The sequence below is a fragment of the Myodes glareolus genome, chromosome 8, assembly GCF_982192425.1.
Source record: "Myodes glareolus chromosome 8, mMyoGla1.1, whole genome shotgun sequence".
Classification (NCBI taxonomy): domain Eukaryota; kingdom Metazoa; phylum Chordata; class Mammalia; order Rodentia; family Cricetidae; genus Myodes; species Myodes glareolus.
In genome coordinates this window covers 93,129,755-93,201,843 of record NC_142033.1, presented here as the reverse complement: position 1 = coordinate 93,201,843, position 72,089 = coordinate 93,129,755, and the positions used below count along the sequence as shown (strand labels likewise).

The following is a 72,089-nucleotide window of genomic DNA, read 5'->3' as shown; positions in this document are numbered from 1 at the left end:
CTCAGGCCTTTTCCCTCAAAGTCCCTCTGAATACTGCCCTAAAAAGGACACCTCCACCTCCACCCACCCTCCCTGCACCAGCCAGGGAGTACTCTCGAGGGACCGGTCACCTCTCACTCATTGTGAGAAACACTTGGGTGTTTCCATGGCCTGTGGTCTCCCTGCCATTTTCCTTCCAGGTGGGTAGGGACAAGGTGACACAGAGACCTCCCACAGCAAGGGAATTTAGGGCTGCAAACCAGTCTGCTTCCCCTGAGCCTTGTGGCTGAGGATATTTTCATGTTTCCTTTTTTTCCGATTTCAGGTTTTCCTATTCCAAGGAGAAATGTTCCACTTATTGTCTTACTGTTGTATCACACAGACCTATAGTGGTTATATATGGCTACGTGTTGAATCATTCAGACCTATAGTGCTTATGTGTGACTGTATCACACAGACCTATAGTGGTTATGTGTGACTGTATCACACAGACCTATAGTGGTTATATGTGACTGTATCATACAGACCTATAGCGGATATGTGAGGCTACATGTTAAGCTTCTGCAAACTACACCAGGGGAAAATACAGCTTCAGTTATCACCGGCTCAGAGAAAGATGTCGGCGTCTTTGGACTTTAAAGGGCAATGATTCTAGTCCGTGTGTCCAAGACTGTCCTGGGCTGCTCTTGTCTACTCTGTCTGTCCTACTTCACAACCTAAAATAGCACTGGTTCACAGTCAGCATGCAGCAAGCACATCTGGAAAGAGTTTAGAGGTCACGCTGTAAATGTGGGGCTTGCTTGTTTCTGGCATTTTCTTTCTTTCCCTTCTCCTCCTCCATCAGGGAAGGGAAGACTCACCTTAGTAGAATAAGATCTGTTTCAAGGGGAAGGCAAGTGTTTGTGTGTGTGTGTGTGTGTGTGTGTGTGTAAGGCAAGGTGTGTACGTGCACGCACACATGCGCCAGTATGTTTGTCTGTCTGAGCAACGGCACATGTGTCCAAGTGTTGAGGGCTATCATCTAGATGTGGGCTTTCCCTTTGCTAGGTCTCAGCCAATCCCTTCCCTTCCTCATCGCCTGGGTCATGCACCTGAGCTCGGCCCTAATAGGAATTACAAAGGATTCGACAGCCTTAGGAGTATAGTTCAGAAGGCGGCCGTCACAGAAATTAGCAAGTTTTGTCAACAGCTCAGTTCCAAGGCAATGGGAGCCTGGACCAGGACTGGAGGAGTTAACTGAGTTGAAGGGGGGGGGGGGGGGCGTGTTATGCAAAACACCAAATCCCTAAACTCCCGCAAAGATCTTTGATGGCTGTGATCAATAGATTCTCAGACCACACTGACATAACCTTGTCATGCCTCAGCAAGGGTACGGTGGCTAAAAAAGGCGCGAGGAGGTGGATAGGTGGGAGGCGGGGCATGAGAAGAAAGGCGGCAAGGGGCGGAGGGGGGGGAGTGAAGCTATCATGCCCTCCCCCTGCCAGCCCCCAGCTCCCCTCCTTCCACACCAGCCCCTCTTCAACAGGCATCACACAGCAAGTGACTGGTAATGGTTCTTTGGCCTCGTAGAGCTTTTAAAATCCTTCAGCTGAAGCATCGCAGCGCCAATCGCCAGCAGAGTCTGAGCACCCTTGAGACCTGGTGCAGATAATCATCATCCACTCAGTGACAAGAAGCTGAGCGCTGCTTCGGTACCAAGGAGACCGAATGTGGCAGGGCACCAAGGTGCCATCTTAGACGCATCCAAGCAGCAGCCGCAGCAGCTGCAACAGCAGCTCACAGGGATGAGATGTGTTTGCAAGTAGTTGTGTGTGTGTCTGTGTGTGTGTGTGTGTGTGTGTGTGTGTGTGTGTGGTGGGGTGCTCCTTCTTTCTCCTCTCCCTGCTTCCTCCCACCCTCCTCAGAGAATCCTCTTTCTCGAGGGGAGGGGGGAATGCCGTTATCTCAGCTGCTCTTAGCATGCCTCCCGTTACCCAGCACCTGCCGGACTAAATTGAACCCTGCAGTCAATACTGTTGGAAAGGAAAATGACTTTAATTTGTGTAAAAGTGTAATCAAAAAGGTGGGTGGGCGATTTCTCTTGCTTTCCGAGAAATGCAGGTTTGATTTATGATTTTATAAAAGAGAGCCTGCCAGTCAGCCGCTTCCTGGCTGCCTCACCGCCCCTCTCGAGCTCTCTTTGTGCCACCTGACACCAGCTCCCTGAGCAGGCCCCGCGCTATGTAGCCCTCGCGCTACGGAGGGCGCGGCTCGTGGGAAGAGGCCTGCAGACCAGGCTGCCCATGGGTGCTTACTCCCACTGAAAGGTGGAAGAAACAGTCGACACGTCAAAAAGTCGCCCCTAAAGCACACATCACCCAGACCCCGGCGGCTCCGAACAGCAGCGCGTGCCCAGATAGTTTATGTTCCCTTTTCCACCTCAGGCCTTTGCTTCACATTTTCCGTTCACAGGGCTCCCTGGCAAACTGAAGATGGTCTAAACAAGGAATACCACATCTCCTGCATGCGGTAAAAATAGCTCTCCAAACAGCCCAAAGTATTTTGTTCCGTTGTCTACTTTCCCATCTCATACCTTAACAAGGGGCAGTCCCTCAGAGAGGGACGGCTCTAGACAAGCATCCTTCACGGGCGTGACTTTGCGGGAGGCCACATCACCAGGCCTGCCATCCCTGTGCAGAATCAGATTGATCTGACTGTGAAGCGGTTAGCCACGCACAGGCAGCCTGGTGAACGAGGCTTGGGAAAGGGGAGACGCTGTTGTCTTCTTGAGGCCACCAAGGCAGAGGTGGATATGGCGGACACAGTTTGTTGTCCCCCAGGGTCGAATGAACGTGAGCTGCTGACCGCCATGCTTCAAGAGGTCACCGTAACGAAGCCAAGGGCCTGGGAGAACTGGGAAGGAAATCATCTCTGTCCTGAGAGTATGGCAACTTTCCCAAGAACCAAAACAGGGCATTTTAGTATCCCAGGGAGCCTGATGAAAGAAAGCTACATCTTTAAAAGTTATTTAAGGGATTTGCCCTTCGTGGGCATAAGGAGATGGTGACCTCTGTGTGAGATCTTGGGGCCTGGAAGTGGGGGGGGGGGGGTCATGAAGCTTTGGCTCCAGGCACTTCCCACCACAAACATAAAGTACTTTTGCAACTCACTAATATTTTAATCTAGTTGACTTATTCACTCAGTAAAATACATTGACCCAAAACTAGATTCCAGGCAGAGTACTAGACTTGAAAAGACGACAAAAACAAATGAAAATACCAGTCTCTATGAAATTTATATTCTATCTCTTTCATGAAGGACAAGGTTTTCCAGAACACAGAGGTGCAAACAGTGATCACTAAGATGTGAGTGACTAAGCTGTGTTCGTTAGGGAACCATTCCTGGGCCCAGAAAGAAGGGAGCCCTGATCATGAGGCTGAATGGACAGTAGGAGCTAAGAGGTGGGTGAGTGATCCAGACAGGGGAGTGGGGTGGACAAGAAGGAGGAGGGGGTGAAGGGGGAGGAGAAGAGAGGAAGGAGATGTGGCACCTAGTAGGTGCCTTTAGAGTCCTGCTGAGGACTGAAGCTCCTGGTAATGAGATATTGCACAGGACTGTGGGTTCAGTGTCAAGACTGGGTTACTACTAAGTACAAGGCAAGAACTGGCAAGTATATTCCTCTGCTCAGTTGCTAGTGAGTCTGGGTCCCAGGGCAAGGCTGAGTGGTAACACTGCTCCTGGAGGCTGCTAGTCTCGGCCTTCACTGCCTGGTCATCCCCCAAAGCTCCGTCGTATCTCAGCGCTCAGGCATGTCAATCAGCGCTCCACCGTAGAGAAAGCCTAGGGACTTTAGGTAAATAGCAATTATTTCTTGAAAACTCCAGGGTATCAACCAAGCTCACCAAAAAGCTTGCCTTCGCCCCCACCCTGTGCAGCACTAAAGGGTGTCACAGGTCTCACTTCAGTGTGGTGAGCAATCAGGTTTGGAGGAATTCTGAGCCACAAACAAACCTGCCTTGCTTCCACATCATGCTGAAGTCGTGGCCGGGCACCAGAGCAAAGAGCGCCTCGGCCTCAAGACAGTCAGGATGTCTCTGGCACTCAGTAAGGGTCCAATCCCACTTCTGGACGAATTGCTTTACCCAAAAATGAATATTATGAGTCCCGTACCCACCCCATACCATCTGATGGCTTTGGCACTGCCCTCACCCTGCAGTGAGAAGACCCCCCCCCCGTCAGTTTCTGGAAACTCCACCAGTTTTGTTTTCCCATAAGAAAAGGAAAACAAGAGTTTTTTTAAAAAAGCTTTTTTTAATTACTTCATGTGAGTGAAATAGCAATCTAAGGTAGGTAAATAAGCCACATTGCCACATACATAGCTTATTCTCTCTCTCTCTCTCTCTCTCTCTCTCTCTCTCTCTCTCTCTCTCACACACACACACACACACACACACACACACACACACTCACAATCATTCACGCATGTACAACCATTAGAAAACTCTTGGCCTAAAAAGTAAGTTCTCCCACAGACGCCCCCCCCCCTCAGCATAAGTACCTGAAAAGAGGCCAGGACTCAGTCTGCATCGGCGGCAGCCTGTTCTGTGCTCAGCCCGGGGTCAGTAAAACATAAAGCCGCATCCAGCTAGCTAAAGAAAGCAAAGTCGCTCAGCACGCTCAGCACCTGAAGGAGCACAGCCAAGGCTGAAGATGCAACCCAGACGTGACTACTGCATGTGGCATTGGAATACTGCCGGCCTGGGTGCTGGATGCTTCATGGGCATGTCGACTATGGTTCATTAGGGGAAAGACTCCAGCTGATAGCGAAGAGACAGCTACACAGAGGGAAACAGAGAGAGAGACAGCGAATGGGGCAGAGTGAAGACAGACAGAACAACGAAGGCAAAGGCTGGAGGACGGAAATGAAACCATTATGAGTAAATCGGGGCCGCCGTCATGACATCGGAAAGATATTCTTCCTCTTGCATAGAGAAAAAGTGTATAGAAACCTTTTATTGACCCAATTTGAAAGTGGCTTGAAAGGAGGGGGGGGTAAAACAAACAAAATGGAAAACAAAAACCATGAAGACCAAGACAAGAGAGCCATGGCAACAGGAAGGAAGGACCAGTGAACGAACCAGACCCACGGGAAAGTCCCCATTGCACCAACATGGCTGCATGACTTTCTCCTTGCCACTGTTTCTTTTCCTTTTCTCCCCTAAGCTTGTTCCTTAGACCCTTCTTTTCTGCACCTTAGACAACGGCCATCACAGCACACAGACTCAACTCAGGCAGCCTCAGCCTGAGGAGAGGGACCAGGCCACACAGGGCAAAGGTTTGACCCTAAAAAGCATGTCTCAGGCAGTTGGCTCACGCAATGAGTAGCCAGAGAATTTTCCCCCTGATGCTTTCTCTATGAGAGTACTTAATTTCCTCCCCTCTCAGAATCCTTTTATTCTCATTTGAGGACAGGCTGCCATCTCCTGTGGGCTCAGGCCTGACTGTTGGTCTCCCCCCACTTCCGTCCACCGCACCATTTGTTCTGAGGGCTTCCGGACAACTGATAGTGTTAGCCCAACTCCGTGCCACCTCCACCTTCCTCAAGGGGTCCAGCAGCTCTGCAAACTGCCAAGTTGTGTGCGGCCAACGGGAAGGCATTTGCGAGTTGCAAATGTTCAAATTAACACTTACTCCTGTCTCAGAGTCTACAGGGAAACCAAGCCTGGTTACTAATTACAGTTTTGGGGGGTGAAAATAAACAGGCATGTGGCAAGTCAAGGCCGTGGTGCTGAAGAGAAATGTCTTCATTTGGCTGCAGCACTTTGGTATTTAAGGCCTAAGCGCTGGGGAGAGAAGCCTGGGCAGAAGGGGGTCTCACCTGTGAAGATCCAAGCATGGTGTTCTCAGCCTTGCTGTTAGGTTTCTGAGTTTCCAGGGCTGCGCTTCCCAGGGTTGTCAGGGTTTTCGCTCATGGCGGTTAGGGAGGAAGTTGGCTCAGGATCAGTGGGAGGTGGGTAGCGCGTATTTGGGACAGCACAACCGCCCAACACAGCTGGTCCCGTTCTGCTAAGCAGTAAATGATTATGTTTGCCCGCCACACCTGTAATCGCCTGCCACATCAGCCCTCTGCTTCCCACCACGACCAACAGCATTGTCTTACCGTACCAGCTAAAGCAATGTCTCACCCTTCACTGCCTCAAAACTCTTTGCCCATTGTCCTGGCGCCAGTGTGAGCACTAGGTAGCGACCCCGAATCTGCACCGCTCTCCCCTCTTGAGAGTTTTCCACCTGGAAGGTAGCGTCTAAGCACGGGAACTTCTCACGCACCACACGGTCAATCATTACCTCTGCATCTTTCTTCCTGTGCCCTCTTGGTGCTCCAGGTGAGCTGTGTGTTGGAGTTCTCTGGTCCGTTCTCGGGTCTCTTCACTTTGTCGTCGTGATTGTTCATCTCTTCAGAACTTCCTGCCACATTTTGGACTATTTCTCACCCCAGCCCTCCAGTTTCCTCATTCACTTGCTCACTGTGTGAAACATGGTACATAGTCATTGTGCAATTTGAAAATAACACGTATGAAATCTCTGACGGTCCGTCATTCCAGAACGAAATCTAAGCTCTCCTCGAAGGGCCTCACTGAACTGAATCTCATGTAGTGAACAGACCAGGATAATAGTGACAGTCCATGAACTTAAAGAGTTGGTTATAAGCATGTGGAAGCTGCCATAGTCTTGACTCGCTCTAGAGTCACCTGCTCTAGAGGAAGCCGGCAGCTGTGATGGGAGAGACACCAGACTCTGCTATGGAGAGATTCACCTGCGGAAGAACTATGTTGTTTGATTCTGCTTTGGTTTTTGCCAACTATGCAAATTAGAAGTAGTGTCTTTAGATCCATAGATTTGTCTTAACTACAACCTCTTCGGGACTCAAGTAAAATAAACCAGCGAAGCAATGCCTAACCTCTTGATACAAAGGTAAAATTATATATTTATTCTTTCATGTTGTTGGTTTATTACATGATTATCAATTAAACACCCCTGTCTGGTTTCTTTTTTTTTACTGTAATAACTGTTTATTCATTGCTGAAGTTTCTGATCTTTTCTAGTCAGCTTTTCTTGTTTCATTGCTTTCTGTTCTTGTTTCTTCATTTCTACACCCTATCTTATTGATGGAAATATTTAGACTAAAGCTACAGCTCCCTTTTCCCAGGCTTTTCACTTCTTTTTTCTTGCACGTTGGTTCTGAGCTTGCTGTCTGCCTTTCATGATGCCAGGCTTCTTAGACAAATTGCAATGTTCAGCATGAGCCCAGGGTTCTCTCTTCAGGACTGGACCCCAACCCTGGGCCCGAAGGAAGGTATTTCTGCTGTCCCTCTCTCATCTTTACCAAGAACTGTGTGTTCCCTCACTAGGCAGACTTTGTACTGAGATCCCAGGCTGCCCCTGAGTTCAGTTCCATTTCCTTTCCCCATGGGCCTCCCAGCTTAGGCTTTCAAATCCCAGCAAGGGTTATGTGTTGAGCTGTTTTATAGAAACTTTGCCATCTCCAGCATGGGCATTTCCTCTTTTGTTGTACTCATGACCTTGGGCTTGTGAAATGTTTCTATCCTTGCTTACAGATGGAAAGTGATGCTCCAACCTCTGGACAGCCTACTTGCATTGGTACAGAATTCTGATCACATTTGACCAGAATTAATTTTTATCTCTCTGTCCTCAATTATATCTTAAGTTCCTAAAAGTTGGGGTCAGGATAGTGTCCTCTTCATCTTTGAAGAGCCAAATGGCTTCAACACAGACGCTGCTCCATACGTACTAGATCAGCCAACCCTTATATGGATGAGATAGATGGATTGGAAAAGGGAACAAAATTATTCCTCTTTGATCAGGACTCATGGACCTCGGGTTTAGGATCCCTGTAAAAAGATGTATCTTAAGCTTTGGATCACAGAAATTTTGAGAATCTAACTAGACCCTCGCTGAAGGAAAAAACAAACAAACAAACAAACAAAAACAAATGTACAACACAGGAAATTCTGCCTCCTATTTCAGGGGGCTAAGAAGTTTGAAAATGCATCCCAAAATAAGAGTGGTTTCTTCTGGTGCTGGGAATTACCCTTTCCTTGCCGCTTACCACCAATGCCTCTTTTTGCAGTTAGAGTTCTGGTGTACTTTTCCTGGCTGATGTGAGGCTGAGGGGCTGAGAACCTGTGTGACAGCCTGACAGAAGATGCTAGAAGCATCTTCAGGCCCCATCATCCCCGCATCCTGACTGCTTCTCCTCTTCTGTCGCACAAAGTGCTCTGCCGTGGAACAGCGCCATCAAAAGGAAGATCTAACAGCAATCCTGCCAATAAAGGGCCGCTGGCTACCAATAGAGACCAGGGACTCCACCTGCTTTACAAATACCCTTTAGATCTCTGAAGTCTTGCTGTGGATCAATAAGTCAACTGCAGTGTTCATCTGAAAATGGGATATACAGTCTCAGTTTGTGTCATGTTCCCGTCTGTCATTCAACGTCAAGTCAGCTGACATTTACTGATGCCTGGTATATGCCAAGCACAGCTCTAAAAATGACCAGGACCCCAGGAAGTTCATTGGCTAATGGAACAATAGGCACGAGACACATCAGTGGAACACATCGCCATGGAGAGCTGGAGGGATGCACAAAGTGGAGGCGCAGGTCTTCCACTTGGGACCATATGCCAGCAGGAGGAGAGGGGAGGGGTGTGGCCATACGTCAGCAGGAGACAGAGAGGGTGACTACACCAGACAAAAGACAAGGCTGGAGAAAAGACTTCTTTTGCAGTGTTAAGAACTTAAGGTTGCGTCCTAAAGGTAATGAGGGAGACCAATCAGAGGAATTTTATAGAAGAAAAGCAAATATTGCCATCTATTTGGGGTTTTGCTTGTCTTTTGTTTTTTTTACTACCAGTGTTGTTTTGTTTTGTTTGTTTGCTTGTTTTAAGGATTTGTTTATGTATATCAGTGTTTTGCCTGCATCTATGAAAGTGCACTCCATAGAAGCCCTTGGAGGCAAGAACAATGTGCCAGGTTCACTGAAACTGGAGTTACAGGCAGTTGTAAGCCACTATGCTAGACACCAAACCTGGATCCTCTTCAAGGGCAACCAGTGATGCTCATAATTGCTAAGCAATCCTCTAGCCCTCCCCTTAACGTGTGTGTGTGTGTGTGTGTAGACTAGGCTGGCCTTGAACTTAGAGACCCACCTGCCTCTGCCTCTGCCTCCTGAGGCAGAGGATGAAAGGTATGTACCACCATGCCCTGCACCTATTTGGCTTTTTGAAAATATATTTATACAAAGGGGGAAAATCACAATTAGTTCCAAAACTTGAGAGTATTTAAATAGTATCTTCACCCTGGAAGATCTAGAAATTAACAAAAATTGTTATGCTCCTGACCTAGACTATATAGAAAATTGTACATGAATTTGCCAGATGAGACTCTCAAATCTAGAGTAAGAGGAACAAAATATAACTCTTGATGTTTTTGACAACCATATGCTTCTTGAAAAGTGAAGACTGGTTCACAAAAGTAAAACACACTAAAAAATTTAAAGAGAAAAGAATAGAATTAGTAAATGTAATACAAAAAGAAAATATTCAAAAATTGGGGTAAAAGAGGTACATAATCCATAGGCATAAAATGTATGTATGTAGATAAAATTCTCATGTGCAAATGAAAAAAAATTGGAAAATCATTTTATACAAGAATGTAGGTTATCAAAATTATATTCAGAAGCTGGACAGATGAATTCTACAGAAGAAACTAAAAAGACTTTCAAGGGATTAGAAAGAAATTTTAATGGGAAATTCTTTCAAAATAATAATGATAATGATAATAGTAATCTTGGCCATCCTACTGACATATTAAATTTTCCAAACTATGTAATTTTGGTAAGGACCCCGTGTTTGTTGTGTGAATCTGCATGATTTCAATACAGAAGCATGTGCGGGAGAGGAGGACACAATAGCCAGTCGGTACTTTGATCAGTCACGTATTAGAACCAGTGGAACCACCCAAACCAACCGGGCAAAGAGTGCATACTACTTCCATCATAGCGGAACTTTTTCTAGACATTTATCCAATTCAGAAATATGGCAAGAAGTAAGACTCCAAGGGTGGGAAAGGTAACCAGACTCACACAACCTGGCACAGGCGGTTAAGACAGTCAACCGCTGAAATTAGTAATTCAGTCATCACAGAAGAGAGTTAAAGCATCTACTTCCGATGCTACTTCTGAGCAGCAGCCGTGAGCACCTAGCACCTGTCACAGGTAAGGGGTTCTGTCTCCAGGAACAATGCGCAGGACCTATGGACATGCCAAGCTTGACATGAGTCCACGGAGAGCAAAGACTGCGGGCATGCCACTCCATGTCTTAATGGTGAGGGGTGGTGTTGTGGAGTTGCAAATTCCACCTGAGTTAACGGACATTGACCCAAAAACGACAATGGGAAATTTTTGGAATTCAGAAAAAAAAAAAAAAAGCACCGTTTTAAATTTTAAAAATTCATTTGTAAAACATCAAGAATGAACTTCAACCTCCAAAACAAGTTGTCAATGTAGTAAATAAATCAATGCGTAGAATAAAAAGTACCTAAACAGGCCTGCCATCAGAATAGAAGTTAGTCTAGAAAGGGGGCATTTTGAATTCATAGGAGAAAATAAAATCGCTTGGAAGTAGTTGTAGTTCCAGACCAGTTGAGGGATAAAACGGAAATTCAAACCTTAGTTACATGTCATTCTAAACAGAATTAGAAAACCAAAGGTTCAAAACATATATATATATTTGGACTGGAGAGATGTTTCATAGATTAAGAGCAGGTACTGCTCTTCCAGAAGACTCGAGGTGACTCCCAGCAGCCACAGCAGGTGGCTCTCAACTGCCGGCACTCCAGCTCCTCCAAGATCCAGTCTCTCTGGCCTCTGGGCACCTGTACATAATTTAAATAATTTTTAAATTAAAAGTGATAAAATAAAATATAGACAACGGTTGATCTGATCATGGTCTACAAAAGTTTATGAAGATGTTTTCTATGAATAAAAGAGAAAGGCGGAGGAAGGAAGACGGGACCTCGAGGGCAGAGCATGGAGAAAGGCAGGACTGCCCAGGATGCTTCCAGGGATAAAATGTCCTAAAGATTAAAAAACAATAGCTATAAAACCAGTCACAGCCTGCAACAGATAACTAATATTCTCACAAGCTCTTACCACTTTCTAAGAAAATTAAAGTTTTGTTTAACAAAAGAACAAATGTCACAAACCAGCAAACTAAGAAAAGGGAAACGCGACTAATGCGTAGTGCTGGGGGAAATGCTCAACTTTAAGAATAACCGAAGAAAATTAAGTTACACAGGTACCACATTTCCTTTCATTTCAAAAACTGAAATACATAAAGGTGCATAAGGTAACGACTGTTCTAATCGATGTTGTCAATGGGGCTACAGTAACCCACCACACAACAATTAACAGGCATCAAAACCCACAAAATATTCATATTCATTTCAAAAGCTGTTTGACCGCTGTTGTCTAGGGCGGGTGTGCCGTGGAGAGCACTGGAGGTCAAGGACAGCTGGGAGCACCTAGTTCTGTTCTTCTGCCTCTGCGTGGGTTCCCACGATTGAACTCAGACTTGAGCCACAAGGGCCTTTACTCACGGAAGCCTCTTGTCAGCCCACATACCCCCTTTTGCCTCGGGTTTTTCACCTCTTAAATTATAGCCTAAGAAATTGATCGCTGCTGCTTCTAACGACAGGCACAGAGGAATGTCCTTTACTGCATTAGCTCAGTAGAGTCTTCACGCTCTAGCACAGATACCAAGGCCTTGGTTACATAACCTGCAACATTTTCAACACTCATTAAATTTTTTTATTATAGATTATCTCATGGTGCAGAAAAGATGTTCCAGGTAGCTATTAAAAAAATATGTTGCAAAATAGTACATATTACATGTTTTAAAATGTTAGTCACAAAATTTGTTGCTTAATGTCTGTCTTATTCACTCGAACACTCCCTGTTCTGCAAGTTGGAAATTTTGGAAACGCTACGACAAAGTATCTTTACCCAAAATTCAATTAAAGCAGAATCTCTATGAACCTTTTGGGAGTTTTTGGTTTAATTTCTCCTAGCGATTACAATATGCAGTCAGGGTTCAGACCTCTCCCGTGGCTCTGACCCAGGCTGTTCTGTCCCCAGGGACATTTGGCAATTTCTGGATAGTTTTGGTGGTTGTCACAGTTTGAAGTGGGGGACAGATACTGGCATCTGGTAGGTGGAGAGTAGGCTGTACAGGCTGATTTGTGTTCCCCCAAAGGTCCTATTGCTGTAGTCACAAGCAACCCTACAACCTCACAATGTGACTATTGGGAAAATAGTTTTTCTAATGACAGACTTAAAATGAAGCCTTTAGACCAGGCCTTAACAGTAATGGTAATGTCCTGACAGGGGAAGCTTCTTTATGGAGAAGCCATGCAAGGACAGCAAGGAGAGGGCCATCACAAGCCATGGAGAGGGATCTCAGGAGAAACCAACCCTGTAGACACCAGGATCATGGCCTTCCAGCTTCCAGGCTACAAGAAAATGCATTTCTGCAGTTTGTGGCCCTGCGGCCTGAAATCTTGGGCCCCCACACTCTACCATGGCAGGAACGCTGCTGTCACGCCGACACAGGACCTTCTCCACAACAAAGTCAGCTGACCAGTTCCGTAGCATTTGAAATCCTCTCCAGCCTCAGGTTCCAAGACGCAAGTAGATGACCAGTGTGTGTTTCTTTGGCTTGACAAATGAGATACATGAAGACAAAGATATTAGCAGGACTTGAGGGGCAAACCGAACATGAAGACTTATGGGACATGGGTCGGGAATGGCAGATGGGTTTCAGGTTGAGGTAAGAGGATGAACAAGGAAGAAAGGATGTGAACAGATCAAGGGAGAAGTAAAGAGACTGACCCTTTCCACGGACATGCTCAATGGTTTCTAGAAACACAACAGACAACCGCTAGTATGAAGGGTGAATTGGGCTGTGTCCAGGAGGCAAGAATGCCTGGGGCAGTGGCTTCTATAATGAACAAAGAATCTATGATGGAGCCTGGAGGCCAGCTGATGGAAGAAAGGATGAAAGAAGAGGAAGGACACCCAATGGGACCAGAGTCGCGGTGGCCAGCAGAACTACACGGGCAGAATGGCATGTGTGCTGACAGGGTCATCCTGTGTATTTTCTACCAGTTGAGGGCGTGATTGGTGCCCATACCTGGCTCAAGTAAAAGGAAACGATTCTCAGTATTGGGTGGGCTTCCTCCAATTAGTACGCAGGCCATAGAGGTTCAAGGGTTTCTTTGAAAAAGAAAAAATTCTTGACCACCCCCACAACGCACACAGTCTGCCAATCTGCCCTCAGGAGGTTGTCCGTCACTCCTTGTCCTGCTTCTCTGGAGAGCTGACAGACACAGAGGCTGAGAAGGGACTCCGCAAGGGTGAGCTGACGGTCCATTCTGTGCCCCCGTATGATGGCTAGTGTATAGACTGGGGACAGCAGGTCAAACCACACCAGTGGTAAGAGCTAGGGAGAAGAGAAGGAGAAAAAGGAAGACAGCAGAAAACTTCAAAAACATGCACTGCCTGTGGAGTGGAAGGGATAAGGGGAATGTGAGGGAGGACACCAAATTGGGAGGCAGGCATCCCGACTCCCCACCCCATGCCTGCCACCACCTGCTGAGCCTGCCACACCTTGAAGGCTGGGCAAGCCTTCGTGAATTCTAATGGTGGGGTTTCCAGGGCATCCTTCCTTGTTATTTCACAGATGGGGCAAGGGGATGAGCGGTACTCGGTGATTAGCCCCACCGTTCACTATGAACACCTTGAAATTGTTATTGTCTAGTTTGGTCTGGCGGGCACGCTGGGAGCCCATGGGAAGCTGGAGAATGTGGGAGCCCAATGTTAACCTGTCCTGACCAGCTGTAGGAGGTTCCTGGAGCCCTCGGCTACTGCGGCCTAGCCCAGTCTTTATAGGAGACCACTGAGCTGCATCTCAAGTCTACTATTTACTAGTTGGGTGGCCTTGAGCCTTCTGCTCAGCGATTCAGCATTCCCGCCCCTAAAGCAGGGGCAGGGGCAGAGCCTTTACAGCCTGTATTTTCATATGTAAAGCCCAAAGAAGGTTCACGAAAAGACGATTTTACCTTCTCCTCAGACATTCATCACCCAACAAGATGGCAGCTAGAAATGTGACTGAGACCTTGAAGATATCATCCCCAAGAAAGGGCACAGACACTATGCTTTCTGCAAACAGGGCTACTCATGTAAACTCCCCTGCCTCCGGGCCCCTGTGTGAAATGCAGGTCCGTGAGAGTTGACACCTTCCGCAGCACTCGGGCTCCTGAGTACAGCTTTGGCTGGCTGTACACTTAGCGGCCTCGTGGTTATTTGGATTTCGAAGCAGCAGACATTCCCGGTCCCTCCACAGATCCTATCGTGGCATTATCTTCCCTCTCAGGTCGGCCTGTTTGTCTCCTAAAGGACACGTTGTGTCTAACTCTGTAGAATTTTCTTTTGTTGCTTCCACCCCTGTCTCTGCACATCTCCACCTTGCGCTAGCTGTCATTTTCTCTCCTGACTTGACATATGGCTGAACCACTCTCCTTCCTCTGCTTCCTTCCCTGTGCTCAAAGGGAAGGGTCAAGCTGAGTTTCAAGTCTGAGGTCTGGGATTACATCAAATCCGAGACGTTTATCTGCCCTCGCCATGGGCCAAAGACTTCCCAATTTAGGTCTTATTCACATCAAGGGAAGACGGAATTGTCTGAGCTACCGTGAGCCCGGCTTGTGCCTTCATTTTTCTTACTTAATTCCTAAGGTAAAGCTCCCAAACCCACTTAGGCCCGTGTAATGGTCACAGATGCATGGCCACTGGCGGTCAGGCAGCGTTTCTACCTGAGGCCGCTCTGGGGAGATGGGAGCTGCTGTCGCAGTCAACACGGATGCTCTGTGGGCTGAGGGAAGAAGGCCCACACAAAGGGCTTTTTGTCTCAATTAAAGAAGTTGTTTGGAGCCTAATTTCCAAAGTGCCTTGCACTCCACATGCCTTGGGCAGACAGCGCACATTATTATTGTATGGCAGAGCTCCCCCGTGCTACCCTACACAGTCCAGACTTGGCCCCGGAGGGCAGTCTTCTAGGGAAACCACCTTAGGGGGGCCCTTCCTGCAGAGATGGAGCCTCTCAGCTCCCATTCTTTGGGCAGAAGTTCGTTCTCCTGCCTCTTCATCTGTGATGAATACGAGCAAACCCTTGTGCCCAGCACAGTGCCGTCCTGAGCCAGGAGGCCTGTTTCAAATATCTGGATAACCAATAAATAAACGATGCACAGACAAAGGGATCTGGTGGAGGCTCAAAGGGAAAACGGAGCGTAGGGCTTTGTTTGTGTCATTTGGGTTTTGTATATAAATGAAAGAGAAGAGAGAACTGTAATTTGGGTCCATATTATTATAAGGCAACCAAACCCAGGAAAATGCAAGTTATTTGTTTGGCCATTTGGCGATGCAGTGGTCAAATCAGCAGGTACACACAGGAGACCACACAGGCATGATTCCAGAAATCCTTACCCGGCCAAGAGGTCTGGGTGGTGGCGGCCCCTGAACCTCCGCTCCCGACTTCTGCCTTGTTTTTACTCTTCCTGTTCTGCAAACACGACCTGAGCCAGGCTATGCGGCCTGACAGCTTTCTCCAGGGAGCAATTAGAGCCTTGAAGATCTTACCTAGGCTTTCTCCCAAAGTCTTTTCATTAAATAGGTACTTCAAATGTTCCTGGGGCCTAAAACATTAAGATTTAAAGGAAACGATTGACTGCCTTTCTCCCTGCCAAATCAGACCATTGTTTAACATGGGGAGAGCTACCACTGAGGTTAGCGAGCTAGAAAAAGGGGGTTATATGTTGCTGGAGAACAGAAACTAATCAGGGAAATTTAAAGCAAGACAGGCTTAGGGACCAGCACAGGCCGGATGGAGCCTTTTAAAGCGTCAGATTTTGCAGGGAGTGTGCAACCCAAGAGTCAGGCTCCATATGCTACTGCCCCACACTCCATCTCAAGAAGTAGGGAGGAGCTAACAGCAGGACGCACATCAAGAACAAAAATCTCCCCGAAAAAGGATGGCTTGCCTACTTTGAGGCGTGGCATGCCAGGTAGCGGACAGCAGGCCCCAGGTACAGTGGTACAAGGGATGGTCGGAGACTTGGCAGGGCTACAGGCGACAGCTCATCGGGAAACAGGCGTTGCTAATGTGCCCTTTCTAACCATGCGCGCCCTGCCAAGAAGCCATGCCCTTTGTGTAAAAGTGACTTGGGAAACACCAGAGTCATCTGTGGCTGTGTTGTGGGATTCATGACTGTGTTATCTTAGAGTTCTGGCTCGTGTATAGTTGCCTAAGCCAGGGGTTCCAATGTGCTGTTCATTTGTGTGTAATTCATGGATGGTACCAAGTCAGATTTAAAAAAAAAAAAAAAGTAAACAACCATTTATCTCCCTGAGACTTGAAGTTCATAAGCTGGGGATGGGGAGAGCCTTCTAAGGCAGTAAGGAACCAAAGCCACATCTGTTTGGTGTCCAGCTTGGGGTTGGTGGAAAATGTTCCTTAATTCCTGTCAGCCCAACTCTCTCAAAAAGAATTCTGCATTCTTCTAAGCTGTGGGTTTGGGCAAGCCTTGGGATAATTTGGTAAGCAAGTCCTCGTGTAAACCAAACTTGGATGACTTTTTCCCTTGGTTTCCCCGTCATTTCCCAAGAAGGTCTTTCACTCTTTGAAGGGTAGAGTAACGTCAGAAAGGCCGAGCTGATATAGGGGGTGCTGGGTTGTCCCAGTTCCCATACCCAGCCACCCCTCCGACATGTCCAGTTGATGTGGTCACTGGTGACATTTTGAGACCACCATCCTAGACACCATTCTCTTCTTGGCCGACTAAGGTAACTGGGGTCTTTTGTTCAGGAACGGATCTTCCGAGGGCCTTCTGTAAGCTCTCCTGGCCTTTGCACATGGAGGGGGTAGGAGTGCTGATGCCGTACCGACACAGCTCCAGCTCCAAGCTGCTTCTCCGGTCAGATGTACACTAGTAACATAGGTGTGCTTTGCACACACTGATATCATTCTGTGTCAGAAGTGAGAAAGAGAGCAACACAAGGCAGAAGGTTCTGCCAAGGGCTCCCTTTCCCCTGAGGCCCAGGGCCTCAGAAGGCTGCCGAGCAGAGGGTGCCATGGACAGTCTCGCCTTTTCATTCTTTGGTGATTCTGTGATGATTTCAAATCAACTGACTGTGTGGTTGGGGCAGTCTTCCTGGAAGCTTAGCCTTGAATTTGTTTTTACCTCTCCAGAGGCAGAAGAATCACTGGGATGAATAAATATCATTCAATCAATTCACCGATTTCTTGAAACAGAGTTGCCTCTGTTGGCTAGAATCAAGAGGGCTGACAGTGGGCATTTTGACAGAGGAGCACACAGGAGGTAGGGGCATACTTGACCTTTGACATCTGTGGAGCTCTCTCCCCTGGGCTGTAGTAACAGGTTGAGGGTAGCGGTCATCTCTTTCAACACTAAATAACCTTGTAAGTGGTGAGCAAGCCTTTCTTGGCATCGGTGAGATCTACAGACGGAGTTCCTCTGACTCACACCTCAAGTTGAGACACTGAGGAGCTATGAAGCAAGAGTACCACCCAGCCTTCACTTAGTCTTCACGGCACCATGTCCAGACACCTGCATCTCAGTACTTTCTCCCCTCCTCACCTCAGCGACTCTTGCATCAACCCTTCTAAGATATGATTTCCAAAAGAGCTGACCCTAGCAGCCTGGGCCAGAAATACCTGTTTGATGAAGGAGCCCAGAGCCTTGGACTCCAGGGATAAAGCCTCTGGGTGGAATTCAGACACGGGCCATGTAGTAAAGAAATTTTATAGGTGGTTTGTTTTAATTTTTATTAATTTTGTGGTTTGTCTTTAGCAATAAGGACTTTCCCAGGAAGTAAGAAGCCATTGATCGATTCTGGAGGGAGGAAGAGGGCCTAGAGGGTGAGAAGAAAGAACTCTAACATCCACGCGGGCAGAGTGCTGGATGCTCACCGCCACCCACTGCTTCTTGCCCTCCCCATCACAGCCTCCCCTCTGCTCAGCCTGTATGTCACAGGTACCTTTAAACCTGCCCATCTCTCTACTTGCTGTTACTCCTCCACACGCTTCAAGTCTGTGATCAAATATCCTTAACCAGAGGCACCTCCTCTCTGCCAAGCTGGCCTTCTTGCCCTCTTATTCTCTTTATCGGTTCTCTGTGTCATTAGTCAGAAGCTAGTGCATTTGTTCATTCACTCTTGTCCCTACCCCCAAATAGCACTACCTCACCTAAGCTATTTTTTAAGCAGAGATTTGCCCACTGCTTGCTGGTGTTTGGAGTTTTGTTTTGTTTTGTTTTGTTTATTCTCTCCAGCATCTAGAAGAGTCACTAGGATGGTGTGTTGAATAAAATTTGTTAAATGAACTAAAACCATTAAGAAAGATGCATCATTATAACTTCCAGAAATCAGCTAATTTACAAAAAAAAAAAAAAAACTTCGATATTCTGACTCTCTCGAGTAGGCTATGATGAAGCCTGTGTCCAAACCTGAATCCCTGTAACAGCAAAGACCAGGCTTGCCCGGCCCATCACTCCAAACAGTTAATCACAGGTCTGCTTCTTCAGTTCCTTGGTGGCTTTCCATTCCTTCCTGGAAGGTGCTAGTTACATTGCCTAAGATAACATTAATTGTTACAGCTGATAAGCCTTCATATCTAAGTAGGTTAAGCCAGTAAGAATATACTGTTGGTGTCTGGAGGAAGAGAAAGATGGTGGCGCGGGGACCAAGCCTCCTTTTGACTTGAGAACTAGCTGTTCTCAGAGCCTGAATCCCCAGGCTGTCCCGGAAATCGCTGTCTGCCGGTTCAGCCCTGCCTGAAGAGAGAGGGCCCTGAGATTCACACTTTGGGGAAATGGAGGGGGTTGACACTCTTGCTCACTGTGCATTGGCTAGCCCTCGGTCACATAACCACACCCACTCTAAGAGAGTCTAGGAGATCTAGTGTGATCCTGATCCCAGTAAGAAAAAGGAAGAGGGGTGTGTGGCTGACTAGCAGCCTTCAGGGTACTCAAGGGTCACATCTGATGGTGCAGTACCCCAACTGCTGAGTGAAAAGACACCTGGCAAAGAGATTAATCTCCTACCTAGACTTCAAAGTCTTGGGTTCAAGCCCCAGTGACCACCTGCTAACTGCTTGAGCCCTGGAAATATCCCCTTCATGAGGTGGTAGTGGGGGATATGACAGCCCGAAGCACAGCTATTATTAAGGAAGTAGTATTTGAAAGAGAGGATACTGGTCCTCCACACACACACCCACACCCAGCATTATTACATCCCAGCTGGGCAGTCACCTGGAGAGCCACTGGGGGGTCTCAAAACCTGAATGAGACAAACTCTGTTCCCATTTGAGCTGTGACTCCACTGTTGCCTCCTATCGACGGACGCCGACAAATCCCAAAGTGCCAAGTTGGTATGAGCAAGTTTGAAATGCCCTTCCCACCGACAGAAGAGATCCGCCGTTGACTGGTTACACTCCGCTTCTCCCACATGTGCCACAGCGCCAGGCGAAGAGGCTGCCGGTGAGGAGGCCGCCAGCATGGAGACAGGTTTGTGAGGCGTGGGGCGGGGGAAGCTGGGAAGGGATGGGGGCTGTTCTCTGCTCTCTGTCCATTTCTATAAATCCAGCTGGGGAAGAGCTGCTCTCAGCCTCTCACAGGAGCATCTGTAAAAGGTCAGGGAAATGTGTTTGAAGAGACGTAGTGATGGGGGAGGGGGTGGTGGGGGCAAAGGTGAACCAACTGCTGAGGTGAGCAACACACACAAGATTAGACTGGGAAGTCGTAGGGTTAGACTATGAACTGGAGGGGTCCTGATAGGAGGAACAGAGGTCTGAGAAGCTGTAGAAACCACTGCTGCTTCTGAGCCTGTGGCTGGGGCCTGAAGAGTCAGGTCACCCCACGCTGATGCAGACATCTGCCCTACACCTCACCTTCTTCTGGGATTTGGGCTAGGGAAGATCTGAATTTTGGAGTGAGCCATCTCTGACTTCAAATCCTCTGCTGGCCTCCGCTTCCTTATGTGTTAACTGAAAACCTTCTTCAAGGAATTGCCACAAAGATGAGAGGGAGGAAGGCTGGCTCAAGGCGGATACCAAGTGAATGCTAGCAGCTTCCTAACCGCCCCACACTGTCTCCTCTCCCTGCTCTCACTTGCCATCTCTAAGGCCCCATGTCACTGGCTTTAAAACCTTCTTACAGTTTGTCTGAGATACTCACTGCAGTGGGAATGTTGTATTATGCTCTGAAGAGCATGGGAAGACGCAAGCCAGATGTCTCTGGATCACTGAAAGCAGACATCCAACAGAAACCCCATTACTGGGTTCTGAAGAGTCACATAAGTGCTCTCAAGGGAAGGTGTGATGGTTTGAATAAAAAAGGCCCTAATACCTTAATATTAATATTATTAATATTAAGTGCCTAATAGTGGCACTATTAGGAGGTGTGGCCTTAGAGTAGGTGTGGCTTTGTTGGAGGAAGTAAGTCACTAGGGGGTGGGCTTTGAGATCGTCAATGCTCAAGTCAGGTCTAGTGTAACATTCACTTCCTACTATCTGCCAATCAGAAAGTAAAACTCTCCGCAGCCTGTCTACCTGCACACTGCCCTGCTTCCGGCCGCAATGACAATGGACTAAACCTCTGAAGTTGTAAGCCAGCCTCAATGAAATCTTTTCCTTTATAAGAGTTACCATAGTCATGGTGTTTCCTCACAGCAATAGAAACCCTAAGACAGGAGCTGGAACCAAGGACTGGGATATTGCTGTGATGGGCCCGATTGGGGGAGGGGGTGTTTGTTTGTTTGTTTGTTTGTTTTTGCTTGTTTGTTTTTCTGAAGGAATGTGGACTTTGGAACTTTGGATTAGAAGTTGAATGGCTTAAGTGGCGCTTAAGGACCGTACTCATCATCGGAGCATGGAAGACCGTGGTGCTGGGGATGACTTGAGCTGTGGGGGTGTGGCTCGAGAGGTTTCAGAGGAGAAAAAAATGAATATGTGTCCTAGAGATTGTTCTTGTGATAGTTTGGTGAAGAATGTGTCTGTTTTCTGCCCTTGTCCAAAAGATCTGCCCGAGGCTAACTTGAAGAGTTTTGAATTAGTTGAATTGACAGAGGAGATTTCAGAACAGCCTAGTATTGACTCTGTCATGTGGTTATTACTGTTCACTCTTACGAAGATCTATAATGAAAAGGAGCAAGATGAACAAGGAAAAATGCATGAAATGTACAATTCAAGGAGAAAAGGGCTATCAGGATTTGGGATGGAGCTAAACCCTATGTTCAAGGAGATAAACAAATTAAAGGAAAGTGTAACATGAGGGCCGGCTTGTTGGGGTTTCCGTCCCGCCCGGTACCCCAACAGCCGGCAAATCCCAAAGAGAAATTACACACAGGACTCCATAAGGTTATAAACTGATTGGCCCATTAGGTCAGGCTTCTTGTTAACTCTTATAATTTATGTTACCCCATTATCCTTATCTACTTTAGCACATGGCTCCGTACCTTTCTCAGCTGTGACAGCTTACATGTTGCCTCTTCAGTGATCTGCGCAGAAGTGGCTGAGGAACTTCTCTGCTTCCCAGAATTCTCCTGTTCTCATTGCATCACCTCTACTTCCTGTCTGGTTTTCCCGCCTATACTGCCTGCCTGGCCAATCAGCGTTTTATTAAAATATGATTGACAGAATACAGACAATTCTCCCACATCAGGAAAGTCTGATGTTAATGGGAATAAACGAGCGGCGACCTCAGGGAAAGATCCCATCCAGCTAAGCTCCCAACTTGTGAAACAGAATTCAAGAAAAACTCAGAGCTGAGTGTGGTGGTGACTCCTTTAATCCCAGCACTCCAGAAGCAGAGACAGGCAGACCTCTAAGTTCAATACAAGGGTGGTCTGCAGATCAACTTTCAGGACACCCAAGGTTAGGCGGTAAAGAAAACCATAGAAAACAGAAAGTTGTTGAAGATATAATTGAACAAGAGGTCCATGTTTCAGGCCCAGCAAGCAGAACTTGGCAGCTTCAGCCACGTGGTTCTGGCTTTAGAGTCAAGGATAGAAGAAAAGCATTATGGAATTTGCCTCCATGATTAAGGAAAGCTGCTGAGGCCAGGGATATGTCAGGGGTGTCCCTGAATGGAGGACCAGAGACACCATTGCATGAAGCTGTGAAGGTGAAGCCTGGATTGCCTTGGAGACCCCAAGATGCTGGAGATGCCAGAGCTGTGGGATCCCTGCTGAGGAGAGCCGCTAACAGGGAGTGGAACCAGCCCAAGAGAAAGAAGTGTGCTGCCGTCAACAAAGCTGAAAGGAGATGGAGATCTGAAGAGCGCTTTGACATCAGACGCGGAGATGCAGAGTTTGGAGTTTGCCCAGCTGATTTTCCATCTTGCTTTGATCCAGTGTTTCCTCACTATGCTCCTTTTCTTCCTTTTTTGAAAGGCGATGTGTATCTTGTGCCCTTATATATTGGAAGTATGTTATCTGCTTTTTTAGTTTGATTTTACAGGAGATGACAGTAAACGATTGCTTGAGTCTAGAACAGATTTTGAACTTTTAAACAGGTTTGAGACTGTCATAGACTATGGGGACTTTTTAAGTTGGACTAAATGCATTTTGCATTGTGATATGACTACAAGCCGATAGGGTCCAGGGAGTAGAATGTGGTGGTTTGAATAAAAATGGCTCCAATAGGCACATAGGGAGTGGCACTATTAGGAGGTGTGGTTTTGTCAGAGTAGGTGTGGCTTTGTTGGAGTAAGTCACTAGGTGGCAGGCTTTGAGGTCTCAGAGACTCAACCCAGGTCTACCATGGCATTCACTTTTTGCTGTCTGCTGATCTGGATGTAGAACTCTCAGCTCCTTCTCCAACACCATGTCTGCCTGCATGCCACCATGCTTCCCACCACAATGATAATGGACTGAACCCCCAAAATTGCAAACCAGCCCCAAATAAAGGTTTTCCTTGGTAAGAGTTGCTAGGGTCATGGTTGTCTCTTCACAGCAATAGAAATCCTATATAAGACAGAAAAAATCAGAAATTCTAATCTTATTCAATCAAAAGCCATTAGCGCAGGGAGGGAGTGGGGATTCTGAGCCAGAACCACCCAGATCCTCCTGTTTTCCAACTGCATTGACAAAACCCTGAGCATTGGAGGGAGAATTTAAATAAAAGTGGCAAGAACTGAGTCCACGTCAGGATGTGGAAAGTCACAAGGATTGCAGCCTCCACCTGCACAAGAAGAGGCCAGCAGAAGTACAAAATTGGAAAGGACGCATAGGAGCAGAAAAACAATCAATGGTCACTTCCCAGCAAGAAGAGCCATGGTCTTCTCACAGGCAAAGGAGCAGAAATGGTGACTGGTGGATGGGGTAAAGGAGAACTCCACCAAACATTTAACAGATTTACAGCAGTGAGCATATTAGCCTCATATCTGGGGCACAGCAGAGCTCAGGGCAGAACCTCATCAACCTCCCCACTGTTTTCATCTAGTGCACAGAGGTGCTGTGCCAACGGCCAGCAGAGGCTAGGAGACCGAGAAGGATCACCCTGGGGTAGACAGTGCCTTCTCCAAGCAGAAGACTGAGCTAGAGCTGGGACAGAAAGTCCAAGAGAAATCCCTCCCAGGTACCTTCAGTTCCACCAGATACACAGCATCTGCCATCCATCCTCGGAATGACAAGATAGAGGACTCTCAGGATACAAGAATCTAGGGCAAACTGAAAAACAAAGAGGATACCTTAAAACAGAGAGGGGCAGCCAGCCATGTGGTCAGCCACTACGGCGTGCTTTTCTAGACTCTTTCCATTGTTCAGAGGGTAGAGGGAAAGTCTTAATGTTTCCTCAACTTGTCTGAAGTGGGAGGAAAGTGAATCTAAGACAGAAAAGAGGAAGTTAGAAGGGCAAATATATTTTCTTATTTTTTAAAAGAGACTCAGTGAACCCACATAGATAAATACAAGGGAAAATATCTCTATATCTATCTATCTATCTATCTATCTATCTATCCATCTATCTATCTACATATCTTATTTCTTTGTCTCTTTCACTTCCTCTTTCTCTCTTTCTCTTCTTCTTCTTCTTCTTCTTCCTCTCTCTCTCTCTCTCTCTCTCTCTCTCTCTCTCTCTCTCTCTCTCTCCCTCTCTCTCTCTCTCTCCACACACACACCTGTATGTAATTTTTAACATCTGGAAAAGTTCCTCTCGAAAGTAAAAATGACTATACACTATAGGCTTGTGGCATACGCAGAGCATAGATGGAAACAAAAGCCCAAGAACCAAGAGTCAGGGACACATCTGCACCGCTCAGACGACCTGTGAGTATGCTCAAAACCAGACCACATCACTTGGTTTAATTTCTAAAGAATAAACACTATAAAATAACACAACTGCAGAAGCAGGCAATGGAGCAGACAAAACACAATACTAAAAAAATGCTTATTTACCTTAAAATAAAGTATTAGAAAAAGGAAGCAAGAACAAAGGACAACCATGACAAACACTGAAATGGTAAACCTAACCGAAACCACATCTGTACACACACACACACACACACACACACACATACATACACACATACATGCATACATCACATCATACACACACATCACATTAAACACATACCACATCATATACTAACACACACACCACACTTCACTTCATACATGCACACACTACACATCACATCATACACATACACCATATATCATATCACATACATATATACACATATCACATCATGCACACACATACTACATATCACACCACACACATCCATGCATATATCACATTATACACACACACATACCACATATAACATCATACATACATGCACACACACCATACATTACATCATATACATACATACTATATATCACATCACATGCATCCATGCATAAATCCTATCATACACATGCACACACCACATATTATATCATATACACATACCACATATCACATCACACACATACATTCACATATCACATCATACATGCAGACACATCACATATCAGCTCACAACATATGCATGCACATGTCACATGATACACATATACTACATATCACATCACACACTTACCCATACATATATATATCACATCACATCACACACACACACACACACACATATTTTAAAAAGAAAATTTAATTTCCATTTACAAAAAGCACTAAATGTTTACAAGTCTACTGTGAAAGTCCTGCCCTGGAGATGTACAAACAATGTCTACTGCCTCTTTGGACAATCCCAAGGATACATCAGAGTAGAGTTCATTAGAATTCACCCTGGTGAACCAAGGGCCATGTTAGCCTTACTTAAAGAACATGGGTGCACGGCTGCAGGAAGGAGTGAGGGACCCTAAAGCAGCTGCTCTGGAATGTCTGTACCCAGCTCCCCCATTGCCACAGAGGAGCTCCCCTTTCAATCATTCTTCATCACCCTATATACTCCAGCACCTCTGGAAACCCCATGACTATGTGCAATTAGAGCAGAATTGCATACAAATAGCTGGGAGGAACAACTGGACTTCCAAGTGAAGGTCCAATGAACTTTCCACACCTTCCTTCTCTGAGGAAATGCTAATAGTCAACAGGTTCACTCTTAAATGGGCTCATGCAACAAGACATAGCTCAACTGATGAAGATGGAAGCTCTTTTGTTTACAGAGTACAGTGTTCTACAACAAGACCTATTTACAAATAGAATACAAATAAGTTACAGAAAGAAATAAGAGATAAGCATGTTAAGAGATAATACAATATTCATGAATTAATAAAATTTTTTAATGATCCTCTTTCTAAATGGATCTATATATTCTATGCCATTCCAACCAAAATTACAGCAGGGCTTTTTGAAAAAATAGTGTGTAATCTATAGCTGAAGTTTTATGGGCACAGACTATCAAAAAGTGACAAAGTGGGAGGACTCATGCCACATGATGTCAAACCTTACCAGAGATTTGTAGTGTGACATTGGTGTAAAAATGCATGGGACATGAGACATCAGAGACAAGTCAACAGAACCAGGCTGGGATTCTATAATTCAACCTATATACATGTGGTTGTTTGAATAAGAATGGCCCCATAGGCTCATGTATTTATTTTAATGCTCAGTCGTCAGAGGCTGGCACTACTTGAGAAGGATTAGAAGACCTTGCTGAAGTAGGTGTGCCCTTATTGGAGGAAGTCTGTCACTGTGCAGTGAGCTTTGGGATTTCAAAAGCCCAAGTCAGGCCCAGTGTCTCCCTCCTCCTCTGACTGTGGATCAGGATGTAGTACCCAACTGCTTCTCCAGCACCATGTGTACCACCATGCTCCCTGTCATGAGGATATCAGACTAAACCTCTGAAAATGTAAGCAAGCCCCTGATTAAAAGCTTTCTTTAATAAATAGTTGCCTTGGTCATGGTGTCTCTTCACAGCAATAGAACAGTGACTAAGACAGAAGCTGGTATTTTCTGCTACAGGCCTGACCATGCTGCTGTGGGCAGAAGATGTACTCTGGGACTTTGGATTAGAAAAACAGTTGAACATTTTAAGCAAAGCTTAATGGTACATACTAGTAGGAGCATGGAAGGCAGTAGTGCTGAGAGCAATGTAGATTATGATGGCCCTGCTCAAGAAGTTTGAGAGAGGAAGATTATTAGTAAGTGATCTAGAGAGAGTTCCTAGGCTATTTTGGCAAAGATTCTGGATGCTTCCTCTGCCCTTCTTCAAGAAAAAAAAATCTGCCTGAAGCTAAATTGAAGAGTTTTGAATTAATGGTGTTGGTAGAGGAGATTTCAAGACAGCCTAGTATTGACTATGTCGTGTGGTTATTAGTGACCAATCTTATACAAATCTATAATAAAAAGGAGCAAGCTGAGCAAGGGAAAATGAAAAATGTACAGTTGGAGGAGAAAAGGAGTACCAGGAAGTGAAATGGAGCCTAGTCTTGTGCTCAGGGGGATAAAAAGCCTGATACTAAGTAGAATAAGGGAAATGGTGACCTCAGTGCAAGACTCCATCCAGCTAAGCTTCCAACTTGTAAAAAAAGAATTAAGGAAAGGCTTAAGCAGTGAATGAAACCATCAACAACATAAATATTATGCAAATGTAACTGAAAGAGGGGGCATGTGCCAGTCACAGCAAGTAACAGAACTTGGCAGCCCCAGCCACATGGGCCTGGCTTTAGAGCAAGAATATAAGGCAGGGGTTGTGTAATCTTCCACAACCACTAAGGAAAGCTGCTGAGGCCTAGTGTGTGTCAGGGTTGTCCCTTCATGGAGTCCCAAAGGGACCATAAAGTAAAGCTGTGTAGCTTGTGAAACCTCAATTACTTTGGAAACCCCAGGATATCGAATATGCCAAAGTCTTGGGACACCCACTGAGGAAAGTTACAGACTAGGTATGGAATCAGCCCCAAGACAAAAGTGTGTTGCAGTCAACAGAGATGAAAGCAATTGGAGAAGTGAAGAATACATTGACATCAGATATGGGAATGCTAAATTTGAACTTTGTCCTGACGGTGTTCAGTCTTGCTTTGACACAGTATTTCCTCACTATGCTTCCTTTCCTCCCTTTTGGAATGGTAACATATATTCTGTGTCATAGTATGTTTGAAATAAATGGTCTGCTTTTTTAAAATTTTGATTGTACTGGGGTTTACAGTTAAGAGATTGCCATGAGTCTCAGAAGAGACTTTGAATTTTGGACTTTTAAACTTTGTTGAGACTGTAATAGACTATGGGGACTTTCGAAGTTGTACTGAATGCATTTTGCATATGATATGACTATAAGCTTATGGGAACCAGGAGGAGAATGTGGTGATCTGGATAAGAATGGCTCCCACAGGCTCATAGGTTTAGTCATCAGAAAGTGGCACTACTTGAGAAGCAATAGGAGGTGTGGCCTTGTTCACGTAGGTGTGCCCTTGTTGGAGGAAGTCTGTCATTGGGAGTGAGTTTTGAGATTTAAAAAGTCCAAGCCAGACCCAGTGTCTCCTTCTTCCTCTGCCTGAGGACTAAGATGTAGCTTCCAGCTGCTTCTCTAGCACCATGTGATTGTTCCTTGCCATGATGATCATGGGCTAAGCCTCTGAAACTGTAAGCAAGCCCCAGTTAAATGTTTTCTCATGTAAGAATTGCCTTGGTCATGGCGTCTCTTCACAGCAATAGGATAGTAACCAAGACAACACATGTGATCAATTGATAGGAAAGTTGTTCTGGCAATGGTGCTGGACCAGAGTTATAAGAACAAACTTTCTTTTTAATAACCTCAATTCCACTTTTCATACAGCAATTAATTTAACAGAAGTGGAACATACACTGATCATAAAAGCTAGAATCAGCTAACTTTGAAAGGATAACATTAAATTTTAAGATGGATAAAGATATTTTAGGTGGGATACAAAAATCATTAACCAATAAAGAATAAATTGGTGTAATACAGCTCACCTAGGGAAAATCTGTTTTGTAAAGTGAGCCAACAGTTCATGTGCTCTGCCAAAACTTGGCTATCCCCCTGCTGAGAAATACCAGCCCACCACCCATCCTCAAGAGCCAAGGCAAGCTTGCAGCTTCTCCACACAATGAAGGGTATGTGCTACTATGTGACTGGTACAGCAAAGCCAGAGCAGGGACACAGGTGTCACCTGACTCCCTCTGTCCCTTTCTTGGGGTGTACTCACCCTCTGAACCCAACCTCATGAAGAAGCCATGGTGGGAATTCCTGTAAATTGATCCTGCTGTGGTCTAAGTTGACAATATCTATTGCTGGGCATGTAAGTGCCAAGCTTTCTGACAACTTCAGTTCCTAACCTTTGGTTGCACCAAAGAGGACAGAGATAAGCCATAAGCTCTCCATACCAAGGCTCACAAGCCAAAGAAATGTTACTATTTGAAGCCACAAAAAGGGGGGGGAGTTTGTTCTAAAAGCACACTAATTAGAACATTATCAAAATAAATAGTCCCAGGCACCCAAAGATACTATTAGAGAATTAAATTGGCAACCCACAGACTGTGAAAAATATTTTCAGTGTATGTCTCTAAGATTGAACATGCATCCAGGGTAGATATCAAGTGCCTTCTGATTAAGATTGTGAGAACCCACAATTCTATTTTTAAAGTAGGGGAAAGGTATTGAAGGACACAAGGACTAGTTAAATATGAAAATGAACTCAACAGCATCACAGAAATGCAAATGAAAGCCATGACATCATGCCGAGCAGCACGAATAAGTGAAAACAGTGACAATGTGAAGTGTCGAAAACAATGAGGAGTATGTGAAACTCACGTCACATGGTGTGAGCGCAAAAGGGTCAGCTGCTTGTACTTGGCTTTTTCTAAGTCGTTAGAAACTTACTGGTGGGCATTTACACAACAAAAATAAAAGCAGAAACCACCAAAAGATTTATATGAAAATATTGACAACAACTGTAGTCATAATAGCTGAAGCCCAGAAAGTACACAAATGTAACTATAAACACAAATATCTACATAAGTATAACTACACAAATAGCCAAATATAAGACAATGGGGAAGAAACTGATGGCGTACCATTATAGCAGAAAACAAATCAAAAGGAAAATAATTATCGATACATGCAACAACCTGAGCAACTCACAGAAGCATTCTTTTGAGTATAAGAAGTTGAACATAAAAGAGACATAATATGATTACATTTAGATAAAATCAAAGAAATCTAAAATGCTAAAATATAACAAATCATTGTAGGGCAGGAGGATAGGGACCTAAAGGGATGCAAATGGGTTCTCTGGGATGTTCTGTACATGGTTTGATCACAAAGGCAAACATGGTTGCCCAAACTGGTGAACTGAACACGGATGGCCTATGTATGTTATTGAATATAAAATAAATTCAAGAAGTAGAAGAATCTGAGCCAGGTGTTCTAGTAGCCACTTTCAAATTGTATGTCTTCCATAATACTATGGGTGCTGGTTATTAAAATGAAAGCCTGTAGCACAAATAATAAAAACTCAGAGATAGGAATTGGAGTTCAACCTGAAAACCAGTAAAGCAAAGCAGCCAAGCCACTAGAGAGATCTTACCTCTACCAAGGCTGGACGACCATGAACTAAGCAGACTGAACCTCTCTCTCCTCCCATTTTCTATTCCCTCTGGGCTGGATTAAACATGAGGCATTGGTGCGGGAGAATTATCTGTATTCTGTCAATCATATTTTAATAAAACGCTGATTGGCCAGGCAGGCAGTATAGGCAGGAAAGCCAGACAGGAAGTAGGGGTGGAGCAAAGAGACTGGGAGTATTCTGGAAGCAGAAGCTCTCTCTCAGCCATTCCTGCGCAGACCACCAAAGAGGCAACATGTAAGCTGTCACACTGAGAAAGGTACTGAGCCCATGTGGCTAACATAGATAAGGATAATGGGGTAATATATGTTATAAGAGTTAACAAGAAGCCTGACCTAATGGACCAATCAGTTTATAACCTTATGGAGTCCTGTGTGTGATTTTCTTTGTTGCTTGCCGGCTGTTGGGGTACTGGGCTGGACAGAAACCCCAACAAGCCGGCCCTCATGTTACAAGGCACCACCACCTGGATTTGTTTCTGCTTTGATCTTGTATAGTCCAAGGTGGCCTTGAACTCACAGAGATCCATCTGCCTCTGTCTCCTAAACCATTGGATTAAAGGTGTGTGTCACCCCTACCTGACCTCTAGTGGCTTTAGCTTTGCCTCTGGTCTTCAGGAAAGATTGATTTATTAAAATACAAATAATATGCCACTATAAAAGCCCTTTCCAAGGAACTGCCAAGCTCTTTAAAGATCTCCTCTAACAGATCTACAGGCTAAAACTAGAATGAGGAACTGGAGAGACAGCTCGGGAGCTAAGAGCATTTGCTGCTCTTTCTAAGGACTAGGTTTTCTTTTTCTGCTCCTAGCACCCACATGGTAGCTCACAACCATGTGTAACTTCAGTTTGTGGGAATATGTAAAAGGAGTGGCAGGCTGCTTCCTGCCACCCAGCTACCCGGCTAGTTTACACCCGAAATAATTGCACAGAAACTGTATTCCTTTAAACACTGCCTGGGCCATTAGCTCTAGCCTCTTCTTGCCTAACTCTCACATCTTACTTTAACCCATATCTAGTAATCTGTGTATCACCATGGGGTTGTGGCTTATTGAAAAGATTCTACCCTATGTCCATCTAGGGCTGGAGCTTCATGGTGTCTGCCTGATTCTGCTTTCTTTCTCCCAGCATTCTGTTCTATCTACTCCACCCACCTAAGGGCTGGCCTATTGAAAGACCAAGGCAGTTTCTTTATTTGACCAATGAAAGTAACAAATAGACAGAAGACCCTCCTACATCAAGAATACAGCTCCCTCTCCTGGCCTCCACGGGCACTAGGCAAACAAGCGGTACACACATACATGCAATCAAAATGCTCATCCGTACACATAAAAAAAACCTTTAAGAGTAGAATGAATATTTGTTTATTTAGTGTGGGAGAGAGTACTCATGCACTGTGACACACATGTGAAGTCAGAAAACAGCTTTTGAAGTAGGTTCTTGCTATTTGATTGGATATGATTTCTCTTCTCTGGTAGTTGCCCTTCAGGTTTCTGAAGTCTCACCTCCCCACATAGAAGTGGGTTGTCTGCTGGGATTGAGGACAGCACACCTGACTTTTCACACGGGCCCAATGAGTGAGCTTGGGTTATCAGGTTTGGTGGCCAGCACTTTTACCCACTGAGCTCTGTTCCTGGTCCCCAGAATGAGTATTTTTATAAATAATTTTTAAAGGACTCCTTATACTTGGAAAAAGGTGTGGTAGCAGACTTGAAGTCACATCCTGATGCTCCAACTACAGTTTAAGTGACTTTGGGAAAATTCCTGGATCTTTTTGGCCATCCATTTCTCGTCTGAACAAACTTAGATAATGATGGTGTCCCTCACAGGCCAGTCAAGGACTGTAAAGATCATATCCATGAATAACACAGCACTGGACAGATAGCATGTGCTCAATAAATAATAGATGTATTTGACAGAAACTGTGAGGGACACCAACAGAAAAAGGCCAGGACTTAAAGCCAGGGGATTAAGTTCTGTCTCCGTGTCTGTTCTCACACAATTAGTGTGTCCTGTTTCCTTAACTGCCAAGTGAGAAGCCTGGCCTTAGCAGCTCAGTACTCCATCTCCCAAATGGGGCACCTTCCTCTTCCACCTAACAGGATATGTCCCCGGAGCAGAAAGTTTGTCCCACCAGTCTTGCAATCCAAATGACAGTAAAACAGCAAAACATAGCTCAGCCCAGGCGACCTCAGCTGCCACCTCCTGCCGGTAGCTCAGAGAATAGAGAAACCTCTAGGAAAACATCTGCAGACTGATTGGAGTACTGAGCTGAAAGATATGGGAAGTCCTCCAAACCTGGCACCCTGTTCCGCACAACCTTACCCATGCATGCTAAACAGAGAAGGCAGAACCATCTTCCCAGTGCAGTGTACACACGGCTCCATATTCAAAGTCCTTCCTAGTGCCAACATTGGCCTCACTGTCTTCCCTCCACCAGGAATGCCTTCCAGGTTCTTCTGAACCTTATAGGTCCAGCTCATTTCCTACAGTTTCCGGGAAGTCACTCTAAAGGGGGCTCATAGGAGAAGTAGGGTGTTCGTGTATTCAGTTACCTTAAGACAACTACTTTCCTCACGTGCACACCCATGGTTCTCCGTTAGTCTCTGTTTTCTACTGCATTACAGAAGAATCCCAGACTAATACCTCACATAGATTCCTGCACTACCTCTCCACCATGCTACCCTGATCTCCAGCCAGCCCAGGGCATCCCCCACACCCACGTCAGGGTCTTCATGCGAGCCCCCTCTGCCTGTTAGCTCTGTCCTCCAGCACTCAAAATGTAACCCATCCAATGGGTTTATTTCCAAAGCTGCCTCAGCACCACCGCTCACCTAACTCCCCGCTCCTATTTTTCTTTGGAACTCTTAGAACCCTCTTAGCGCTGAGTCAGACACACTCTGTGGCCACAGGCTGTCGACGTCAGAGCTGCTCTTTCAGCGCATGGCAACTCGTAGACCGCACCATCTATGTGTGTCGTGTTCTTGGCTTGCCAAGTGACGAGCATTGGAACGCGATGGCCTCAGCTGTAAAAGACTTGCCATCCTTGAGGAGGAAGTCATACGAAATGAGTCACAGCCCCCAAGGAAGGCTGAAGAAGTTTCTCTGAGCTCTGCATGTCCTGAATCCCTTTAGTCACTCACTCCATTTAGCATTTAGTAAAAGCACGACTAATAAAAACCTAGTGACAGAAACTGGGGTTCGACATGAAGGTCAGAAAAGCCAAACAGCCAGCCACTGGCTCCTGCCTCGACCTCAGTACAAAACGGCCATCCTGCCTCCAGGAATCTCAGAATGAGACTGTGTCTGAGAGCTGTCTCCTCCTGTTTATAGTCCTCTCTAGGGCTGGGTTAAAAGCGTGCACCACTGGGATTAAAAGCATGCGCTGCCCAGTTTCTGTGGCAAATTAGTGTAGCTACTAGGATTAAAGGTGTGTGTCACCACTGCCTGGCCTGTAAGGCTGACCAATGGGGCTGTTTTACTCTATGATCTTCAAGCAAGCTTTATTTACTAAAATACAAATGAAATATCACTACAATTTAATGGTCTGGCTTTTTTTTTAATTTGCAAAGACAAAGACATTCAGGTCACATCATTCAAAATAATTTTGCCATTGAAGAATACGAAGAACAAAGCCACATCCCTAGCTATTAACACTCTGTAACCTTCTAAATTTTCATTATGAAAATATGAATTTTGTCCTCACACTTCACTACCTAGTAGTACTTTGCGGTGTTTTGCCTGTTGGTCTGGGAGGAAATTTGCCTGGCCCGAGGCAGTGAAACTGCTGAGAGAACGGACTTCGGAGCTCCTTTTATTCCCTCATATGCCTGGTTTAAAAAAATCCTTAAGTCCATGTTTCCTGCTTGGCTGCCCCTTCACAACTTTCTCTGGTGCACCCATATGAAGAGAGGCCCAACACTCTCACTTCCTCACACACACTTTGAAAGAAACCCCTGAGTCTCCAGGGCACCCTGCAGGTTGCCACTTGTGGTAGGCCACGTGCCTCCTTCTCGGCATCTCCATCTGCTTAAAGAGACGTCAAGAGACTTGGGGTCCGCTGCAGCTGTGTCCCTAACTGTCCATGTGACCCTAGCCAAGTCTTCTGCCAGCCCTGTGCCTAGTTTCCTAGTCTATAAAATGAGGACACGGACCAAGCGACTTACAAGAACGGGCAGCCAGTTCTCTCGGGCACTCTTGCCTCCACTGGTAGGTGTGAGGCTTTATAAGCATGAAGGAGTGTGGGGAGGCCCCGAGGCACTCTCTTGAGACTGTGTTTGCTAGCCTGCTGAGCCAGGTTAAGAATACACAGCCGTACTGCAGTCACAGGCTGAGTACATCATATATCTAGGCAAGAGGTGATCTCCCTGGGCCTGCCCACAGGTTGGGTGCCCACTGGCAGCTCTCTCCACAAAACAAGTCAAAACAAAACAAGTCAAAGAGTCCTGACTAGACTCCATGTCTCTCAAGAGGTCCACAGATGCATGAGCGGAGGACAGGCTGTACTGTACCTCCATGCCAGTTTCAGGACCAGCCACCATCCCCACACCCTTAGAGCAGGTGACACCAGCATGGGGAACTGTGTGGCACCTGGCAGTCTCATCTGGGGAATTCCTGCCAATTCCTCCCTACCCCTCTGCCTCCAACATGCCTCCACCTGTGTGAGGACCAGGGTGACTCTGACCTAAAAGGACATCTTCACCACGTGCTCTACCTCCTGCTTGAAGATCCAGAAAGGGGAAGTCACTCACTCTGGGCACACAGCTACCTGGAGGGCACTGTGCTTCAAGGACAGCCAGGCTGAAGAAAACCAGCCCGGGCTTGATCTCCTCTTCAGAAGGCCTCCTCCACACACCCCCAGTGAGACAGATGTCCGTCTGTGCAGTTCCACTCAGGGGACAGAGTGGAACTCCATCTCTGGGCTTACAGGTGGTCGAGGAATATAAGGTAACAGAACTGTTGGCAGGCTTGAGCATCTGGGCAAAGACTTGAGCCACATCTTGTCTGCCTCTTTACTGTCTCATAGTTCTGCACACCTAAGTCGGTAAGACCCACCTTCTATCCTCTCTTCTTTGATACACACACATACACATGTACGCACTCACAGTCACACACACATACACACGTCCGCACACACACATACACACACGCACACACCTACACACACGCATACACAAAAGAAAATACGTCTTTTCTTTTCCATCCTTTGCCACCCTGAAGTCTGTTGCCACTCAGCTCCTCCTCTGAGGATGACTTAGGACATTTACGGACCTTAAGTAAATGTGTGCCCCCATCAACACCATCACCAGCGAGCCATCTGTCCCCTAAGAATCTCGTAAGAGCCCCTCCCCCACCCCGGGCAGTTAGGGGAGAGGTCAGAGCAAGTCAGTCCGGAAATATGGGAGCAGCAGCCACAGCAACTAAACATCTACCACTGTATCCCCAGGTCTCGCCAAAGCCCCTGCTGCCACTTACAAAGACCCTACCATTTCCAGTCCGTTCCGGTCAATAAGTGTCTGGGGAAAACCTTAATGCTTGGCTTCTTTTACTCCACGATTTGCGGCCAGGGGGCTCTGGATCCTTAAGTCCAAAATAGTGTTTCTGCTCATTAGGCAAGATGTCAGACCCAGGCGGAGAGGCTTTCTCCAGCCCACCCTGAGAAGCCCCAGCCTCAGGCTGAGGAAACCTGCATTGCCGGAGCTGAGGGTCTCACGGTGACAGTCACTCAGCCACGTTCCACACGTGTGCTCTCGCTGAGTAGGAGTTAAGCTTGTAAATCCGTTATTTATGATGCGGGATTGCATGCATGCGCAGTGTGATGAGGGCACATTAACAGCGCGGTGAGAAACTTAGCATTGAATATCCTTGCTCTGGGAGGTACGCCATCTACCCCTGCTGCGATACCGGGTATTTCTTACAGTAAGTTCCGCACAAGTTCAAAGTGGGTGCTTATATTTAAACTTAGAACTTCCCCTGCCTGATTAGACCAGGAAGATTATAAATGGTTCAGTCATTTGCATCCGAGTTCTGGGCTCCTACCGTAGATAGGTAAACAGCCCTCACTTCCCTAAGGGTAACACTGAACTCAGGACTCCAGTCTTGGTGGTGCAGCAAGAACCTAGGGACCCATGGACACAGCAGAGTCCTGGGCAAGAGCGTGTGTGTCTTTATGGGTTGGGGCGGGGAGGACAGCAGGAGCAGGAAGAACTTCACTCAAGTGGCAGAGCCCCAGGCTGGACCGTGGAGTCTCAGAACTCTGTCAGCAGGACACGTTCTGGCTTCCTCTGAGCTGAGCCTTGCTCTTGAGCACAGCCATGCCAGCCAGCACCAGCACTGGCCAAAGAGGAAGGCATAACAAAACTACTACTGAGCCTTGTCCTCTGTGATGGCCTGGGTGGGTAATCCACCATCGTTCAATGTCGTAGACCATGGAGCCTCTGGTTCAGACCTGCTGTGGGTTCCCCGTGAAGGGTGTCATATCCAGGCAGAGTAGGACACATTTCAAGTTTCCTGCTTTTTATTGAAAATATTGATTAACTGCATTTCTTTGGTTTCCTTTTATTTTTTTGTTCTATCTTCTTTTACCTACTTTGTGGATCCACGAACGGAACCATGGCTCTACAAACCCCTGGCAGTAAGCGCTCCGCCACTAGGCTATGTCCCAAGTTGGCCAGGTTTGGCCTTGAACTCACTCTGTGGATCAGGCAGACCTTGAACGGGTCATCCTCCTGCCTCAGCCCACAGAAATAACTCAACATGTGTCAGAGTGCATTTTTTTTATCTTCCTCTGCCCTTCTGGCCACAGAGAAGCTAACTATTTCTTAACATATATTTATCACAATCGTATATTTATCATATATCATATATGTGACATATTTATCACAATCATATATTTATCATATATATATATATATATATATATAACATATTTATCACAAATAGCCCCATCAATACACTGTCTCCTTACCTACAGCCCTCCCCAAGCCTTGCTCTTGATCCCTTTCTAGGATAGCTCCCCCCAGCCCCTTCCAAGCCCTCCCATCCTTCTAAGTCTATTCACTGCAACCGCCCAATGATCTTCTCCTCTCTCTTCACCAAAGGGTTGCCAGCATGTGCGGTTTCCCAGAGGTTCTGAACCAACTTACTTGCCCATCTTTGCAGACCTCCAGGAGCGCACTTCTCCTAAGACAGGCAGCACCTACAAATTCCACAAATCCTTGCCCCCCCCTTCAGAGAAAAAGTCTCTAATTGCAATCAAATTTTAAAATGCACTTGGCCTCTACAGCCTTCAGCACAGGCATCTAGTGTGCAGCAGCAGTACTTCGCTTCCACCGTGTGTTGTCTGTTTAAATGAGATAGCTCATCTACGGGAAAGGCCTAGAATGAGCCCTACACATGAGAAACATGTTTTTGGAATCATGGAGTAGCTGTCATTGCTGCTACTGCATTGCAGTATTGTTTATGCAAGTCTGAAAACAATCCAAATGGCCAGTATTAGGAAAATGCTCTCAGTGGTGAATGTCAGTATGATTCTACAAAGACTTTAAAGATGGTACAGTGTGTTTCCATATGCCAAACTGAACACGCGGCCGCATAATTCTTGGTTTCAAAAGCCAACTGTGGTCAGGCATGGTTTCTCACACCTATAATTCCAGCACTTGGGAGGCTGAGGCAACTGTGCAATGATTTTTATCTTTTTAATGACCACAGATATAATTGTGTATATACAGTATAATAAACCATTTATGGCACAGAGGCAGAGTTGCTTGTAACAGATTCGAGACTCTGGGAGCTTTGTGGGACCCTTATATTACGTTCCTGGATGGTCTCAAGCCAAGTCACTTCTCAATATCTTGGTGTCTTCAAGTGCCAAATGAGGAAAACAATCACACCTGTCTGGTGGACGTTCAGCCTAAAGGAGTTGCAGGACATGTGTCAAAAACAACAGTGTCTATACCAACGGAAGGAGCTCAAAGTTGGATGTTTGCAATATTAGCATCTGCCAAGGACACAAGGCTGGGCGAATGGAAACCAGGCTGTTAGCCGGTTTCTCCTAGGCAAAGAAGTCAGGAGAGAAGGAAACCCACTCACTCACACCAAGGGTGACTCACCTACCATCAACATGCCACCTAGTGCCAGAGCAGTGGCAGGTTGACTCCTGAGGACAACTGTCACCAAAGATTCAGGAGCACAGGCCAAGTCAGTCTTCCCCGTTTCCTTAGCCTGATCCAAATTCCAACACATACTAGAAGATAAAAAAAACAACGATACTTTCAAAAACTACTGCCCCCCATTCTGCAGCCCCTCCCTGATGCCATCCACACACTCTCTAACTCCTCCATGTTGCTGAACCCCCTCTACACTCTGCAGTTCCTCCATGAGGCTTCCCCCAACACAGTCTGCAGTCTTCCGGTGGTGCTGCCACCACACTCTGCAGCTCACACACACACATACACACACATACACACACACACACACACACACACACACACTGCAACTCATCCATGATGCTGCCCCCCACACTCTGCAGCTCCCCCACACACACACTTTGCAACCCATCCATGATGATGCCCACACACATATCTGCAAACTCTCAACGATGCTGAAGTAAATTTGGTCCCTTGGTATAGCCTCTAGTAACCTTCTTCCTGTGAAGAAGACACAGTACTCCAGCCCCTTCCTAAACTCCCTCCACTTCCCCAAACCCTTACCTTCCGCCATACTTTTCCAGCCAGCCCCAATCTGCATGCTCTTCCTCCCCAACCTCAAAGACATCCTTGAAGTCTCACCTCTGGACTGCTCCTACTCTGGTGACACTAGATTTCACACAGTTGGCCCCAAGGCCCAAGTACCCTGAGAACAAAGGCCTCCCTGCCTCAGGCTTCTGTCAGCTGCCCCAGCACATTCTGTGAGTTAGTAACAATCATGTACTACTCTGACAAAATGCCCGGCAGGACAACTTCATGGGAGAGGCGTTTATTTTGCCTTAGGGTGTCAGACTTGGTTCATCGTAGGAGGAAGGCATGGTGGATCTGCTCAGTTCATGTCAGGTGGCCCAGCGGCAGGGAAGCAAGACTGTGGGTGCTCGCCCTACTGTCTGCTTTATTCTAGCCAGGAAGACAAACAAGACAAAGAGATGCTGCTGCCCACATTCAGGGTGGGTCTCCCCACTTTCATCCATCCTCTCTGAGAGCACCCTCAAAGATATCCTAAGAGGCATGCCTCGCCCATCTCCTCGGGGATTCCGAAGACAGTCAAGCCAACTGTTGACCAAACAGCCCATCTAACAGCTGCAAGTCCAACACCAGAGTCCTAGCCCAACTCTCAAGGACTCTCCTATTCTGTGTACCAGCTTTCAGCCTCTCCCCACAGCCCATGTGTGTGCGTGTGGGGGTGTGGGGGGGGCATGTGTGCGTGTGTATGCAGTGTGTATGCATGTGTGTGCGCATGTGCGTGTGTGTGCATGTGCTTGTGTGCGTGTGTGTGAATGTGCAAGTGTGCGTGTGTGTCCGTGCAGTCTACTTTTCTCCACCTCTAACATTCAGTGCCCCCATGTTCCCAGCAGCCATCTTCTCTGTAGTGTTAGCCGCATCTTCCCCCCCTTGTTTCCCACAGCTAACCTCTGATTGGCCCTTCAGTTTGACTTGGCTCCACACCTGCTCCCTGAACCTTGTGAAATGAATGGCCTCTTCCCCTGCCTCCTCTGCCTTGCCTATCCCGTGTTCAACCGAAAACTAAATCCCAAGTCAAGCTCCAAAGAATCAGCGTGTGTGTCCTCAAATCCACAGTGAATTCTTGGAAAGCAGGATGTGCCCCTTCCTTCCCACAGCAGCCACAGGAAACAAGATGGGACACATGCCGGAATTAGAGGAGGTGGGGATGGAGTGTGGCGTTCCACTGAGTGGGAACGGCTCTATTGGCAGCTTGGAGCTTATCATGGCAACCTTGTCTTATTTGTCTTTGAGTTCTTTTTTTTTTTTCCTCAGTAGGACAAAAAAAAAAAAAGATTGTTAAAAATTAAACCCAAAACTTTCAGCTCTGATGAGTTTTCTCAAAAGCCAATAATTCCACATGGCTCATCTAAAATTAGAGAGAAGTGACCAGGATTTTTAGTTGATTGGCTCTTGTAGTAGATGTAAGATAGTCAAAATCTATTTAAATGACTTTCCTAGGGAATTGGAGCAGCAGGCATTGCCTCAGACGCCAGAAGTCCATTTGAATACTACACGAAAAGAAGGGAATTAGTTTGGTCAAGCTGCTGACATGAACAGGCAGGGACAGAAAGGCCCTGGAGGAGAGTTGGGTGTTCCATCTTGAATCCATTTGCAAAATAAACACATGGATTTACCAAGTTTACTACTTTGACTATTTCCTGGACCAATCTGGGCTGGGATGGTCAGCTGAAATTAAAAAAAAGATCAAGGCTACAAAATTATCTTGCCACGCTCCTCAGCCGACTTGTTTGGTGGCACAAACAAAGGCTGACGGAGTTGGAAGTCTGTGTGGCATTTGGCCTGCAACCTGCAGACCACACCGGCCAGCGGAGGTCTTTGGTTCCTCCTTTCCACGCTGCCCACCACAGCCAGCCGGACTGAGGCTGTTTATGAGCTCAAAGTGCGAACACACTGAGTCCTTTCTTCTGCAGAAAACCTAAACTCTCACCTACCCCTACTGCTGTCTTACAGATGGGCCCAACGCAGAGGTTTTAAACTTTTTCTCAGCAACACACAGGCGCACACACATTCTGTTTAGACCCCATGCTACGCAGACACTTCTTAAATTGCTTTTCCAGTAGAACCTCAGGAAAAGGTTTTGTTTAACTGCCACCTATCCATGGCTAGGATAGGACTGGTTTGGCAATCTATAGCCCCCCCTGGTCCCACAGGGGTCCTTGGGGGTAACTCTGGCCCCTGCCTGGTTAATGACCTCTTACATGCTGTGGAGAGAGTGTTTGCTATCCTGGGTTTCCCGTGATCAGCAGAGGCAGGAAGACCACACAGTATCTGCCATAACACCCAGCAAGATGAGGTGCGGCACACAGACCTGCTGTGTTGGAACGGCTAGCCGATGAGGATGCCATTTAAGGGATCAGTAATGCTCCAGCGAGTTTTCTTATGGAACGCACCCCCTCCTTCTCCTAAGTAACAACAGAACCCCTGCTGGCAGGGCTGGCTCTCCTCATAACTCCTACAGGTTGCAAAACCCCCCTCCCCTCTGCCCTGCTCCCCCTATGTTGTCAACAGATCATAACTGAAGCCTCAGTGGAATACGCCATCCAATTTCCCATAAAATGAGACATGAAAATAAACACACATATTGTATGTTGGTTTACATTTCCTGTACAACCCCAACAGGGGCGACAGGAAAGACATTAAGGAAACTATTTCTAAAGCAATGGGCTACATTTTAGCAAGAATACTCTCACTGACCCTAAAAAGAAAGCCATTCAGATGGCTAAAATCCCATATAATTCTTGGGAAACCTTCTTGAACATTCCCACTTTAATTTCTAAAATCAATATGGCTCGCTAGCGCCCGCGCTCCGCGACAACAATTCATGCTGATGGGGAGGAATAGGTGGCCATTCTTCTACGGAATGGAAGCGCTGGCTGTCGTTCAGGGCGTTATTCCAAGAGAGGGAAAGGTCTTAAGTCCAGGGCACCTGACAGAGGTGGGGTTTGACCCTAGAGGGCTGCTGGCCCTCAACATCCCTGTCCTCATCGAGAAAGCACGGCACAGCTGCCACCTTCGTGTTTTCAGTCATGCAGTTTCGAGGCCCCAAACAGAATGTCATCGTTTATTTATTTTTTTCTTCTGGGAAAAAGAAAGGCAGCTAGCTACCAAGCACGCTCGGTGCCAGATGCCCCAGAGAAAGGGGCTCACCTCTCTAATTCAGAGCACCTGGCAAGTATGGGTTAGTGAGATGTCTCAACTATGGGAGAGTAAAGGCTATTTTATTTCTTTCAAGCAGATTCACTAACTAGATAATAATTGCTTGCCATTAGCGCATTAAAATTGTCTAAGTGGCACTGCGGAAGCGCTAGCAAACAGTTTGTTCTCAGGTAGATAAACGTCCCTCCCGCCGTCCTGTTCACACTGTTAATTTGCTGAGCAAACCCTTTTTCTCGGGGATGGTGTAAACATCACTTCTAGGCTCCAGGACAGGGAAACACGCGGGCAATCATATGTTTCCTTCACAGCCATTTCGCCATGGAGAGCCTGAGAAAGAACAGAAGAAAGGGGGACGAAAGGGACAGAGGGAGGGAAGGAGGGACTGAGGGAGGGAGAAAGGGAAAAAGTAGAGAGGAGGAGGGAGATTGAGGGAAGGGTTGAGGGAGGGAGAAGTGAGGGAGGGAAGGAGAGAGGGGGGTTGGAAGGGAGGGAGAGGTGGAAGAGTGGAAGAAGAGGGAGAAGAGAAGGAAGAAGATGGGAAAGGCAGAAGAGGAAAAGGAGGAAGAGGAGATGAAGGGAGGGAGAGAGGGAGGGAAGGAGGAAGGGAGGGAAGGGGGAGAGAGAGGGAGGGAAGAGAGGAAAAGAGAGGCAGGGATTGGGGGAGGGAGAAGTGAAGGAGAGAAGCAGGGACACTGAGGAAAGTGAGGCTTTCAGATCATTACTTCTCTCACTCTTTAGTAGAAGAAAAATATTAGTTCTGTGTTGCAAATATCGGGCTGAACCTGACCTTCCTGAGACTAAGTACTCCCCCATCCTTCCTCTCCCCTAATTATCTCCCTGCCTCACCCTAGCTGCTCTCTGAGAAAAGTGGGGGCTAAGGAAGTGAGTCAGGTGGGAAAATGTGGTGCTGGCTACTCCATGGGCTTATCTGTTCACCCTTCTCCCCGGGCACCACTGATGGGTGTGGGGTGCCAGGGTGGGCATCTTTAGAACAGCTCCTCTCTGGCCTTTTGTGCTGTCCCTGGGGACCTGGCTTCTTGTCACCTCCTAGGGGAAATGCTACATGTCAGGAGCAGAACATGATGGAAAGGACCAAGGGATGCTATGTGGAGGTTTTCAGGAGCCCTGTGACACAAGCTTGGCCCAGAAGATGCCAACAGGAACAGGATGGGGACCTGGAACATGGGGTCAAGGCTATGCCAGACTCCGCGGGATGCCTTTGTCAAGAGCGCTGACTCAGCGCCTCTCCCCTTAGCTCTCCAACACCTCACAGTAACACAGTTAGCAGGGAAATACTTGAAAGCAGCTGTGTAGAAATCTGGACCATGAAAGTCTGACAGGACCCCCACACAAGCGACAGGTCTTCAAGCCATTGTGGCTTGACTGTATCTAAGCATCTTCGCGAACCAGAGAAGTTGAGATCCACTCAACCTTTCTGCCTGCCATGCTCTGCAGGGAAGATGGCTGCCAACTGGGTGGGGGTGGTGAATTTGAGATCCATGTTTCAGAGGTACAAAGATGTCCAGGCAGTCGAGTCTCTGAGCTCTGACAACAGACTACATAGATTTTTGGCTCAAGGATCTTGCTGCTTCCTACATGCCCACCTTGCGGGGGAAGGGCTCCATCTCACATCTGGAGAGTGACGTGGAGAACCTCCAAGAGGCTTGAAGTTCCCTGATTGTATTTGAGTTGTGATATAATCATGATAATCATGATTTTTCTTTTAGTTGAAGTTCCCTGAAAGTCCTTAATACACACTTTTAAACAGCAACAAAAAAAAAAGACCCTGGGAAATGTTCACACTGATCCTCCAGATTTAGACTCCGTCAGCACACCACTTCATCCCACAGTCTGTGAAGAAAACCCAGGACACTGAAATTCCGAGATCTGTAAAGAAAAAGGAAAGCAATACTTACCAAAGTGGGGAAAACAAAGCAAAATTGTTTCCTGGAAGAGTTTAAAATTTTATTTTTAATTTTGTGTTTATGTAGGGAGGGTTATAAATATGGCCTAAAAAGGCCAGAAGGTGGCATCTGAACCCCTGGAACTGGAGTTATAGGCGGTTATGAGCCATCCGACCTGATCCTGGGAGCCAAACTGCAGTCCTCCGGGAGACAGCAATAGATACTCTTAACCAAGGCTTAGCCACTGCCTCCCATGATAAAATATATACATACCGATCCCAGGGAACGCTTTCCATAACCACTTCAGTCGTGACTAGAAAAGGGCCCGCGTGCTGGGCAGCCTTGCGGGAGTCCTCACGCTATACGTGCTCTTGGTCCGTGGAAAGTTTCCTCCCTCGGGTACCATCAAAACTTGGCCGAAGAACAAGCGCTCAGAACACCTTGAGAACGTCATATGCATAAGCTCAACTCCTTGATCCCTTAATACACCTAAATTCTGATGAAGTAACCAAAGGTGTCAGAGCACGACTCAAAATCCTCAAGGGGATATCATCAACTTAGCATTTCCAAGTCACAGGAGACGCTAATTCCACTTATCGAAGTACAAAAGGCTCACTCATGAAAAGCAGAAACCCAAAATGAATAATATTATGAGTTGGTCCCAGCTGGGTTTCCCTCAATTTATTACCTTAGAAGACATCACAAATCCACGCCTCCTGAAGCCTGCAACTGCAGTGGGTGAAAAGCAGGGAGTCCCGAAGTCTTCTCAGTGGGCCCCACCTGCGCTAATCCCACCACCCCAAAGGAAGACTTTCCATAACCAAAGAGGGAGGTAGCTGAGGAAACCGGGCACATAAAGGCTTGACAACTGGGGAGCCGATTATCGTCCTGTCATCTGACATAGGATAAGATGAGACCAGCAGGAAATGAAGCTGGAAGTGTGGGAAAGAGGAGCTAAGAGGCCAGGGAGGAGGGAAAGGCAGGAGAGCTGCGGAGCCGTGAAGAAAGGGAACAGGAAACACAGCAGCAGGCCAGGCCAGCACATGTACCGCTCAGAGGAAGCGCTCAGTTCAGGGTTTTGGGGGGTTTTGATCTTTTCTTACTGTTTTTGAACACCTGTGGCTTGGACAGACCAACTTCTCATTTGACAAGGGGAGAGGGGAACCTTACTTTCAACTCCCATGACTTAAACGTGGCCATGGGTTTTAAAAGTGAGCTAGCATGAAATGAAGAGAAATAACCCAAGCCCCAAACTTCACGAGATCACCTTCAACTTGAACTGTGGCTCCTCCGTGCTCCTTCTTGAAACAGAACAGGGATCAGTAACCATCCACACTCGCCTCCTCTGCATGACTGGGCCTGGGGGAAGTGTCTACAAAGGCATGGCTGAATGTAAGGAAAATGGCTCAACAGAGTCTAGAGAATGGGACATGTCTATTTCCCTCCAGAGTCAGGTATCAGAGTAACCACCCCCCCGCTCCAAACACACACTCATGCACGCACGCACACACGTGCACACCACATAAACCTTAGTCATTCCATTGGAGCATTCATGAATGCCAAGTCCCGAAGTCTCCTTCCCTTCTGTCCCCATCAACTCTTTCCTTTATAAATTTAAAGCCTGTGTGTGAGGGACCAGTGCAAGCCTCATTTTCAAAACTCACCGAAACAGAGCAGATAGGGAGGTTTAATTTTAAAAGTTCCCAGATTGCCAGAATCCTAGGATTCAAACAAAAACTCCATTTGACTTAGGGAGTCAGCTCCTCACCCCACCCGACCCCCAGCTTCCCGGTGGCGGGAAAACAAAACAGCCTATAGGTCAGAAGACCATGGAGGTGGTGGAGCGCAGGTGTCAAGGGCTGGAAACTTTTCCGCCTCTGAATAATTAAAAGCAGCCGAGACAGTCTTCTGTTTCGTGGGCCCTCCATACAAGTGGAGAGGAACTCTCTGAAGAGGCCTGGGCACGGCTTAGACCCTTTCAGATTGCCAGGAGGAAAGAAAGTCCCTTTGAACCACAAGCTCGGTGAGAGATGCACCCTGACTGAAAGTGTACAAACGCCCCAAATCTGGAAATCTGCCTCCCCATCTCGCTCTCACTCACCTGAGTCGACTATACTCATGTGCGTGGAGGCAGAAAATCAAAGTGGCCCAGCAATCCCTTGGAAAACTGTCCTTAATCTTGATGTTACTTTAAAGCTATCATAACTCACACAACCTGCCAATCTTGCTGTGTCTTATAAACTGTGGGGAGAAGTCGAGCATTTCTGGCCCAACGATCTTCCAGTAACAAATGCCACTTCCAAGGCTACTATATCTTCTCGGCGCTGCTTGGCCTCTTAAACAAGGCTCTTCAAACATATTAACTGCTGTAGTCGCAATCTCTTTTATAATGGGGAGCGACACTCTCTTATGACTAGCTCTGTGAAGCCAAGGGTAGCATCCGTCTGAAGACGGAAAACGCCCAGTTGAGTCAGATGAGGATGGCCCGTCCCACCACGGTGCTCACTAGCGTTCCTATGGGCTCCATTTTCCCCACAACAGACCCTGCTAGCTTGCCAGCCTCCTGCTCAGTCCCAGTCACTGCCGCAACTCATTGGCACCAAACGGGGTACCAACACCAAGTCTTAAAGGGAGTCTCTCGACCTGGCATCCCGGATCGATGGCAAGGGCTGAACCCAGGCAAGCCCAGGGCCTGGCTTGCCTTCAGGAAATCCCGGGCTGTCTCCAGCAGCTGTGCTGTGAGTAGTACAACAAATTCACTTACTGAATGACAACAGCTTTATTGGCAAGCCAATTCAATTAAAGCCCGTGCATCCAACAAAGTCTCCGGCAGCTCTCTCTGCATAAAGAACATGGAATCGTGCCTACGTTTCCCTGAGTGCCCTCAGCCCTAGCTGTCCCTCTCCACGGGCGGGAGAGGGATGAATGAATTAGATGTGGAAGATGGTAATTAATGGCTGGCTGTCAGAGAGTCATTCTGGAGGCTCAGCCGTTGAAGACTCCATATTAAGGACTGAATCCCGGCGCAGACTGACCAGGACACACAAGCACCCTCTTTCTAAATGGCAGAGGTGTCAGGACACCTGGGGCGAGAAGGGAGGGGGACATAGAAGAAGGGGAAACAGGCTTGGAAGGAAAGTAGGCAAAGAATCAGGCGGTTTGCATTGATCAATGCTTTTTATATTATTGATATATGAATATTATGTTCATTTTTCATGTTTACAGAGTATGTCCTTTAGGCTACCATTACAGCGAACTTTGGAGTTCTGACAGGAGCTTATTAGGGGGTAGAAGGGGAAGGCTGACTGTTGGGCTATAAACAAAACACATTTTCTTATAAAATATACATAGCTGATCATTTTTGCCCTCAGTTACAGAGATGTAAACCGGGATTTTCTCAATCCCTGGCCCAGTCTTGCCAATCAATCATTTGGCAATTGAGGTACACGGAGGAGGAATGTGGGACCCATTAACAAGCGCTATGAACCACTCATTTAGGTGGAGCCAGGCCCCTCGCTTTGCCAATAACCACTGCCACCAGCAGATCCAAGTGCAGGCTAACCGCCTGGCAAGGGATGATGGGATATATTGGGACTAAACTGTCCCTCATAGGAGCAAAATGTCGCATACACAGTGTGAACCGTCGGCAGAAGCCAACTACTGCAGGACCAAGCAGGTCCCTCTCAAGAGTTGGCATGGAGTGGAGGGCCAGGCTCCCATCTGAGTGGGCCCTTGTCAAGAGGCCACTGGGGACTGTACTGGCACCCGTGAGAGGGGGAAAGACAGGATCGACGGTGAAATGACCTGCTTGTCTCAGGGAATCCAGGTAGAAAATTGCACCCAAGGGCCATGGAGAGTCTTCAGAATGTTTGCTTGGAACTTGACTCAAATTTCAAGGTTCAGAGCAAAGCCAGCCGCACCAAGAAGCCACTCCCATCTTTTTGGGTGGGGGTAACGTGCTCCCTCTGTTACCATGCTACAGAACTTTTGGTGGGCCTCTACCGTACACCTAACTCTCCTTTCTGCGCTGTAGTCAGCTACCTCTTGCCTATTTCCCCGTAGACAGGAGCATCCTGAGGGCCAGGATCCAGCTCTCAGATACAGCTGGAATTCAATAAGTCTAAATGGAACAGAGCCGACCGGCCCTTGAGAGATGGAAATCACTTGGCAAAGCCTCACGTCTTAGAGTTACGCAGGGCCCCGGTGTCACCCTGCAGCCATCAAGATTTCACTGCCGTTTTCTTCTCTCTGGCCACCAAATTGGTTGCCCACTTTAATTAGCACAGAGGCCAGATGTCTGGCCAGCTTGCTAGAACCGGAAGAGCGAGCAAGCTGGTGGAGTTTCCCAGCTGGGGGCCCAAGAGGCTTGTTTTGTGTGGTTTGGTCACCTTCCCGTGCATACTTCCTTCCCTCTTGCTTCACTGCCCTTGTCCCCCAACCTGAGGGCAGCTGTCCCTGTTATCACCGAAAGCCCTTTCCTGACCACACATCTGTCCAGCACAGTGTTCCACCGGGTCCAGTGAGTCGGTTACCAAAGGCGTTTGCATCATTGATCATTGCAAGAGCATGGGACGTTTGTGTCTATAAGGAGACTGCAGAAGCCAAGAATTCCCTTTCAGAAGCCTGCCAGCCACCAAGTAATGAAATCTAATATCTGAAGGCCGTGACACCCGTTCATACTAGATTTCATTAATCAATGTTTTCATGGAAAAGATAAATCCTTTATGCATGCCTTTTTCCTGATTTTTCCCCCATTCAAAAAAAAATGCAATGCTTATTTTCCTTCCCTGAAATTCATTGACAAGGACCCACTACTGGGCACCCTAGTTCCTGGCTCCCCAAACTCATTCTTTCAAGTTCACTCAGAGGAGATGGAATACAACGGGAACCAGAATAGATAGAAAGACGGGCTTCTGTTCTAGCTAATCTTAAAGATGTTTCAAATGAGCACTTATAACCTGAGACAGACAGACAAATAGAATATTTCATAATAACAGCAAGTCTGTGCTTGGCATATGAATGACTAAAACATTATTGCCTCCTGAATATTACACAGAGGATCACAGCCTTCACTTAGACATCCAAGGTGTGCCGTGCTACCAACACAGAGCAAGCCAAGTATGACATTGCTATTACAGCTACAAAAGTCACACCTTAGGTGAAGTTCCTGTGAGTAGGTTCCCAGAGGTGCTAACCAAAGCCCAGGCATGCTATTCTCTGGCCGTACCCCAACACACAGTCCCCAACTCATTTGCACTCGGAACTAAAATTGCAATAAGGCCATGAAAGCTAGCCCCATAGTGCTTGCTCCCAACGCTAAGTTCAAATAACACTTCAGGAACTTGGAACAAAGCGGAGGGACCTGTTAGGGCATCTGAACCCCTAGGAGTGTGCTGACACTTTAATGCTGTATGCTTCTCCCAATCCACGGAATAGTAAAGATCTTCCATTTAAAATAACAATCATTTAGAGCAAACTGTTTCTTAAAATGCCCCATTTCCTCATTCCCTTCAAATGTGGCACCCACTGCAGAGCAAATATCTTAGTTCCTGAATGACATTTTTAAAAATATGACAAACAAATCTTCACAAAGATACTTGAAAAGTATGATTTATTACAGTGTGAAACTGGAAGCAGTCAGAATGGTTAAGTAGCTAAGCAGACTGTGATACATAGCAAGAGACCTCCATGCCCCATCCTGAGGACAAGAGAAGGCAGAAATTCAGAGGATGGGACCTAGGCTAAGAGGAAAAATTAGAAATTGCTCAGCACTGTGACCTCAGCTAGATAGAAGAATAGTTATACATACATACATATCTTATAAAAAGGACTGGAAGGGGATAAACTAAACAATTGTGTTAGGGTTTATGAACAGTATTTCCCCCTTGTCTTCATGCCTAACACTACCAATATTGCTATGTCTTCTTAGATAAAAAAAAAAAAAACCAAAAACTGGAAAGCCCACCAACTTTTTAAGTAACTATTTCTGGTTAAAATAGATGTAATTATGAAAGAAAGGACAGTAATATGAAAAATATTCTAACTATAGTCAACCCAGATAAAACCGCTGCATGCAGGGACAGCTCATAGGGTAAGAGGCCCCCCCCACCCCCCCCGCACTGCCACTCATGCCTCAAATGTCTTGTCCGGCTTCTCTTCTGCAGATCTGCATTAACACAAGGCTTCAGGCCTCTTTCCAGACTCTTCCATTTTGCCTAAATAGTTGACTCCAGAACCACTGGATGGGGACATAGCAATGGCACTGAGGGAAGCCTGAAGGGAGGACGTCCGTTGACTCCTAGCGGCAGTTTGCAATAGGCTGGCCCTTGACACCTGCGGTAGGTGGGCACTGGAGCAGCCATATACAAGAGAGAAGGAGCTGGAAGAACCAGTCTTGTAATGTGACATAAGCTTGAATCTCTTTGATTCTACCGAGGATGATTCCAGAACACTGAAACAGTCTGTGGTTTGGGCCTGAAATCTTCTGTTTTGATCTTTGAAGAATTAAAACTGAGGGGCTGATGAAATGACTCAGAGGGTAAAGGCCCTTGCTCCACAGACTGGCTGTCTGAACCCACAGTGAGGGAAAGAAGTGACTTCCAGAAGTTGTCCTCTGACCTCCACATGCGTGTCATGGTACATGTACACTCATACACACAATAAATAAATAAATAAATATGTAAATCAGTATAGAAGTACATCAGTATAGAATGTAAAAACTAAGATGAATGAGAATAAAATAATCAAAGTATTGGTGGTTACACAATAACCAAGCTACATACTCTGCCTTGATGTCCATCAACCAATAAATGGATAAAGGAAATATCCGCATCTGTAAGGGCAATTGTCTAGCCGTAAAGAATATGTTCCCGTCATTTGCAGCAAAATGGACAGGACTGAAGGATGTCACCAAGCGAATTAAACTTGACCCTGAAGGCAATTAGACATTCACAAAAGGAGGCCTGAAAATACAACTCTGACTTCTAGAGGTTGGAAAGAGGAAGGAAGGTAGAAAAAAGAATTTAGATTCGGTCAGAGTGTGCTGTGTGCAGGTGTGGGAAGATCTCACTGAACAGCATCAGCATGTACAGTTTACACATGCCAATCAACGTGTACAGTTTACACATGCCAATCAAAAGTGTCGAGACTGTTGAGGGACAGCTCTGTTTCCTCGTTCCAAAGTGCCTCATTGTCCAGGCAGGTCCATTTCTTGACCAAAACCCACCTCGAAGCAATCGACTTTGGATCCCACAAAGGAAGATAACTTACTGTTATGACAAGAACTTGTGGGGGCTCACTCACAGGTAAACATCAAAGTCAAACACGGGGGCTTTGAATCAACAGTTGTGCCTGCAAGGGGTCCTTGCTCACTTTCTCTGCTTCATAGGAGACTTTTTTTTCGGATCACAATTTTCTGTACCACAAAACAACTCTCTCCGTGGCCTTGGGGGAGTAGAAATTATGTTCCTAATCTGCTACAAATACTAATAATTTTTAAGACAGTGGCTTCCTCTTAGGAATTGGTTCCTTACCATTCCACATTACTGACTTATCAACCCTGACATACTAAAATATCCGAACTCTAGTTCCCAGGCATAAGTCATCCCACACTCGCCCGTGTGTCTCCTCCTAACACTAATACTTACAGCTACTACAGCTACTTTTGATAAGCAAGCTGAGAGCAAGACACTAGCAAATTCAGTTTAGAAGCCAAACCTTATACAGTGTAAGATCTTTTAACACACCACAGGAGCGCTCGGAACAAGACAGTAAGTACGGCACGTGTTCTCAAAAGAGACTCTCTGGCTGGCCTCGGCCTCACCTCGGAGCTTTGGTCTCACTTCTTTGGTGGCCAGTGTAAGTCATCTCAGCCATAGTCTCCTCAGGGAAATGAAAGACAGGATTTCCCCTTGAGTGAACGATCTAGACAACGCTTAAATCATGGAGAGCTAGCCAAGGAGAACACAAAAGGAAGGAACTAGCTCTCTGGAAACACCGATTTGTTTTGTCTTTAGCAACGGGCAAAGCTGCTCTAATACATTTGCTTGTCATGACATACTTTCGTCTGACAAAAACTGACATCGAGCAGCTGGGGACCTCGCTCAGGGCTTGAGGACTTGCCTAGCAGAGACCAGACCCTGGAGTGCGTCCTCAAGACTGTGCCACGAGGAAACAAGAAATGACATTCTGAGAAACAGTGTGCAGGGCAGCTTTTCCCTCGCTCCTTTGCTGGTCTGGGTTTTTCGAGACAAGTTCTCCCTGCGTAGCCCTGGCTGATCTGGAACTTGCTATGTAGACCAAGCTGTCCTGGAACTGGCCATGTCAACTAGGCTGGTCTTGAACTCAGACCAATCCAGCTGCTTCTGCCTCCTGAGTGCTGGGATTGAATGTGTGCATCACCAGACAAACGGATGGAACTAGAAAAAAACAAAACATCCTGAGTGAGGTAACCCAGACCCAGAAAGACACAGCATGTACTCACTCATAAGTGGATATTAGATGTAAAGCAAAGGATAGCCAGGTTATGATCCACATCCCTAGAGAAACTAGGTAACAAGGAAGACCCTAAGAGGGATGCATGGATCGCTCAGGAAAGGGGAAATAGATGAGATCTCCTGGGTAAACCGGGGACGGGGGTGGGGGGATAGAGAGGATGGGATGTGGGGATGGAAACATAAGGGAGCAAGACAGTTGAGTTGGGGGAAGGATGGAGAGGGAGAGCAATGAAAGAGATACCTTGATAAAGGGAGCCATTATGGGGATAGGGAGAAACCTGGTACCAGGAAACCTCCCAGGAGTCCACAAGGACGACCCCAGCTAGGACTCCTAGCAATGGTGCAGAGGGGGCCTGACCTGGGCTTCCCTGTAATCAGATTGATGACCACCCTGATTGTCATCCTAGAACCTTCATCCAGCAACGGATGGAAGTAGACGCAGAGATCCACAGCCAAGCACTGGGCCAAGCTCTGGGAGTCCAGTTGAAGAGAGGAAAGAGGGATTATATGAACTGGAGGCCAAGATCATGACTGGGAAACCCACGGAGACAGCTGACCCAAGCTTGTGGGAGCTCACAGACTCTGGACCGACAGCTGTGAAGCCTGCATGGAATGAATCTAGACCCTCTGCATGTGGGCGATGGTTGCATAGCTTGGTCTGTCTGTAGGACCCTTAGTAGTGGGACCTGGTGCATGAGCTGGCTTTTTGGAGCCCATTCCCTGTGGTGGGATGCCTCACTCAGCCTTGATGCAGTGAGGAGGATCTTGATCCTATCTCAACTGGATGTGCCATGCTTTGTTGACTCCCACAGAAGGCTTTACCCTTTCTGAGAAGTGGATGAGGGGTTAGAAAGGAGGGGAGGGGAGGGAGTGGGAGGAAGGGAGGGAGGAGAAACTGTAGCTTGTATTTAAAATACATTTTAAAAGTTTAATTAAAAAATGTGTGCATCACCATGCCCAGACTAAAAGATGGCATTTTACTCTTATGTGCACCTATACCACCTGCACTAAAATGTCTTGCTTGGACTCTCAGGGTTTCGCAAGGCTTGGCCTAAACAATCTATTTTAAATAAGATATTTTTGTTTATTCTTTGAGACTTTCACATATGCAAATAGTGTGCTTTAATTATATTCTCTTCCATTCTCCCCCTGCAACTCCACCCAAATCCCACATCTCCTTCTTAACTTCCCATCCTTTTTATAAACATAACTTGCTGAGTCTAATTAGTGCTGCCCATAAGGATGTAGGTATGGGACCATATATTCAACTGTCAACAGCTCCTCACCGAGGGATGGGAGCTCATGTGCCCCTCCCTCATTCATGTGCTGGAATGTTGATTGGCTTGGCCTTGCATGGGTCTTATGCAGGCAACCACAGCTGTTGTTAATTCATGAGCGCAATGATCCTGCCATGTCCCTAAACGATCTTTCAAAACTGCAGTCCAGTCAAGAGCTACCCCTCCTTCTGGAAAATCGAGCTTACTCGGGATCAAGGTTAGTGGCGAAAGGAGGTGTGGAGTTGACTAGGTGCTGGAGTCTCTAATCTAGTGATGGCCAACCGTGAGCATGTCTTTAGTCAAAGAAGGTAGTGATTCTGCCCAGAGAGTCAGAGGAAGTAGCTGGGAAGAACACACACACACACAAAACCAGGTCATAAGTGGAGTCATCGGAGCACTTTGAAAAGGCACTGACATAGTCTAGTAGCCTCAGAGACTCCATACAATTGCCCAGAACATGTAGCACATTGGCAATAGAGTTAAGAATTGTATTCATGCCTACATCCTGTTGCCCGATGGAACTGTTAGAAAACCAGTTACAAATGAAGCCTGGGTAGGATGGGATGCCCTGATTTTATCTCATGGTATATAGGATAATTTGGAACCTGCAACCGGCATTGGTGAAGTTGGCAAATAAACCTAACTCCATACAACTATATCTATAGCTATGCCCAGAGTAGTCACAGCAACAACATTCCTCTGAACATCTGCATCTGATCCAGTATGCAGACAAGACTATCAGCTGGATAAAAAGAATAATCTACCCCACCACACACAGGTTCCAACCATGCCATCTCTCGGGCTTCTGAAAAGTTAGTCTAGTATCTATCCTGCCTATCGTTGTGATTTTAGTTCAAGTGAAATTTCCCTGTGTAGGGTGCTATCAAGTATTCTTGCATCCCTTGTGGATTGCATACAGTACAAATGAATCCTTTTCTAAATGAAAATTGGACAGCATGGAGTGTCTCAAGACAACCAGAATCACACATTTCTAGGGAGCTTTCAGAGGGCTAGCACAGCCTATAGAACCAGAACGGAAGCAACAGAGCTCTTAGAAAGAGTAGTGAACACTCTCAAACTTGGTGGTGCTGACCCCGTTGTCTTCCCAAAGCCAAGACCGACAACCTCAGGACACAGGTTTCTCTAAGCCTCCAAGCCCTGACCAGAGCCAACAGATCTAATAATTTCAGGGTCTTTCCATGGTCTAACTTCCAGCTATCCAAACAGGATACTGACATCACTTCCTGTGCCTGCTGACTGGCATTCACAAAACCCCTTCTATATAGGATGCCAAAGAATCAATTTCTGCCTAAGTCGGGGAGTCTAGAAACATTTCACTCCTTTGAGTCTTTGCTTCAGATGGAATTCGTAGAGAACCAACCTCCCTTCAGGAGCCATTGAGGGGTAGAGGAAGATAAATGTGGGACTTCCAGGAAGGTTAGGGGACCCCCAACTTCTTCAAGGGTAGCAGCTGCCCTCTTGTCTAACTGGACTTCCACAACAGGCTTCATTTTGTTGCTTTCAAAATGAAAATATAGGGCCTGAAAACTAGCCCTCTGATTTCCTGGCTTATAGGTGAGGAAGGCATGTTTTTCCACCTCCTCCCTCAGCGACTTGCCCAGGCAGGACCAAGAAGAACACCTGTTTCTGATATGAGGACTCCCTTAGGCTGCTTGGGATCAAGAGGGTTCCTCCCTGTGACTGCATCTGGGAACAGCTTCTCCTGGCCTGAAACACTGAGATGACCTCAGAGGTGATCACCTCCGATTCTGCCATCTCAGTGCCCACTGGATGCCTCTTCCAGGGCATTCCTAGAGACAGCTGGAGTGGTCGCCCAGGGTCCCCAGTCTCCTCAGCCAGCTTGCTTAGCCCTCTACTTCTGGATAGCACTCTGTTTACAGAATCTGTTCGACCCCAGGAGCCTTTCGAAGGGCAGTTCTCAGAAGAAGCTTACCAATGAAGTGACCCTATGGTGGCCCAGGGAAACAGGTCCACACACGGCACCACAAAGCTCACGGTTAGTCGCTGCCTCTCCTCCACTTGGATGTGTTCTTGGGTCTCTGAGCCTGTCCGTCCTCTGAGATTCTCAAGAGGAAACCTGCTGTTCCTTCTCAACTACATCGAAACTCATGACTGACAGTCCTGGAAAAGTTTCAAGTTCTTCTTTATGGAGTCTCCATAAGCCCAGAGGCACGGGCATCCAACACTTACTATTAAGAAAGGACTCCACGTAGTACCCTAAACAACAGCTTGTCCATCTGTGGGGAATGTGTTTGGGTATAAAAACTTGCAGAACATTTCCTATAGCTTGTTTCTCTAGGCTACTTGCTCCTTCCCAGGCACAGGAGCATACAAGAGATGGCCAGGAGATATGCTGACAGAATTCTTTTCCGTGGAGCAAACTGTACCTTTAAATACCTGACAGAAAGTCTCTGGATGTCACCAGAATCCAGAGTTTCCCAGGACTTTGTCTGATGCCCACAGACTCAAGTCACTAAAGGAGGGATGCTGAAAACCAAGATCTAACAGGATGCTGCTCACCTATGGAATGCAACACAGCAACACCCCCCAGTTGCTAATCAATATTTCTCTGTTGAAGGGCATCTTTAAAAGAGAATCCCTGAAAGGAGGATACAGGTAGCTCTAGATCTGAGACCCAAAACCAACAATCTGATCACGGAATAGAGTGAACCAGAGGAGTAGACAGGAATCAAATTAGTAGGGACATGACAAGTGAGAGAGTGGTGGTCGTTGAAGTTTGAAGGAAAGGAGGAAGGAAGGAGAGGAAGAAGAAAGGATACAAAGAGCTTTGGAAAGAGACTTAATAATTGTAAATATAATAGGTAATGTATTTCAGACATTATGCATATGCTAATTCATATGCTGAAAAGTAGGTAGTGTGTTTCAGATATTATGTATATGCTGATATCATGAGACATAATAGTCATGTTGTTCCTATGTAAGAAAGTGGCCTTGTTTCTAAAAAATACGGGTGGAGTTTACTCTGTGTGTGTGTTTATATGTACAAATACATGTACATGTGTGTTTGTGCATGTTATGTGTTACATGTATGTTGTGTGTGAACTTGCATGTGTGCTGTGTGTCAGTGAGTATGTCTGTGTGCATGTGGGTTTGTGTGTGCTATGTGCTGTGTGTGTGTTATATGTGAGTGTGTATTTAGATGGGGTAGGAAGAATAGGTAGAGAATGAGAAAGACGAAACCAACTTTATAATATGTTCCTTTATGATTGCTCTACAAGTAGAGCAACTTTCAATTTTTCCCTCTGTTTAAAATGTTTCTAAATAAATACTTGAGGGGTGGAAAAAGATCTTCTACAAGAAAAAATTCATCTTGAAGAAAGGAGGGTCAGGGCCACACTAGATGGGGCCCTTCAGGACCTGTTTAATGGACATAAATTTAGAAAACAGTGAAAATGAATTACTATCTCGAAAAACTTGACATGTGCTAAAGACACACAGCTCAAACGTAAAGAGAACCAAACAGAGCCTGGCAGTGGTGGTGCACGCCTTTGATCCCAGTGCTTGGGTGTCAGAGGCAAGTGGGTCTCTGTGAGTTTGAAACCAGCCTGGTCTACAGAGTGAGTTCCAGGAGAGCCAAGACTACACAGAGAAACCCTGTCCAAAAGGAAAGAAAAGAAAAGGAAAGGAAAGGGAAGGGAAGGGAAGGGAAGGGAAGGGAAGGGAAGGGAAGGGAAGGGAAGGGAAGGGAAGGGAAGGAAAGGAAAGGAAAGGAAAGGAAAGGAAAGGAAAGGAAAGGAGATGAAAGATATATGCAATCTGAAGAGAAACCAGAAAAAAAAGAAAGAAAAAAGAAATATAAAATGGAGATTACCCCAAATTTGTCAGCAATACTAACATTTATATGACATCAGCGGTAGTAACAAAGTTGACATTTCTATAATTATCTACAATAAAAGATAAACTTCCATCAACTATCTAGGGTAAGGAGAAAATCATTTTTGCATTCTGTCTAGAGAAAAACATTACAAATCACTATCATATGAAGAGGGTCGGAGAGTTCACAGATAGAAGAAGCAGAAAGAAAGTCCACAGAAATATGGCAGGTAATCAATACATAAAACTAGTACATCAGTTCTCTAGACTGTTGGTGAGTCTGTGTATCTGTCAATGCTTCTGATAACTACATAATCCTTGTTATGGTTTCTATCTAAACCTGCCCCCACTCGCTCATATTTTACATGCTTGGTCTCAGTTTGTGGCAGAAAAGTATTTTGTGGGGCCTTCAAGAGGTTGGAGCTGACTGGAGGAAGAGGCATTAGGGAAGGGTGGACCTCTGGAGGCAAAGGCTCCTCCGAGGTCCTGTGTCATCTGCTTCCTGTGAGCAGTCATGTGACAAGTCACTGCTTTGCTCATTACCATGGATGTTGCCACCCCACCATGCCTTCCTCACTACGAAGGACGGGAACTTTTTGAAAGCATATGCCAAATAAATTCTTCCTTCTTTGAGTGGATTCTGTCAGGTATTTTGTCTCAGGACAAGAAAAGTTGCAGAATTTATTATTTTTCTCCTAGAACTTAATCTTCACGGCCTCCCTTGGTCAAAAATGCATAATTTATATTCCAAACTAGCATATCATATAAATACACACACTCACAACACACACATGCACACACATGTGCACACATGAGTGTACACATCCATACTTAGAGCATTGTTTCCAAAGCCCCATATTTTACATGCAGCACCTACAGAACAGTCTGGAAACAGTGCCCTAGCACAGCATAGCTTCTTCTGTACACGTCTGTCTATAGTGAGGCTGCCACGTTATAGCATCTGACCTCAAGGAAGTTGTTTACCTGAAGAATTTGTTTGAAGCAAGTCAACGATATCTTTCATTTCTATTTATATTAATTTAACATACGTTCTGCTTTACACAGCCACATTCATTGAGCCAGTGGAGCCCCCAAACAGCAGTGACAGAAGCAGGACATAGGATTTACCTTTGGTCTCACTAGGCAGAGGTCTACCCTTGTCCCTCTGGCCTCTGTTTGGAGCTGCCACTCCAGTGTCCCCCAGGGATAGGACTCCGAGTTCAGGGCCACACTGAGTAGGCTAGGCAGCACTCTTCGGAAAGACTCTGTGAGAAAATGGAATAGCAGGGGTGGGGGAGCTGGGGGTGTTTGGCTGAACTGTGTGGATATTTGTAACAAAAGCTTCAATCAGCCCCACAGGGAGCTCTGCAGGTGAGGACCTCCTAAACTGTCCCAAGTAAAGACTATGGAGCCTGTTTTCCTGTACCCACATCAACTAGCTGGATGTTTCTTGCCCTGAGGTGGAGGGGGAGAGGGAAATGGGGAAGACCACTTCCGGCTGCCAGAACCCGTTGAAGGGACAGAGCGGCAGGAGTGGTAGGCAGTGGCTATGGGGACAGAACGGCTGGAGCGGTCGGCAGCCAGCATTGCCAGCGGTTGGGCACAAGTATCTGGATCTTCAAGTGGGGGAACTGAGCCCTGTTTACACTACAGGGCCCTCAGACATTTTGTGACAGCCTCTTAGAAAATAATAATTTTTCTAGAAAGTGTGAGAAACAAATGGAGAGGGGAGAGGGGACTTGCTGAGCTACCACCTCGGTGTTGACACAGCTCCTGGGTCTGAAATGCCAGGGCACAGACCGAATGTTCCCAGTTTCTAAGAATGTGCCGCGCTATACCTGGACAGCCTCATTTAACCACCACTGCAGTTGCCAATAAGAAATCACCAGGATGGCATTTCCCTTCTCCCTGGCCGGGACGGTAGAATTCCACTAGACAAACTTCAACTGGGTGTTTGGAGAGAGGAAAAAAACAAAACAAACTTTATTTTTTTTTATGAAGTATTATAAAGACAGTTTTAAGAGGCGAGAGAGTGCAGCGAAAAGCTTTCTTGGAAAACACGCCGCTGTTTGGTCCACACCTTCAAGGTACATGCCCGTAGTCCTGTCCCACTGCCAGACCCAGGACTCTGGGGCGTTGCTCCCGGCTCAGGCAGGAAGCTCAGCCCCAGCACAGGCATCTACACTAAGAGCTAGGGATCCAACGGGGTCAGAGTGGAATATTGTGTCCAATGGGGCACACTGATTGAATATTCCTACAAACAAAAATTTATTATTCCATAATAAGTGAAAGCTAAATTTTCCAAACCAGACCAACATGTTTCCCCGGGAAATCCTCCAAAGACCTTCCAAGTGGGATTGCCAAAGTAAGAAGCCCCCAGAAATCTTCCTCCTGGTCTCAGTATAATGCAACCATCTCTGGTAGTGGTGATTACAGTTATCAATAAACGAACTACAGGGCCTAGGAGCCCCGTCTAAAAGAAACAGGAACTGCACGCCTAGAGTGAGCCCCAAAGAGCAGGGCAGAGAATATGCATCTTCTCTGGAGCCCTGAGAAACAAACTGTAAAACAAGAGATGGGCCAGCCGATGCACCTTGCTGCTCACTTGTGGCCATGTGTCCTGCCGGCTAATACCAGGATGCGTTCACTCCCCCTAACAGGCTCAGAGAGCTGCAAACCTGATCTTAGGAAGAGCAGGTTAGAAGAAAATTGTTGTTTGGAAAATTATTTTTAAACACCTCCAATCACTGCTTTTCTTAAAATAAAAATCACTTTATTGTGGAGCTTCTCTTAGGGTCTTGTACTCTCACTAACAATTATATTGTTAGATGCTTATCTACTACAAAATAATCTACGACAAAATAATCAGCTTTCTATCCTTTCGTGACTTCTGTATCATTTGCCCTCATCCCACCCTTCCTTGTCATCTACTATTGCCCTTTCTTGTCTCCTTGCTGGATGCTATACTATATTCATGCCTATGTCTGTTTATGTATGCATGCATACACTATAGGCCAGGACTCACATATGACCGAGAAAGAGGGTTTGAGTGACATTCGCTTAATATTATGTATTTTAAGTGCATTTATTTTCCTGAAAATGTTATGATTTCACTTTTCTTTAGAGTTGAACAACATTCTATCTTACATATGTACCAGATGCATCATTTAGATGTTCATGGACATCTAGGTTGGTTGCACTTATGGAGTTATTTGGGTATATGCCCAAGACTGGCTCATGTGGTCATTCTATTTTCTTTTTTGAGGAATCTCCAAGCTGATTTCTGTAATGACTGTAATCATCTTCACTACTACCCACAGTGTCTAAGGGTTCCTTTTCTCCCCCCACACAAAGTGGGGACAAATATTTATTGTCTATTGTCTATTTATTGTCTATTGCCACTTTTTTTTAATAAAATTTGGTGGTGTTGGACCAATTGTTGTTTAGACAGTGACTTCCAGGACATGTACAGAAGAGAGGATGTACAGGGTCCCAAACAGCTCAGCCACTTTTTCCTCTGAGAGCCTTGTATACAAAGGGGATATAAAGTACTTACTCGGAGGAACACCTGCCAAGCACTTTCCCTGACAGGGACCTTTTGAAACTCTTTATATTATTAACTCACCTAATCCTTACAAGAATCTTCATTAATTACTGTTGCCCTCCACTACAGATGAGGGAAATGAGCCCCCAGCAGCCTTCCTAGAGGACCTCGCTTAGGAACAACAGCAGCCGAGGTGCCGATAGGCGTAACTGTCAATGTGTACTTCGTCCCCTGCTCTCCTGCTTAGCTCACAAGCCTTCAGTCATCTTGATTTTCAAAATCCCCTTTCAGACAGAATGCAGACTACCCTTTTCTCAAAGACACGGGACCTGCAAAGTCTGAGTCACAAAACCAATCAGATATTTGTTAAACATGGAACAGAACCAAAGCCAGCACCCAGTCAGAGCCTTAGAATTCAAGCAAGTAGAGAAAACAAAACCCCACAGACTAAAGACGTACATCTGCTTGTGATCCAAAGACAATCAGACCAGCAAGTGTGGGGGACTGGGAGAGAGGGGTCGACTGATAAGCTAGTTCAAGAGTAGCCCTAAGGCATGGTGTTCTTCCTCTAAGTTACCTCAAGCAAAGCATTGAGCCTATTTGAATCTTCTAGAAGCAATGACATGAGTCAACGCATTTCAAGAACAGAGCAAAATGAACACGTGTGCTATCTTTAATCGATTTCAAAACATTTCAAGCACATCATAGCACTTCATCCACCTACAAGCACTGTGAAGAATTACGCATGTTCACTTTAGAAATGAAGACGCTGAGTCTCACCATAGTGGGAATGAATCTAAAGTCCCATGACTTTGCTTGATTGCAGCTTTCTTTGCCAGGTTCTTTCAAATGTCTTCTGGTTCCAGATCTACCAGTTAAAAGTCAAGTTCAAAGAGAAGGCTGGCAAAAATCTAGACCAACAAACCGGGGAGTATTCTTTCCCCAGTGCTTCAAATGCGCTATAGCCAAGAACAAGACAATGTTGGTTTCCATCATTTAACCAAACAGGATCTGTGCCATGCACATTCCAACCATAAATCCAATTTGGTGAATCATAAAAGGCTATTGTTTTCAAAGCTTTTATCTGTTCTGCCTGATTCTCAGACCACTAGTTTAAACTCTAAGGAATCCCAAGATGCCGGTGGTCAACTTGTACAATCCACACATTGCGTGATCAGGAGCCTGGCTGACCAGATATGGAGCCTATTAGTCCTGTTTTGAGTATATTAAAATTTTACTGGCCATCAAAATCCCCTGACCTTTTATATTATGAAGTCATTCATCCTTTGTTTAATCCCCATGAGGTACCATTGGTAACCCCCTCCTGATAGATAGCAAAACTAACGTCTGGAGAGTTGAGGGATCTGAGGTCAGTGTCAGAACCATGATTTGGACCTGAAATTACAATTTAGGGTCCTGCTTTGAGCTGTGGACTCTAGAAAGCTCAGTGGTGAGTGACAAGCAGTCTATAAAGATCTCACTGAAGGCTTGAAGATGGGCCTGGGTTTGTTTTGTGAGGTTTTTTTTTTTTTAATTTCACTGTTTATTATGGTGTTCAGCACCATAACTCATCACTACAGCTTTGTTCTTTGAACTTAAGAAGATTCCAGAATGATAAGCTTTGGGGACAATATCTAGAACGCTTATTAATAGCGTGTTAGCAGAAAACGGGAGAAATGGCGACGAGACAGCCTCTGGAGTGACCCAGCAAAACCTGGAGGTAACCAGAAGGAGAGAAAGCATGGATTAAGGGATGGGAACAGTTACCGGCTCACCCCTGCCCCAGCGTTTTACAGTATGGGACACACTCTGTTAGTGAGCATCAGTGAAGATGTAAAGATGAGTGAGTGACACCAATCAAGGCCCGCCTCCCTCCCTGCTCCAGGCCAGACTAGTTGCTGATCTTTTCATCTCTTCTCCCCTACCCTACGGGCATTCCTTCCCTCTGACCTAAAGGCATATCACTATCACATATCAGTAACAGTTCTCCTAACTGTGGATGACCAGGTCCCATCTTCCTTCCTTCCTCTCTGCCATAAGTAGCCCTACCAGAGACTGTGGAGAGAATACCCTGTTTCTTCCTCTTCCAGCATTGTCTAACAAACACCTCAGTTCTAACCTCCCTGTTCCTAGCAGTTTATTTTTATCAAGTTATCATATTTGTATCTGTCTGAACCACTCAAATGCCTATTTGTAGAGGACAATGTGTTAATAAAAATGTAAGTAACTAAATACCAAAATAGTACCACCAATAAAGCCATAGGCAATGGTAACAACAGCCACTGTGGCAATGTACAGTGTCTGCTGTGTGCCCTGTGCTTTGCATGTATGGCTCCATGCTCCCTTCTCAGGTAACTCCCAGGCTAGTCCATCACACAAACATTTTGCAAGGCTTTGTGAAACTCAGGCTCAAAGGCTTAAGTAGCATGAGCAAACCAATCAGAGAAGAGTGGTGCCCGGCTCTGTCATGAGACACGTCTTTCTCCAAAACGCATTCTCTGAGGTCCTGCCCTGAACTTTAATCCACTCTACCACCCGGAAAGCTTTCCATCAAAAGAGCTGTTTCGCTTGTTTACCTAAGAATATTTGATAAATCAGCATGTTACTGTTATTATGAGTTCGGCTAACTTCATAGTCTCGGGAAAGAGTCCCCACAAGATCACCCTGACTTCCTACACTAACTGCATACTTGGGGACATGTAGACCTTTCCATACATCCCACCACAGGCTACAAATTTGGGGTTCCCCACAAATACTTTAGTATTTCAGTAAATTCACACAGGACTCAAGAAAGCACTATATTCAGGTCAAGTTTTATTATAGCAAAAGTATATAAATTTAAGTCACCCAAGGGGAGAGCTAGAAAGAGCAGGGAAGAAACTACACATCGGGTTTCTGGTTCCATTCTGCCCATGGAGCCATGTGCTACCTCCTCCTGGCCACAGTGTATGTCTGGTAACCACAAAAGCTCATCCAAGCTTTCAATGGCCAGAGATTTTATTGGAGTTCAACGTGGCAGTACCCAAATGATTGGCTTTTTGTCTTCTGCTCACAGCAGAGATTCAGACCAGTACTTTTGGTCCCCAGTTCCTCCTGAAGTTATAACTGATGCTGTATCCCAAAGCACCTATCACAAGTCATGCCGTTTGATTACCTGCGGCCAGGGCTCCCAGAAGAGAATAAAAACACACTCCCAGCAGTGTACAAACAAGCTCCAAAGGCCATACAGCTTACTCCCTGAGTTCAGATAGATAAAACTGTGTACTTGTTCCATTTGGTAAGCCCACAAGTTTCCTGGACCCTGAGAGGTTTAGTGGGCTTAACCCCAAAATAAACCTTGATAGTTTTAAGCATGGTCTAGAAGTGAGGAGAGGCCAAGGAAAGAACCTGTAATCCTGTGTTTCTTGCTAAGTACATCCATGGTGCCCCAGGCACTGCCCTCAGATCCTGTTTGCCTGCCTGAAGCTTCCCCCACAGACCTGCCACATAGTGGGGTAGGGTTGGGGAATACACACATCTCTCAAAGGCAGTGGCTCAGTCTGTCCTTCCTCCCTCCAATTCTTTAATGATGGCAAGGAAGTTATTCTCCTCCAGACCTCCAGCCAACGGGTTTCTCTTGAGGTCCCTGAGGATCCAAATCCACCCATGAGTATCAGGAAAAGAGTCATCTCCCCCAGGTCCATCGACGTGTTCACAGGAGGATCTTCTCCAGAACTTCACCATCCCTGCTATGAACACCTACACAGCCATAAGAATACCATGACCAAGAAGAAGGCTAGCTCTAGTCTACCCAACAAGCTCACTCATTGTTTGGGTCTTCCTTTCATTCTTCCCCAAATAAAGAATTTAGGGTCGAATCTTGCTGCTTGGGGTGTGGCCCAGTGGCGAATGTGGAACACTACCTGGGAGCTTTGTGGACACAGACATCCAGCCTGTCCCTGTCACTGTTCCCTGCAGAGGAACAAGATCCCCAGATGGTGCCTGGGAATATTGTGATTCACAAACCACGATTTCTGCCCATCATCTCTACATCCTTCCTGCATTCTGTGATTCTCAAAAGGTACAACATCCAAACTCAGGGTTGAGATGACTCTGGCAACTGAGGAAACCCAGGCTCTAATTGTCACCAAGTAGAGTCACAGAAGATGCCTGTGAAACCAAAAACCCTTGGACAAGCAACACTGAGACTCGGGAGCAGGCTCATTTTCCATAGACCACTGTGCTTTGTGCGCCATCTGAGGTCTTGAATATAAACCCTCCTGAGCTCTGAGCTAAACAATGAGAGTAATTATGGGCTTGCTTATTCCCTTCAGATGCAGGCCTTTGGCCGGTGGGCCCTCCACAGGATTCTGCAGGAGGTCTTGTTTCTGAGTGGGGTAGAGGAGCTCTGGTTAACCAGCGCAAACCCACTGAGGGGCAGAGTTGACATACCAGGATAATTACACGTAGGTTGACCATATTTACCGGAATACTCTTGTTCTAGAATTTCAAACAAAGGCTAAACCCTAGAAAAACACACCACTAAAGAGAAGCAGGTTGTCTTGAGTGATTTATAGGAGAACAAAGGAGAGGGGGAGAAAGAAAAGAGAATTATCAGAGACTCACATATACTTCCCTTTCCCCTGCCTGGGCTAAGAACAGCCAGTGACCACCGCTTTCCCACCCTTCTCAACGGCAGAGCCTCAAACACTGACGGTGTTTTTTCTAAGACATGTTTTTCATGTACCCACATTAGATCCCACGAACCATCTCAGACTCAGAAGAATAAAGCTGGCTGGGGTACCGTCAGGGAGCAATCCCTTCTGGTCCCTTCTGCCTCCCTTCCCCACCCCACCCCCACTCCTCCCAGCACATCCTCCCTCCCATAACAGCCACCTACAGATACATGCAAATGAAGAGAAAATTGACCAAGACTGGACGCATCTCCAGAGATGTCAGAAGAACAGGCTCTGTGTCCTTTATTTCAGGAAGTGACTGGGAGCTTCTAAGGTTTGGAATAAGTGCTGGGAGCGTTTGGCCTCAGGTCTGTCCCATGTGAGTATGTAATTCTAACAAAAAAAAATTTGTGACATTTCCAAGGTACAACTGAGAGCATGCTTTGACCTGACAGTCAAGGGAAAGGGTCCATTGGAAGTGGAACAGCTAGAGAGCGGTGAAAACCTTGGTAGGTGCCGCGAAGGTGTTCCCAGCCCAGCCAGTCACATGCCATTGCCGTCCCGTCCTATCCACACCCTGAACAGCTACGCACACACGTGGTTTCAACACGTTGGTGAAGGAAGAACTTATCGACAGCTGCCACATGCCTGGCAACGAAACACAAAGACAGGCTAGCTTCCTGTCCTCAAAGCTGAGGGCACCTTTAGCGAGACAAGTTCAACCGTGAGAAACAAAGTGGAACAGCACAAGAGGGGATCTGGCAAGGGCTGAACTGCTTTCGGGTAGAGGTGAGCAGCTGATAGTCCAAGTAATAGGGTCGCCAGGTAGGAAGTGGGAGAGTCATCGACCATGAAAAAGACACGCTGCGTTCTGAAAGTTGTTCTTTTGGAGTTGCCTTAAAAAATATATATATTTTACTTAGGAAATCCCAAAGCCTTCACCTCTCCTGTCAAGGAGAGGGTTACTTGCCAGCTCCAGGGCAACAATTTGAAATTTCTAATTGGAAGTCTTGGTATGTAATCGTTTGCCCTGTCTCATTGTCTGGAACTCCGAAGGGGTGACATACTCCGGGCCAGGTGGGGCCGCACAAACAGAGAACTAGCAGGCAACTGGGCTAATGAGCCCATTTATACACACAGGAACTACGGAAGCTGTGGTTGCTCCAAAGTCTGAAAAAGCACGCAACACCAGGGCAAGATGCAGACCTACCAGAGGTTCATAACAAAATATTTGCTGAACAGAACATTCCAGACATAGCCCGTTAGGTACTCTCTGGGCACAGTATGGAAGTAAACCCGAGGGATCTCCAGTCTACCTGAAACACGGGGACTGAGCAGTCAGACATGAGGACCCACTGTAGACATAGCTGGTGAGATGGAGCAGCCAAAGAGAAGGCGACCCAGGAAAGGAACGGGAGGAGATTGCTCCCAAGCTCCTCAGGGATCTGCATCAACCTCGGCTGAGCCCAAAGAAAGGAGGTGTGTTGGCCAGCCTTCCATAAACGTGACAAAATCCTTGTGGTGGTCAACTTTAAGCAAGAGATGGGGTATTGTTGTTGTTGTTTGCAATGTTTGGAGGACTATTTAGTTGATTGATTATTTTATTCCATTGTTGTTGTTTGTTTGGGGATTTTGTTTTGTTTCGTCTGGAGACAAGGTCTCACTATGAAACCCTGGCTGACCCAGAACTCACTCTGTAGACCAGGCTGGTCTTGTACTCCAGAGATCTGCCTGTCTCTGACTCCTGAGTAGTGGGACTAAAAGGCATGCACCATCGCTCCTGGCCAAGAGATGTATTTGAAGCTGGGTGGTGGTGGTGCACACCTTTAATCCCAGCACTTGGTAGGCAGAGACAGTCTGTGAGTTCTTGAACTCTGTGAGTTCAAGGCCAGCCTGATCTACAGAGCAAGTTTCAGGACCCCTAGAACTGTTACACAAAGAAACCCTGTCTCAAAACACCAAAAAAAAAAGGCCTATTTAACCCTCAGTCTGGAGGTTTCCATTCACAACCACAGTCCCCAGTCCCCTATGTCTCTGAGCCTGTGATGGCACTGCACAGCATGGGAAGAAGGAGCACGAGGTAGAGGAAGCCTGCTTACCTCATGGCATCGGAAAGCAAAGACAGGACAAAGAAGGGGCTGGGGTCCAAACAACCCCTTCAGGAGCATGCCCAGTGACCTGACTTACTTGCACTGGGCCGCACATCCTTAAGACTCCACCACCTCCAGGCAATGTCACAGGAATTTTTCAGATCCAACCTTAATAGGCAGACAGAGGGAAAGAAGAGTGGCAGAGGGACACCCCTGATGAGAACAGCAGCCTCGGGGGCAGTTTGCTTCTCCACGTTGATGCCGTGTTTCCAACTCCCATCATAGAGTCCGCCAACCAGAGGATGGAGCTGGTGGCCTAAGCTGGTCAGTCTTCTTGTCCCTCTGACTGGTCAAAGGATTAGCATGGGACTGAGGAGGGAACTCTGGAGCCTTTCCCCACAAGAGAAAGAAGTATTGTCTACTGAGGGTATGAACCGGTGAGTCCCCCACCCTCCTCCTTTATTCCTAAACGGGTCCCAGCGGCCATTCTGTGTCCCTGACAACAGGATTGGCAAGTAATATCAGAAACATATGGACTGTAATCAGTTACCTCCTGGTCAGTGCGTGTCCCCCACCCTGTGGCCAGCTCCAAGAGGACACCCTAAGGGAAAGGAGGCTAGAAGCGGGGATCTTTGTCTACAGTAACGCTGGCATTGTCCAAGGCACTATGAGGAAACCGTCCCCGAGTGCCACCTCCACGGCCAGTGTCGTGACTCAGAAGTTGTCCTCAAACAGGGCTGATGAGAGTTACTCGTCAAATCCCTCCGCCTGGAGCTGCCACACTGCTGCCAGCTGCCTGCAATGCTTCCACCCCTCCAGTAAGCCCTGAAACCTGAGTCGGAGAGATCTTTCCAAACACAAGACCGGCGTTTGAATCCCATGCCCTGCAACCCTCAACGAGCTTGAGGTGCAGAGCCGTCGAAAGCGTTCTTCCGTCGTCTGTGGAAGGGGAGTGCTAACGGAATCGGGTTCATCGGATTATTGCCACGTTAAGTGTGATGATGGATTAGAAGCACTTTAGCCCACAGTAGCCACGGCTGGAATTGTTATTGTCACCACTGCGGCTAGTATTATTAAGAAATGCTCCAAAAACCGTGCTCTGTGAAGTAAGCCGGGATCTGACCTTGTGAAATCAGAAAGTGCACCCTCCTTGGGAAATAGCTAGCAACTCCTAGTGGTAAATTCCAGGCTTGGGTCTATTTTTTGCCTTTATATCCTTTCTCATTTATTTTTTGATTTATGAAAACGCATCCATCATTTTGTAAGGAAGGCCTCCAGACACATGAACAAAAATGATAAAAATGCACAACAAAAACAAATAAAACCATTCAGCATGGCTAACAAGTCGGGCATTTGGCCCCAGTGGGGTAGATAAATCCAGAGGCAAGCTCGGCGGTGGGACTCAGAGTTCAATAGCTGGGACTCTGCTGAAGGAATAAAAGAAAGGATTCCGAAGTCTCTACTGACGGCCCACCTCAAATCCACGCACAGCCTCTGAGCGGCTTCCAGAAGCAGCTCCCAGAAGCATCTTCAAGACGCCAGTCCAGAAGACTGGAAAGGCTGTTCGTCTTTGCTCCTTCATGGGGGAATGTTGAGAGAGAGAGAGAGAGAGAGAGAGAGAGAGAGAATGTGTGTGTGTCAAGCCTACTCTGAGAAGATAACAAGGTTGTTTCTCTATCTTTGCTCCACCGCTCAGGTTATAAGGACCCCAAGTGCCGCCATCACCACCGCAATTATTTGCTTTGAGAGTAACAGTTTTCATCAACCCTGGATGATTTCTACTCTAGTTGGTGAGAAGGTGTCTGAAACAAAAGCCTGGGGACAGGAAGTGATCTTCACCGGGAGGCCTGGAGAGAGGCGGGGCTCCCAAGACTGTCATGGGGAATACTCCCATCCAAAAACTTCCTCCTACCCACATTCTGAGTAAGTTCTGGGCAGCCCTGGTCATAGCTGACCAGACAAGAGCTTTATTCAGAAGCAGAAATGGGACTAAAGACGGGCTTCTGTGAAAGCTTCCCGTAGGCCGCTCAGGACCAACTGGATGATGCATCGCAGGGTCAGCTGAGTCTTCTCTGGGAACATCTGAGGCAAAGAGAGCAAATGATGCTGCGAGCATCTGTCCACCTGTCGCAGAGAAGAGTACCCTGCTGAGCAAGACAAGAGCTGCTCTGAGGGTGGAGCCCAGGTCACTCCTAGCCACCAGAATAGCAGGGCTCACAGAGCTGCGACAGACAGTCCTGACTGAGCATCACCTTGCGCCTGGCAGAGTTTGGCCCTGATGCATATGACCCCACTGAGTCCTCAAACCCCTCCCACCCCCACCCGTACCTGTGCTGTTACTATCACGTGACTAAGATGGTGGAAAGTTGAGGCCAAAGTGGTGGCGTGGCTGATGAATGGTAGAGCAGGGATTTGAACCCAGGCAGTTTAATTATGAAACATCAGGTTTGACTCACTAGATCGCACACCCTCCTATTAAGTCCCATACGGTCACGATTCATGTTCTAGCTCCCTGCAAAGGCCAGCTGTGAATGCTGGAGCTTCTGGGTGTCCTTCCAACAATCTCCCGTCACCTAGACTGATGGGCTTTTGTTATCATTCCCATAAACTAGAGGCAGCCAACGACAGGGATGCAAAAGCTTCAAGGAAGGAGCTTGTGAGAACAGCCTAAAAGGACAGCCCCTCCAAGTGAGACTGAATGACCTTTGTTTGCCCTGCTGAATGCAAAGGGAAACACCCAAGCTGAGATGCTTGAGGCAAAAGTAGTGCTGGGGGTGCCAGTAAGTGACCTTACCTTATCAAGCTCCTCCCTCTGATCACCGTGAAGGGCTTCCCCGAACCCAGAAAGATCCCTGGACCAGGTTGGGGGTCAGCAAGCTCAGAGGCCTAGTCTAATCTACTGGCTGTTTTCTCTGTAAAGTCTTATTGGGTTGCAGCCACAGCCACTCCTTTATGAATCCTCTCCGACAGTTTGCGTGGTAGAAGAGCAGAACTGAGTAATTGTGACAGAGACCATATGGCTCCCGAAGCTTGAAAGATCTCCTTTCCAGACCTTTCTCAACCCCTGGTTCAGAAAGATAGCAGGCCGAGGGGGCCCCCCTCCCCCCTGCAGTTGGGGGCACTGCACCGCACAATGGATCTGCTCCACAGAGACTCTATGCCAGTGGCTCACGCTGCAGAAGCATGTGCACCTAACTGAGTGAAGGAGCAGACGTGGAGAAAGCCCCACTGGTCCAGGCGTGGGGGTCTGGGGAGGGACCAGAGGGCTGGGTTGGGCTGGGCTGGGCTGGGCTGGACAGAGCTGGGCAGTCTCCTGCCCTACCCTCCCACAGTAAGCGCTGACAAGCGTCAGGCTGCATCTAAATGCATTCTGTTGCAATAAGAAAGAAGTCATACAATTAGTCCTTCTGCATCAGGGTGAGTATCCAGGTGGACAGAGGGAAGGAGGCGAAGCTGAATTCCTTGCCCTTTTGAGTCTAACACAAAAGCAGACCATGCAGAGAAGTGGCGGGAGGAGGGAAGAGAACAGTCCAGAAAAACAAGGAGGACAGACAGACAGAATAGAAAAGCTTTTGAATTCAGATCAAGAAGAGAGTCTGACTTACTATGAAGCCTTAAGGGGTAGATGGGTTCCCAGGGGCAAAAGGAGGAGGAAGGACAGTCAGGCTGCTGGAGGAAATCCACTTGGCTCCAAGTAAAGTGCATCTTCCTAACCAGAGAAAGGACAAAGATTATGTAGAAAAGGAAGACACCCCCGGTGTCCCCATAGCTAGAACAGGAGAAAGCAGGAAGCAGCCGCAGATGGCCAAAGCTGTCTTTCCAGAACATGTGGACTCAACTATTGATCTGGGGCCATGAGAAGTGGCAGATGTTGAGATCCCATTGTGAGATCCCCTCTTCGAAGCCCAAACTAATGTGGGATGCCCTTTTGTATGCTGTGAATATGTTTTATTACCATTGGTTAATAATGAAGCTGATTTGACCAAAAGCCAGGCAGAACAGAGCCAGTTGAGAAATCTAAGCAAAGAAAGGTAGAAAGAAGATGGAGTCAGGAAGATGCCAGCAGCCACCAAAGAAGGAAAATGTGAGGGTCAAAAAACCATGAGCCTAGTGGTAATATAAAATAATAGAAATTAGTTAGTTTAAGCTGTAAGAGCTAGTTAATAATAAGCCTGAGCTAATAGACCAA

General features: G+C 46.6%; 2 long non-coding RNA genes across 2 annotated transcripts; both read right to left on the bottom strand.

Moving 5' to 3' along the window:
- Positions 1-17,916: 17,916 nt before the first annotated feature.
- Positions 17,917-36,137, bottom strand: LOC125401167 (uncharacterized). Its single transcript, XR_007232239.3, has 3 exons — positions 35,676-36,137; positions 23,851-23,985; positions 17,917-19,784 (listed from the first exon to the last, which is right to left on the bottom strand). It is a non-coding gene; the product is annotated as an uncharacterized LOC125401167 (long non-coding RNA).
- A 5,819-nt stretch (positions 36,138-41,956) lies between these two features.
- Positions 41,957-45,072, bottom strand: LOC125401166 (uncharacterized). The gene is made up of 3 exons (XR_007232236.3): positions 44,673-45,072; positions 44,258-44,424; positions 41,957-43,967 (listed from the first exon to the last, which is right to left on the bottom strand). It is a non-coding gene; the product is annotated as an uncharacterized LOC125401166 (long non-coding RNA).
- Positions 45,073-72,089: the final 27,017 nt, after the last annotated feature.